A 72,089-nucleotide genomic window follows, 5' to 3' on the forward strand; every position below is an offset into this window, starting at 1 on the left:
TTGCAGTACCCGGTGGAATTCTTGGTTTGCTGCTGTCCAGTACCATTGCAAGTATTTTGAGGCCTATACTGGATTTGTTGAGTCTGAGATGCAACTCAGCAAGTCTCCCCCAGATTCCCTTGAAAATCTGCAAAGGATTTTGAACAGCGACCAAAGAAACTGCATTAAAGTGCAATTGGACATTGTGGCCGAAAAATGCCAAAACATTTTGCAGCTGATGGACTTATTCCAGAGTCAGACACCAGTGACAATGAAGGTGTATGATTATTTGGAGGACCTTCACATAGACCTAACAAACAATTCAGTCCTCACGCTGGATTCACTACAACCATTTCTGCAGATGACTGCAGGGGCTAAATTAACTCTGACACAGAAAAAAAAGATAACAGCCCAGCTCAATGAAGCTTTTGAAAATTCTCTGGAAAAGGCGGGCAAACACATGGGGGAGGCCCAACCGGGCATTTGGGTTCTTGAAGCAAGTGCGCCTTTTCAATCCTGCACGACTCTGCATCCTGCCTAAGGACAAGAGTGCATATTCAGCCATCCCTGGTTTCAGCGAAGTCCCCGATCAGGAGCTTTGCCTCTACTTTGAACATGTAGGCCCAGAAGCAGTACAGGCATCTGTTTCTGGGGTGATTGACACTGACCTCTTTTGGTGTGGGATGGCTGACCGCATTCCAGTCCTTTCACAGCTTGCAGCAGTGTACAAGGACTGTGTGACAAGTTCTGCAGATGCTGAAAGGAGCAACAGCATCTACAAAATTATTTTGTCAGCCAGACGTCGGTCCCTCTCAGAGCAATCCATCCGGGCATTATTGTTCCTGCATTATAATCAGCAGCACAATTTTGGGCAAGATTTGGACTGCTCAGAAGAACTGCAAGATTAACACGACAAGCATACAGGTACCCTGGGCATGTATTCAGTAACAGGTTTATGTCCTATATGTAGTCTTGAAGACAAACAAAGTGTCTACATTGTAAATAAACCAAATATACATAGCTTCATATTGGTAAATAACTCAAAAAACAAAGAGATCTGTGTTTGTTGTAGGTAAAACTGCCAAATAAAACGCCGCTAAATTGCCGCTAAATTTCCATATTTGTGCCGCTAAATTTGCTAATCCATGCCGCTATATCCTGGGGGGTCTGTAAGTGATGTGCTGAGCACTGGAAATCACTAGCTCAAATTAAGCACTGCATAGGGATGAACGGGAGTCCTTGATAAAGGATTAAATATGTGCTCAGGTCCTATACACTGGAATCCTCAAGCTGCAGCAATGAAAGGGGGTTACTGTATAAACAGTGACACCAATGGACGCAGCTAGGATATTTGCAACAGTGTGACATCTTAAAAACCCATATATTGGAAACTGCTGAATGCAATCAAAATATGGCAGTGCCACAATGCTTGAAAAGCTCTTATCTTTAAACCCACTGAACATGACCAACTTTTACTATGTTAGAGACACTAGCCAGACACGGGGAGAGTGCAACAGGTACAGAGTGTGGCTCTAGGAAAGTAGGGCTTTCAAGTTGACTATCTCTGCAACAGCAGGGTGAATTTCAAAACAGTTTGTGGGGAACATCTCAGATTAACATTTTCTGTAAAACTCCACTGACCACTTTCATTAAATGAAAGTGACATGAGCCAGCTCAAATTTCCATTGAGGGCTATGTGGGCACATGCTGAGCTTAAGGCAGAGGAGCAACTAAAGCCAAATTTTGGGGGGGGGGGGGGCTACTAAAAGTTTCGGTGGGGGCTGATTCTTCCAACAATTTTAAAGACATGTGAAGTACTCAGGTGCAGCTGTGTGTGTGCCCAGGAAGCTGTCTCAGCCCAGGCTGCCACACACAACGGGGGGGATGAAGCCCTTTGAGCCCAATGGGCGTTGCACGCCTGGCTCAGGGACAGAGGTGGCTCACTTAGGTTGCAACCTGGTTGGTTTTTACTGCATGAACAGTATTTTTATGCTCTCCTTTGTACAAAAATTTGGAAACTTACCTAAAGCCGGTATTTTATTCCCTGATCAGTACATACTTTATACAATAAACATCAGGAGCGGCTGGTATGCTGGAGGAGCAGAAGTGGGCGGGGGGAACGGGGAGGGGCATTAGGGGTCGCGGGGTAATAAAAAAAGTAAAAAAACTTACCTGCAGCTGTCCCCCTTGCGCTCTTCTACTCCTCCTAAGGAAGGCACAGGATCCCAGAATACCCTGGGGCCAATCTTGAAGCTGCTCTTGCGCATGAGAGTAGCTTCAGGATTGGTCTGAGCACCCTCAATTTGCCTCCAGGACAGACTGTGAGTCTGTACCTGCTCTGTCCAATCCAGCTGCGTTGCTGGGTTGGAGAAAGCGTTCACTGAGCATGATGGTTTGACTGGTCTTAGACGGCCGGCCAAACCATCATGCGCAGTGATGGGAGTACAATACCACTCCCCTCAGTGCCTGTCACTACCAGGCCCGCCCCCAAGACTCAGCAGGAAAGGAGAAACAAAACAAGAATCGTTTTCTTTGTCCTTTCCAGCCGTTTTGGGGGTGGGGGGCAATGCTCCTCCACCAAAGCGCAGTAGCCGCCGCTGGTAAACATAACAAGGGATCACTTTAAAATGTGTTCTACAGCTGCTTAAAGATCCCTCACTGACAAGTAAAGTAAACAAAGACAGAAAATGCATGTTAAAATGAATACAGGCGATTTTATGTAAAGATCTATTTAAGTATGATGTCTGAGCCATTGCAGAATCTTCTAAAGTGAACAAATGCACAGTGTGTTTCTCTCTGAATGTGGAAACTCTACTCATCACAGAGTAACTTTAGAGAGCTGATCCTTGCTCTGGCAGTACGGGTGGGGATTCTATTTCCTTGTCATTCCTACGCACCTCCAAGTCCACCCTTCACCTAAAAATTGACCTCTTGCTTCAAGGCAGAGGCAGCCTTAAAGGGTGAAGATTGAAGTCTATTTCTCAGCTCTTGGTCACCAGGCAGTCAAGCTAGTGAGCAAAAGGCAGGATCTCCTCGGGGGAATTCAGTAATCACTCCCTTTATTTCAGTAGGCAGCTCTCCTTCTCCGGACAGACAACAACTTTCCTTGAAGGAGTGTTGTCACTAGTTTATCCCCAACCTGAAAAGGAAGCCAGCAATTAAGCATCCTGGCTCTGGGACACAGCTGACCTCTCAGTTATATTGGAATGTAACTCTTATCTCTGGCATCCTGGAGAGGGCATCTTGTTGAGTAAATACTGCCACTATCCGGTGAAAGTTTAAAAGGATTTATTCCAGGAAATAGACATCGACAGAGCACACCACCTTCAGTCCTTCTCCCTGGCGCACCTCAGATAAGAATGCTGGTTGCCAGGGCAAACGACTGAAGGATCGAACATATGGTTAAAAGCAAACAAGATATGATAAACGGAAAGTATTCTTGGCGCGGAGGCACGAGGTAAACAACTAGTTGAAAGGAATACAAAAATACTTAAAGGGAAACACAACACATCTTCCCCCTTAATAATTATACAAAAGAAACACTGAATACAAATACATAACAATTCAATCAAATTGTTAATCAAAAATAAAGTCATAGAATAACAATTCAATTAGATTGGTCATCACAAACATAGTCATCTAACCATTTAGGTTTAGTGCGAGAGCGTACACAACGATCACCAATGTCAACATCAGTAACGTTAGTTGTAATAGCTGTTGCACCCTCACTAATACTAACATCAGTAACGTTGGTCGTATCATCTGTTGTACCAGCATCAACCACTGCTCCAGATGTTCCAGCACTAACACCAAACGTATCATCCATATGTTGTACAAGCATCAACCACTGCTCCAGATGTTCCAGCACTAACACCAGCATCAGCAACCATGCTGCCTTCCACAAAGGAAGAATCAACAGCAGAGCAACCACTAGTGCCAGCAATAGAAAACTCTTCAGCGGAATGACATCTAATGCTAGCATCAGCTTGAACAACAGACTGAGTAATGTTAGTACTATCAAAGGAATCACTTCGAATAAGGTCATCATCAATAATAAAATATTGAGAAGCTTTTCTTGACAAAGCAGGATTCTCACTTTTGTTGTATAAATGAATTCCGCTTTTAAGTACTGCAATGCATTTCAAATTTGTTACCTTTCCATTATTTAATTGCACAGCATTGCAAAGAAATTTTGATAACTTTCAAAGGTTCAGAATACTGACTTTCTCCCTTCTTTACCTTCCAAGGTTTCTTAACTTTGACCCAGGTACCCACATTAATATCACATGTTTTGACATTGTGTTTAAGGTCATACACATTTTTATTTTCAAGGTGTTTGTTCTCAATCCTAGACCTTAGAACTTCCATGGATACAGAAGGCTTGTGAACATCAAATAACCATTCTGGATTGCATTTAGTACGAATAGTTCTCCCTCTCATGACTTCAAATGGTGACATCCCTAGAACATCATGGGGAGACGTTCTATACATCCAAACAGTCTTAAATAATTGTAATTTCCAATCACAATTGTTACTAATGGCAGATTGTATGGAATTCTTCAAAACTCTATTAAAACGTTCAATCATACCATTTCCACTTGAGTTGTATAAAGATGTAGTGCAATGCCTTGTACCAACTTTATCAAAATACTCATTTGCAATTTTAGAAGTAAAATTGGACACAATTGTCACTAACAAGAATTGCAGGAAGTCCCTCACCAACAAAAACGCAGTCAAGAAATCTTATAACTTCTGCGGAACTTACTTTATCAACAATTCTTTTAATTGGCCATCTTGAGAAAAGATCAATCACAGCTAACACATATTTATTCTGAGAACCAATCGGTCCCATTATGTCAATGGCCACAGTGTGCCATGGTGATCTTTGAATAATTGATTCAGCCATGGGAGGTTTAAGAGTAATGAGAGTTTTATCTGAATTAGCACACCAGACACAATTTCTTACAGACCTCTCAATAGATAAATCCATTCCTGACCACCAGTACCATTGCTTTATTCTCTGCTTAGTCTTGACTATACCGCCATGGCCCTCATGACAGATTTTAATTATACTATTTCGAAGTTGTGAAGGAGGAATGACTCTTTCTCCCCTCATGATGCTCCCATGTGATATAGACAGTTCATCACATACTTCCCATAATTGTCTAAGCTTTTCTGGCAAATTACTTTTAGATGGCCAACCATTAGTAATGAAAATAAACATTTTCTGTAACATATTATCCTCCTTTTAAATTGTTTCCATTCACTTTTGTCAATATTAGGTAAACCCTGATCATGAACTAACGCAACTTGAACGTTCTCCCATTCATGGTCAGAGCTGTCTTGCAAGTTGGCGGGCATACGTGACAGAAAATCTGCAACTACGTTCTCCTTACCAGGGACATAAACAATATTGTAGATGTAGTCTTGTAATCTTAATGATATCCTAGCAATTCTGGGAGAAGCATTGAATAAACCTTCTGTGGTCAAAAGCTTTACTAATGGTTTATGGTCTGTGCGAAGGATGCATGGCCTACCTCATACCAACGCTCTGAAATGTTCAAGAGCCCTAGATGCACGCTAAAGTTTCTTTTTTTATCACCGAGAATTTTTCTTCAGCGGGTGATAGAGCACGAGAAGAGTATGCAACGATGAATTCCTTCCCCTCTTGATTGATTTGGGAAAGTACACCACCCAAACCTTTATTACTCGCATCCACAGAGATATAATTCTTGAGTTGTGGGTCAAAAGCGCTTAAGGCTGGTGCATCAGAAATGGCTTTCTTTATGTCCTCAAATTGTTTGTTACATTCTTCAGTCCAATTTGATTTATTTTTATTTTTTAGCAACTGACTAATGTTGAAAATTCTACTTGAGAATGTATGCACAAATTTGGAGTACAACTCCACCAAACCTATAAATGAACGTACTTCATCCTTGTTTTTTGGATGAGGAGCATTTAAAACAGAATCCACTAATGCAGGTTTTGTAGACTCTCCTTCTCCACTGACAACGTGTCCTAAGTAAGTTATGGGCTTTACAGCAAATTTACACTTCGTGTGTTCAACAGTTAAACCTTTGTGTTCCAAAACATCTAAAACTTTCTTAAGCATGCAGTCATGCTCCTGTCTTTTCCAAAAACTAAAATATCGTCTTGGAAACACCTTACTTTATCAAACTTACTAAAAAGTTGATGCATTAGTCTTTGTAAAATCGCCACAGCTAAAGGAGTTATGAAAGCAGTTAAAGGTTTGCTATCACTAGTATGGGGAATCTGATGATAAGCTGCGGATAAGTCTATTGTGGAAAACCAATTAGCATCTTTAATTAAACTGAGCATCTCTGAAATTTTAGGCAGTGGAAACTTATTGGCAACTATATTATTATTAAGATGTCTCAAATCAATGCAAAGACTTCATTTTCCATTACTGCGTTGTGCGACGACAATTGGAGAAATCCATTCCGAGGATTCAATAGGTTCTATTATGTCAGCCTTAACAAGTTTTTCAAGTTCTAACTCTACTTCCTTTCTTAATAAAATAGGTATGTGTCTAACCTTGTGAACTTTAGGACAAACATCAGGTTTCAATACAATCCGGTGTTTGAAATCGTTAATTTTGCCAATTTCCTTGCTGAACACTTTAGGAAACAAGTTTAAAATTTCCTTACACAATTCCGTATTGTCATTCAACAACATGACTGGATCATCACTATTAGGATTAAGAATAATTCCAAGATTTCCCTGGTCTTTCCAGCCTAGTACTGAAGGGCCCTTTTTTGACACATATAGCTTTCCATATGACTCTCTCCCTTTGAATCTGAACAAAAGAGGGCGGTAACCAACCATGTCAATCTTTTCTACTGAAAAACCTTCAGGATGAATGTCTGGAGGAAGTAAGTCATTGCCTAATTTGTTCACAAATTTACTTACCAAAACTTCTTCATTAACTATAGTGTAGGGAGATCCAGACTTTGCATACACCTGCACATTAACACCACCTAAGGATATTAAACATAACGGTTTCTTTTTGTTTTCAACTTGCTTATCAATAATTTAATAAAAGCAATTCTCTGAACTCATATTCACTGCCACTAGAATTCTCAGTATCTGTGATTATGTGAGAAGAGAGTTTTTTAACTAATTGTTCTTCATCATCAGAACAAGTCTCATCGTTATCAACACAGTTTACTTTACCATACTTTTTCCTGTTACACACTTTAGAGTAATGTCCAGCGATATTAAAATTTGAACATCTTTGTTTCAAAGCAGGGCAGAATTTTCTAGATGCTAAATGTGAACTACTACCACAGCGATAACACTTAAAATTGTCATTGTTTCTGAAGGAGTCATATTTAGGCGGCTTAGGATTAAACTTTCTGTACTTGTCAATAGGTTTATCTTTAATTTTTCTGAAGGTAACTTCAGTTTTATCTTCCACTTTAGAATAATTTTTTAAGTACTTTTGCACTGCGGCTCGATAATTCCGCTTTTTTCACAAGAGCCAAAATATCTTTTAAATCTGCATCGCCATTGATCTATAAACGACCTTGAATGGAAAGGTCTCTGGTGTGCATAACCACTTGGTCTCTTATAAACTGATCTTGTAGGTGATCAAATTTGCAGTCATCAACAATAAGCCTGAGGGCAGACAAATAATCATCAATAGTTTTATTAGGTTCTTGCTTCCTATGAAAGAACTTGTATCTCGTTATTCCAATGCAGACCTTGGGGGCGAAATGGTTGTCAAAATCTTTCAATATAGCAAGAAACTCATTAGTATCTCCACTTACTACTCCTTTTTATATGCACTCATAAGCTTTTAACCCTCCGGGGCCAATTGAATATAAGAAAAGAGTTTTTTTTCTATCTGTTGACATTTTGCTGTCTTCATCAACAACCTTGATGAAATTTAAGAAATATGCCTTCCATTCCAACCATTTCATGCAAGGCGCAATCCCTGCTGGCCATAAAGGTTGAGGAGGCTGAATAGTAAAATTCTGTTTTGCCATAACAAAAAATTACCAATTTTTGCCACAGTATAATAAAATTGAAAATATACGAAAGAAGAAAAAAAAATACTTCGTAAAATAAGTTGAAATATACAGTACCAGTAGTGGTGTGCAGCAAATAAACAAGGTGAAAATGCTTGCCCGGTATGTAGAAACAGACATTTTACGATGACTGTGTGAATTCAAAATGGCGTCACGTAAATGCCCTTTTATGTGACCCTTGATGATGAGGAAATGTTCGAGAATGGAGCTGACGTGATGTGGTAACGTAACGATGCGTGTCAGCGCACCGTAACATCCAGAGGCAATTGAGCTCCGACCTTCGAACAATGCTCGTGCTGTCAACTAGCGCAATCGGCGTTTGATTTGAAGACTGCTCCGGTCAACGAATAAGTTGTAAAACTCTTCAGTGTTGAAATGAATTCTTTGATAGGAAAGTCCAGCGCCGAACAGAATCCTTAATGAAAAGAGTTTAATAATCCACAGGTTCATCGAGAAAATATATACCTTCAAATCCAGAATTACGTGAAAATTAAAAAAATATTTCATAAAATGTGGGTTCTTGATGTCGATGTCTTGAAGTAACCGTCGCCAAATTTGTTGAGTAAATACTGCCACAATCCGGTGAAAGTTTAAAAGGATTTATTCCCGGAAATAGACATCGACAGAGCACACCACCTTCAGTCCTTCTCCCTGGCGCACCGCAGAAAACAATGCTGGTTGCCAGGGCAAACGACTGAAGGATCGAACATATGGTTAAAAGCAAACAAGATATAATAAACGGAAAGTATTCTGCGGAGGCACGAGGTAAACAACTAGCTTAAAGGAATACAAAAATACTTAAAGGGAAACACAACACATCTGCTCAGTGTGTATTTACCAGCTGTGCAAACAGCATAGCAATGTGCAAAGAAGGGGGGGGGGTCTTCAATCACACCTTGCAGATTGTATTTCCAGGAGTCCTTTTCTTGATCCGGATCAGGCCAGTTTTGCCATTTTGTTAACTTAGAGTTAGAATGGTCCAGCCAAAGTCTTTCATAAGGTGATGCCCCAGGAAGAAGGGTGAGGGGTCAGGGGTATACACTTCAAAGGGAAGGGAAAGGGCTCCACAATCCAATAGCTACTGAATTCTGACTAAAGTTACAGTTCTTGCAATGGACAGGATGGTAATTGTCCTCCCTGCCTTAGTGCATAACCCTTTCAGGGAACCTAGGGCCTAATGTACGAGAAGACAGATGCAAACAAAAGGTACAAATTTTACACTTACTTTTTGCGGCACACCTTTCCCGTTGTAACATCACCTAAAAGTTCCCATCCCAAAATGTTCACTCGTGGGATGTTCCAGAATGACCTGCCTAATGAATATTAATTAGACTATTTGGAAGCCCCTTTGACTGGCTTCAAACACAGAGATGGTGGCCTACAAGAAACAGCACACCACCATTTCTGAATTTGCATTCCCAAATGAGAAACCTTAGTTTTTAAAGCAGCTCCTGTTCCCTAAAGGAACTAGTGAGTCTTTAGAACATATTCAAGTCTGAGAACACATCAGGTGGGCAACTGCCTATTCCCCTGAGGTTACCTGACATAATTCCTAAAGAAAAAGATGCCAAAGAGAACACCCCTTTCATGTCTCCTCCTAATCCCACTTCAGAATGATAAAAAAAAAAGGTTTGCATTTTGGATAAGCTTTCCCGAATCGCAAAATAATTTTCATACCATAAAAGTGTCATTTGGAAGCCCTGCAATTTTGCAAAATGCAGGATTTGCAACCCAAAATCAATTCATACATCAGGCCCTTTGCTCTCCATCCATATGCTTTTTTGCCTATCCCTATAATCTATATCAAATTTTATGGGTCAATTGTCCTCTGAATTTAGCACTTTTTCCAAAATAGAAATCATGTGCCTTAGTACCTGAATAATGAAATAATCAGTTTACATACGCCTGATTGAAAGTTAAATGATAACCGAAAATCCTCTTGCTTTTGGATTAAGAACTAAATCCAATCTCCAATGTGCATGTTTTTGAAAATGTTAATATGCTATCTACTGAGCGTGTTCAATAAAAAGAGTTTAAAAAAAAAAAAACTAAATCCAAAGGAGAATTCACCAGTGGAATTTCCTCATCCAGAAAGAAAATCTGGTGGAGAAAATTCTGCCGGTGGATTCTCCTCCAGATTCAGCACTTCCTCCAGGAATCAGAGGACTTTATGTTATCTATCCAGTCTAAATCAGGCCCATTATGTTTTTACATTTGTAGACTTTATTTTCCCTTATTTTGTACTTTTTTTTAGATTTTATGCATCGTTTTTAGGTCTCGCCTAGGCAGCGTATGCGCTGTCTCGTCGAGAGATGCTGTATACAGTATAATGGGGGAAGCTCCGCCCACTTTCCAGCCTTTTTTTTTATTGGCTTGAATCATAATATCTGCATTCTGCTTGGTGCTTGGCTTGTTAATCCTGCCTCCTGACATCCATGTCGTCATTTTTATCCTTACGAGGCTATCGGCCCCTTTACTAGAAAAACAGTTTTGATCCCCTAACTCTCCCCGTTCCCTCCCGCAGTCTGTAATTTTTTTGACCACAAACCCCTCCCCACCCCCTCCCATTCATGCCTTCTTTAATGCCCGCAATTCTGTTGAAAATGCAATAGGGCTCGCGTAAATACGAGTCCTATTGCATTTTCAATGTCTGTTTGTTTTGTGATTGGTGGCTGTATTTGCACTCTTTGTCTCGCATGCGCGCGATGCCTTACATCGTACACATGCGTGACAAAACAGTGGCGATTTTAGAAATCACTGTGGGAGGCAGAGACAGCACAAGCAGCAAAGCGGCGGACGGCCTGGTTCTGCTTCTGCTGCTACTGGAGACCCGGCGAATGCAGGGCCTCTAAAGACAAAGCGGCCCCTCTTTCTCAGCTCCGGGCTTTGGTGTCCGGTGTAGAGGAGTACATTTCCGACAACAGCTGCAGCAGGCGACAGGGTGAGCTCAAATATGGAGCCTCACGGGTTGAGTCACCATGCTCTCGTAAGCTGCCCTGCTCTCTGGAAGCAGCAGAGATCCTTGCTGGCCCGGCCGCTCTCCAGTAATCCCGCGCTGCAGCCCCCGATAGACTCGATACCAGGTCAGAGTCAGATGTCAGCTAAGCTCTAAGGGGCGACCGGACGAGAAGGCTGGACGCGAGGCTGTCCTTCCGGCAGCTCCGTCCATCCATGTCTTCTCTTCTTCTTCCGAGGAGCTGCATATCTATCAGTCACCATGCCCGGTGCACTGCACGAGGAGCCCAGAGGGATTTGTGGGCATAAGTATGTGTGTTGCTCTTACTTTGTCACGATTCAATCAGCAGTTGCGTTTTTTCAGTATGCTTTTGCTTATTTCACTTTCATGATTACTTGCCCAGCGGCCGGTGATTTCTGCCCACCACGACTGTTTGAGGTAAAGACAAATGGAGCCCGGGATAAAATGTTAAAAAGCGCCCCTCCCTATTTGTAACCGATATGTAACATATTTAGGGTCAGGAATTGAAATTTGTGCATATAGGTTACATGTCAGGTAATTCATAATAACGGGAATGTAGAGGAACTGCACTTTTGTATGTGTTGCACGTGTGCTCGATCCACTTAGTTTCTGTACTCACCAGCAGGAACCACACGGAGCTAAGGCAGGAACTGCATGTATCTCTTGCAGGGACTACCCAAAAGTCACGTATTGATTTAAAGAGCTCACCCAGAGATGTGCAAAGTTGGTGCACGCAACACACAGAGCTCATGCAGGAACTACACAGAGCTTATGCAGAAATGACACTTCTTTCATGCAGGGACTGAACGAGCTAATGGAGGCACCACACGGGGTCAAAAGGGACTACACAGGGCTCATTCAAGCACCACACGGAGTTCTTGCAGAGACTTCACAGAACTCATGCATGTACCGCATGGAGTTGAGGCAGGGATGATACAGACTTAACGCAGGTGCCACACTGGGCTCATACCGAGACCACAAGGAGTTTGTGTAGAGACATCTCAAACGCTCCAATAGTATCTTGTATTGGCCGAACAACGTACCTGCATCACCAGCAGAGGTTAGGCAGGGCCTCCAGTGAGATCCTGCAGACACCCAATGCAGCTCGTAAGTGAGCACAGCTGAGCGCTGCAGGTACCCACTGAACTCCTGCAGAAAGCGGCATTGGCTACAAGTGCTGCCAAGTACACAACACCTTCATTTCTTCACCCCCTACTTTCTTAATTCTATCCCACTCTTTCCATATACATACTGATTCCCTTTGTTTCATGTAGTATTCCTTCTCTACTGCCTTTCTCACTCTCTTCCCTCTTGTTGTGTCCAAGCTGATTTTCCAAAATTACATATTTCTTTCTCTCCTCCAAATCTCTCAGCCTTTTCCCCTTCATGGTATATCTCTTTTAAACACCCATCGTTGCTCCTTTTAATTATACGCCTTTTTCTTTGTTTCTCATTCTGTGCCCTTCTGTTAAATTGGGTTACAGTCAGTGTCACTGGAATGATGTGGTAGGGGAAGACCACATTATGTGGCAGGGTTGACTAAATTATGCAGCAAGAAAAGTCTATGGCTGCATGGATAATACTTACAAGGTCCCAAAGGCGAGACCAGTTGCATTGCAAATACCTGTTAAAAAGTGCTATGTAAATACAGTTTACAAAGGCATTTTGGATTTTATAAAGTAGCACTCCTCTAGTATTCTTCTACGTATTCTTACATGCCTTTGTGAATTGGCCCCAAGACATCTAAAATTGGAATATAATGGGAACATTCACAGAACATTCTCATATAGAGTTAGTACAAATAGAAAGGACTGTGCCCTCTTTGCACTTTAAGTAAAAGGAAATTGAATATTTTGTAGCTAAATCACAAAGGCATGCATGAGCAGTGGGGAGGCGAACACTCCCCCTCCCCAGGATTGTGGAGGGAGGCCTTGAGTCTTCCATACCTCACAGGTATTCATTGGCCTAGCTCTGTGTGGGCGACCTGAAGGGTTGGGGGCTTTCCTACACCGATAGATCTGTAGGGGCCTGTATTACGTCTCTGTGTCTGGGTACCTCAAAGAGCACTTCTGCAGTACTCCTTCTCATAAAATGCTTTTATAAATCAGCCCTGTTCTGCACAGTCACAATTTCCTGGTGTTTTCCTCCTACTCTCTGTAAAAATCTTTATTGTGCCCAGGGTTGCCAAATTCCTCTATCAGTAATTTGTCCTCCAGTGCTTCTCTCTGGATAAACAATCCCCATTGCACACTCTGCTGTTACAGCAGATGTGCATTGGCCATTTTAAACCCAGTTTTTACGACACTACAGAAACTCAAGTTTCACTGAATACAGTTGTGAATTAAATGACAAGCAACCAATCCTCTCAGTCTGCATTTAGTTGGGTGATGTGTGTGTTGGCAGTTTAAAGAAGTCCCCCTCAGCATGTTCAGGAGACACAGGATCCATGCATGATCAACCACGCAGCACAAGTTTCACTGTCTGAAGCAGAAGTGTGTTTTACAGCCAAATTACATTTCCTGGAGTTCGATGGTGACGCATGCACTTGCTTTTTTTCTGCCAAAAGCATCACAATGGTCATTTGTTTCAGAACTGTGCCTTCACTCTGAATGATCTTATCGCGGAAGTTAACATTTTGCTGCAATTTCCAGGGTTGGTTGATCAAGAGATATCACTAGGCACTGGGCCAGTCATTGTGCATCATCTGATCTCTCGATAAAGGTGAATCCTTGGGTAGCCCAGTGGGTTAACCTTAGCCCCCACAGCCCCTGCGATGCAGGGGGGGGGGGGATGACCTCCAGGCATTTTGCACGGGCGGTTGGTTTGTCAGAGCTCCTGACTGGGTTCAGAGCATCGGGGGCCCCCTTCATGTATACTTTGCAGGAAAGCCCACTCACCTGTTTTTACGCCACTGGGGTAGCCCCAGCCGTCTACGCCACTGAGTGTCCACTAGCACTGATGACAGCACCTGGAGGGACGCGTGCATTGGCGTAAACACTCTCAGGGATGGGATCTTGGGGCGACCAGGTTGAGGTGGAATGGAGTTCGATCAGTCTATTGGCAAATAGTGGTATACTCCAGGCTCTGCTTTACAGAGAAGATCAACCGCAGTTTAGCACCTTGTTTGAGGTCAGAAGCAAACTCATGTGAACTATGGCCTCAAAGGTAGATGTGGGTCAAGCAAGACAAGGACTGTTACCTTTCCAGAGGCAAACTCTGTAGTCCACTTGCACATCTAGGTACAAAGAGGGAGGGAGCGGAAGACATAGTAGTCCGATTTTTTTAATACTATAGTAACACTGCTCACTTACTATTAAATGCAATTCACAAACCTACGGCAAGAGGCCTCACCTATCTTTTCTGTGCCAAGGTGGCACAGATCTCCGCACATGTAAGCATTTATTTCTGCAGTATATGTGGGAAGAGTATGGGTGAGTATTGAGAAAATGGGGCATCAGTACTACAAAAATGGAAGAGGTTAGGGAAATAAATTTAAGGATGGGAGACCATCACTATTTACGAGCTACAATTATAAAGTTACTACTCCCCTAATTGTGTCAAAACTGGTGTAAATGATATTCAGCTTAGTCTTAGAGTAAGTCAAATTCCGCACCTAGCAATTGCTCGTACTAAACAGATCTATAGAATATATTGGAGACATGAAAATCAAATAACACCTCACTTTACCTTATGCTGACCAAATTAAATTGGTTCGACATTTAAATTACAAATATATATTTTTATTCCTTAAAAATTAAATAGAACAATTATTTTATCATTTTAAAATGCACTAATACACTTAATTAAAAAAAAACTTTTATTAAACACCTAAATTATATGTAAATGAATTAAATACCTTATGTCTAACAATGTTTACTGTGTTAAAAAAAGATAATGTTATTTACTTTTGGTAAGTATTTTTAATTATTGTTTATAAATAATAAATAAATTAATATATTTATAATTATTAGTTACAAATAATTTGAGTTAGCGTGCTGTTGATTATTAATACAGCATTTAAATCAATTTATATTATAATATGCATTAAAATATTTTACATAGATAAAAAAAAAAACTATAATAATTTTATTACACTTTCCTATAAGGAGATCTACACGTCGGTTGCAGAGATCTCCACCAACAGGTGAAAATGTATTAGTAAATTCTGTTTTAGGTGGCTCCAATACCGCTTCTGAGTAGGCGGAGACATGTAAGTCTATAACTAGGTGTAACTCTACCCTCAGAAAAGGCAATAGGAAAAATATGTAGAGTTATACCTAGGCGTAGGGGTACACATGAGAAAATCTATGCATGTATAGTTACCTATGCATCAGGCCCATATTGTTAAGTAGTACATCATGAAGGATCCCATTTTTATGCCATTTTTTAACACTTTCATCTATAATTATCCATATTTATGTTTTGCTCATCTTATCTATATTTATCCATATGCATTTTAGGATTTGTGAAAAAATGAAGTTGCCGCTAGTGTGTTCACATATTTATTTAACAACTGATAGTGCATTTCCACTTGAATGCCAGTTACAGCGCTGTAGGTATCCTTATATATTGCATATGAAAATATTAGTTTCAAGGACAAACATGTTGTTTGTTTGCCATTGTGTAAGCAAATCCTACCCTTTTTTCACTTCCATTGCTGCCAATCAACAGGGATTTTAGCATAGAGGTCAAGACTAACACTCAAAAGAAGACCAGCATCTGTGTTTTGCTGTTTTTAGCTCACTTTTTTCTGATGTGTTTTTATTTGTAAGAGTCAGTATTGTCTGAAAACTAGGACATGGTTTCATTTTTGGAAGACTGTTTGCTCAAGGATATCACATATGAACAGCATTATGGTCACTAGGCAGAACTTGGTAAAGATGGAGGGATATTAAGGTTTTGTCAAACATCAGACTGACTAGGCCTTCTTTACAGTGCCAATAAGGGAATAGGTAAATCACACATGGCTATGGGGCTAGGACTAGCAGGGTAGCTTTTGGCTAGGTGTGCGAAGCAAGTGTTTAAGACACACTACATGGGTTTCACAGGCACTAGTGTGTTTGTTTTGTAATGGCTTGTAATTGGCAAATAATTTGAAAGATTGAGATATGACTGTATTTTAAGGTATTGTTGCATTTATAAAGTGCCTCATACCACTTTGTGGAGCGCTGAAGTTCATTATTAGACAAGTAGAATCCCACTACATGGAGGACTGCATGGCTGAATGAGTGTTGAATTTGTTGTGAGCGTTTGTGGGAAGTATTTTGGTGTTGTGCATGAGTGACTAGAGAGATGCTTTTATTTTGTCTAGGGCTCCAGCGGCTAGCATTGTGATGGAAGAGGAGGTTTGAGAAATAGGTGTGCAAATTATAATTTTAACTGATTGATGGTTATAATTTTCTCTGGAGGTCCTGTTATATTTTCTTTAGTTTTAGTGAGGCTTCCAGGTCATACATCTTGCTGAATACATCAGTTGGGTCAACCAGTTTTTTAAATCTGGTAGGAGAACAGGTGGAGAACGCAGGAAGGGGGAAAGAGGCAAGGAAAAGAGACAGATATCTACGTAGATGGCTGATGTTACAGGTACAAGAAGTCCATATAAGCAGATACAAAGCACCAGCCTGGTCGGATGTGCCGCGGAGTGCTGTGTGCATGTAGAGGGCTTTACCAGAGAAAACGTGCAAGACAGAGATGCTGTCAAATTAGTAAAATAAATTGCAACAAGTGAAAGTTGCTGTCTTGAGAAGTAGCAATGGAGCATTTGATGCAGGCATACTGTCCACTACTGTGCGAAAACACCTCATGAGCGAGGAAAGAAGTAGAAGGCCAATTGACTTTGGCAACCTCAAAAGAAACTACATAATATGAGGTTGATTGCTGCAGGTTTTGTTGGTTGTTTGTGTCTTATTGCACAAAATATCATCTCATTACGGATCACTTGTACTTAGTGAGCTTGTCTCCACTGGTGATTAACTGCATAAAAGTATTTCAGGAAAGGGCCATGGAGAAGAACATTGAAACATAAATGATGGTCATGTTTGCTCTACTGGTTCATGACAACACTATACCCTTTAATTACTAAAAAGGGTGAATAGAATGGATTTCAACATGAACAAAACTCGTTAGAAAGGTACTGAGACTTAGAATCAAGGTATGATTTAAAAACTGCACTTTGAAGTAAGTTTACATTTTTGAGTAAGTTTACTACTTTCCAGTATACACAAACTGCATGTTTGTAGCAACTTACTGTTTTGTAGTAACTTATACTTGTGTAGTAAATCCAGCACTGCACCTGGCCAACCACTGATACTGCAACACTCTCCCATAGAAAATAATGGAAGTAGGGACTTCAAATAAAACCCCATATGATATAATGTTACATTAAATTAGATTAAGTGATTTAAAATAGTTATCAATATGAATACCTTTAAAATAAGATTTGTTATGTTGAAATATAGTGCATATTTATTATTTAATTATGCAATATTTTAATAACTTATTTTAAGTTTAAACAATAATGTAATTACATGTTATTACATTTATTTTAATTCATTCTATACATAACTTATAATAATTATTAATGCACAATTTTACAGTACTTCTGGAAACCATGCCGTGTGAACTGAGTTGATCACTGCTGCAAATCTTGCATGTGGTGGTCACTAATGGAACACTGTCTGATGTGGTCTCAATCACAATGCTTATAAGATTAGAAGCTCATGATGATTTTCATTGAACATAAGTAGCTTTTATTCCAGAAAAGGCTGGACACCCCTGGTCCAGACACAAGGGAGCACCCAGTATAAGCCCAAATCTACCAGGCTTAGAGTTCCACATTTATGCAAAAAAGACAAAGATTGTTTGGACTTAATTGTTTGCTTCCTTGTGTCTGAACAAAGCTCTGCATATCTTACATGCTCTAACAAGATCAAACACATGTGTCAGGAGCTGCTTTTATTCATCCCAGGTTTGGTTGGATGGTATTTTACAAATCCAAATGTGTACTACTGTGCATGGAATGGTAAAAGGCTTTGTCATTTTTCAGCTCAGGGTGAACAGTACTAGCTAATCCTATACTTAAAACCTTTGCTGGAAAAAAATCAGATGGCGTTTTCACTTTTCCTAGCTCAGCATGGATAGCCCTGTAATAATCCAATGCGTAAAAATCCTGCTGAAAAAAACATATTTGTGGAGAGCAGATTTAAAGTGTTGGTGGTGTTGTAAAGTGCTGAGATTAAGCTACTCTTGGTGACAGCAGCTTCATGGTATATTTATATGTATATATAAATGCATATACATATATATATATGTGTGTGTGTGTGTGTATGTGTGAGTATCTCTCTCTATGTCTCCCTCTCTATCTATCATAGAGAGAATCTAAATACACCACTGAGCTCATAGAGCAAGCGAGAGAAAGTCTGAATGCAACACTGGACCCTTTTGAAAACAAAAAACGATATTAGACCTTACCCCATACTCTGCTGTAAAAATATTTTTTTTAATTTGCTAATATCACTGGCATCAACACCAAGATTTGTCAGAAGGATTGTGATAAGCATCAGATTACATTACTTAAGGTCATATTCATTTTATTTTAAGCACAGGGGCTGAAGTGATTTGCCCAGAGACAGTGTGACAACTCGAACCTGGTTCCCCAGATGCAACGTTTGCCCCTCTGGCCATTAATCCTCATCAATATTCTCAATTTGTGTATGAAAGTCATACACAAGTGGGAGGATTGAGTATGGTCACTTGTAGTTAGCACATTCTCTATGACTTTGCGAAGTAACAAAAACCTCAGCAAAAAATACAGGATGGTGCAGCCAGAGTTTTGCTTGGGAATTCTTGGACGGTTTTGTTTTAAAACTGGACTCAGGGATGTAATTCAGCACCTTTTCACCAGTGGTGCTAGAATACTCTACAGAGTGGGGGTGCTGACATCAATGTAACTACACTCAAGTCATAAGGACTTTGAAAAATCCTAGTTTCACACAAAGTGTAGCAAATGTATTCAGCACGAAAGTGGTAAGGGTAAAGAAAGTAGCTGGTGATGCATTTTGGAGCTCACCCGCAAATACATTACTAAAGCATCATGCAGTAGCGCACAGTTATTTACAGAAAGCATTTTCACTGAAATTACCACTAAATTTGCATAGAAAGAGTTTTACTGATAAAAATATCGAGCACGTAAATATCGTGTGGAAACCGGTTTAAGTAAATATTTATCATTTGTGCATCCTCAAGTGAAAGTGTCTTGATTTACTTTGATCCTATTGAAACCATTGTTCCAAATTTTAAAAAAAGTACTTCATTTTTCCTTTCCTAGCTGCTGACATATTCTGAAATATATGTGCAGTTCATTTACAGGTTTTTAAATTTTGTTGTGTGTCACAAACAAATTGCATCATACAGCCTTTCCTTTTGCACTTGCTGTACCCCAGCAGATTGTCACATAGTTAATTTAAAAAAATCAACTCTTTTTTTAGTCATAGAAAGAAAAGTAAACACCAGTCCCCATGTTAAGGAATACGCAAGAAATATGTCAAAAAGTATAGGCTTACATTTGGCCTCTGTCTTTGAAGAACAGCAAATGTGATTTGATAAATACAAATATTAAGGTATTATTATTAATTGCTCTTCTGTGACCCACCAGAAATTGGCTGACGACTCACCAGTGGGTCGCGAATCGCTTCCTACAGTTTGGCAAATGCTACTCTAGTGGAATGCACACACTACTTTGTTCATTCCATGGAAAGGTGTCCTACTGTTCTCTAGACAGTCGGTTGGTTGTTTATGCCATACGGTATTCTGGTAGTTAAACATGGCCTCCTAGATCCGAGGCTCCACTCATTGAACTATGGGAGGCATCAATATAGGCAACTGTATGCAGGTTATAATGTGGAAATAAGGGCGGCATATTCCATTGATTTGCTCGTGAAGCGCTTGTGGTATTCTGTCTAGTTGCTGTCAGCATTTGGTAGAGCGAGTGAGTGTTCTCATTCCCATGGATTCTTTCTCTGTCTCATGTCTTTTCTAGTGGTGTTTAGCTTTGTCAGAAGGCCAAATCTCATAATAATGTCCTATTTATTTGTGCTGCATGTGTGACTGATTTGTGCAAATTATGTGTAAAACAATGTGTTTTGTTTAATGAATGTTGTCATGAGCTTTGCTGATGCCAGTGCACATGAAGTACACAAAGGTCATTTACATGCACATAATCTGGCCTGCATACCTCGCGGTGTTGTGTTTATGAATGTACTTTTTGATACTTTCAGTATATGAGATATTTTCAAAGTTTTGTTACTTTATGATTACTCACCCTGCTTTACCAGCCCAATAATGTCTAGTTAGCTGTATGGGCCATTGGTGCAAGATAATTTGCCCCGTGTTTACATTCTCAAAACCCTTACCTACCACAGGTTTTGGGTTCCTTGAGTGTCTGTTTCATTTAATCTTTTAAATCCTCTGACAAATGCCCTGCATTAGGATACCATCTCCCGAAACCCAGACTTTGACTTATTTTAACCTCTAGATATTTGTCAAATTTGGTTTTGATGGAGCAGGGTTCCACGTTCTAGACTTACTCTGGACCCCTCGGCCAATGGCTCGTTGGTGCCTGCCTGAATGTGTGGAGGGGAGGAAAATCGTTTCCAATTTATACATCAGCATTCCTGTTGCTTATGTTACTAAAAGAACACCGACTCCGAACCAAAAGTTAGTGGGTTTATCATAAAGCCAAGAAAAGTTGAACATACAAACACCTCAACACGAGGGTGTAAAAGTACATGGGCACTAATACAAAGCCAAACCTACGGACAAGGTTTAGATGGTGCAACACACACAAGATGAGCAATTTCAATAGCATTACGCAAATAGCTTGAAGACTTCCTAAGAAGTACACTCACGTTGAATGGGTCAAGTAGCATAAAGCTACAGAGCTTGTTCTAAGATGCAGTTCTGGGCAAAGTTCCCCCAGACTCTGTCCTAAACTCCAACACCAAATCATAGGGACACACCCCTTGTCACATCACGCCATCGTCCCATCCAACTAGACACCTCCTCATAGGTAACTTTCCATGTGGTAGCAATGCTCCCATGCTCTTGCACAATGACCTTGATTTCCAGACCTTCTCCGGTGAGAATGAACACCGTCCCACGTTATCAGTACCGCTTATTCAAATGTATCCTCTCCTACCTAAACATAAACTCCTAAAACAAAAGCGTTATTCTAACTAACAAAGATGAATTTCTCCATCTCCAACAGAACAGTGAGAAAGGACAAACTCTGCATACACATGAATAATATTAACAAATTAATCTAGAGAACGCAACAGGGAAAAATACACGAGTCCTACAGAATTCGGCTAACATAAGAAGTGTTTTAAGATTTCATTAAGCACACGTATACATGGGCATTATTACTGTGCACGTTTAAATCAATGCGTCACATAACAATGTATTACTTTCTCATTAGTCACTTGCAAAATCAAAACATTAAAGATTTTCATGTAAATCACGATTATAATGTTAATTTCTTCACGTTATACGAAAAATATCTCTACCACTTAATCATTACATATTCCAAAAACAAAATGTTTACACGACAAAGGACTATATGTGTAGGTGCAAACTACCCATGATTTTAATGCACCCCTACAAATTAAAGAGACCATCATGCTCTATCAGTTTCACTCAAGTTGTTTTAAACACTTTTTTAAAATAAACTTTACTTGTTTACTTTGTTTTATTTAACTGCTTGCGTGCTCATGACGAGCTCAGCTCGTCATGAGGCACAGTGGAGCTGTGCTCATGACGAGCTGGGCTCGTCATAACGGTCGCGGCCCGACCACACGCGATTGATTCCCTGCCTGTGCGGGAGAATCAATCAGTGGGCGGGGTCGTGATGAGCTCAGCTCGTCATGAGCACAGCTCCACTGTGCCTCATGACGAGCTGGGCTCGTCACGAGCACCGCGGTGCCGCGCGTGCCCCCCCGCGCCGTGGGGGAATTACCCCCGCAGCGAAGGGGTTAATTGATTATGAACAAGCAGTCACAGGACCAAAAGAAGCTACAGAACACCTGCAATAAACAAATGTGGCGGTGAGATTCCATCCGAGAAATGTGTTTAGGATGCAAACCCATGGCCAAATAGGTGAGTTTTCAAATGTTTGTCGAAGCTTTGGATGTTGGTTTCCTGGCAAAGATGTGGTGTATGAGCGTTCCAGAGGGAAGATCCTGTTTTGGTGCAGAGATCTGCCCCAGGTCTGAGTCTTGATGTGGATGTTAAAAGACGGTGTTGAGAGCAGACCGCAGGCTTCTCCTGAGACAGTATGGTGTCTAAACTTTGGTGAGGCAGGCCTGGGCTCAGCCATGTGCAGCAATGTAAACCGGGAAAAGATTTTAGAATGTTATTCTTTCATTGACAGGCAGCCAGTGGTGTGCTTTTGGTGCTGGGGTGACGGGATCAGAGCCCTTCAGGTTAAGGATGGGGCAAGTAGCAACATTCTGAGCTTTACAATTTGATCAAGGGTTTGGCTGGGAGGACAATATGAACAAAGCTGCAGTCACTGAAGCAAGAAAGGGCAACAGCTATGGTAAGGTAAATACATTCTTGAGTTTGCTGTAGGAGTTGGCAACGGAGGTGAATATATTTTTGATGACAAGTTGTCCCGAGATGAAGAAGAGATCTACTTGTCAAAAATAACTCCCAGTTTTCGTGCAAATTTGCATGGGCTTTAGTGCTAGATAGTATTTATTGTAAGGGTTTTCGGTCCCAAAGAGAGCGATCGAAGTTTTAATGCTGTTAAGGCATAGCCAGTTGTTTTAAATCATTATGCACTTGTTGCTGGCAACTGAGGTCCCTTTCATGAATTTTAAGGCTTTGAGGTTTGCCATTTCCTATTTCCAGTATACTAGCAGTAGATCCTTTACATATGTTGCTCGCTTCACTATTCCCAGAACCTTTATAGTTTGATTGAGAGATTTTGTGCTATGCTTCGACCCTAAATCTATAAGGGCTAACATGGTAAAGAGTTTTGACACAGCTCTAAAATGCTGTCAAAGATGTTTAGCACCCATTGGAAAATAACGCATTGTTTACCTGCTCATATTTAACGTTTGCTTTAAGTAGCCCAATGCAGCCTGAAGGGGCCCTTGAGAACACAGTTGGGAGAAGTGTTTTTTTTTCCATACAGTGTGGGCCTGCCCCATTATACAGCAGTATTGGTCACGAATATTCTCGATCCTATCCAGGGTGGTGCGATCCCATGTGGAGATCAGTGCTAGGATCGCTCTGTTGAGTATTTTGGTGAAGACGGGTGGACTTCAGGGGGATAGGACACTGGTGGGGTAGGGCATATTGCTGGCTAAGAGGGACATAGCCAAACACTGGACCTCCACCAGGGCTCCGCCCTTGGCAGCTTGAAAGCATGGTATAAACTGGTGTGCAAAACTGGAGGAGACTATATATTGCATACATGTGAACTAAAAATAAGGCGAGTTCTGGCAGAAGTGGAGGGCTGATTATAGTCTGGAGGGAGCTGTCAGAACCAAATAAAAGCGGGGTTGTGTATTCACATTAATGAGACGAACTGGGGATCTGTTGCTATGAGATATTCTATTTACAATGTGCTTGTTTTGTGAGAGTCATACTTGTAGCGGAAATCAATAATTCTTATTAAAAAAAACGATAAAATATGTTTATAAAAAGATTTTCCTGAAGGGTGATTTTACCTAGGTTCATTTATGAACGTATTTGAATGTGGACCTAGTTCAACAGCATTGAAAACTGTATTAAAGAATGAAGATGCAGGGTGGCTTATTTAATTTAATCTGGTACAGATTTCTCAAGTTCTCAGCTACCATTTCCTTCTAAAATTTTGGAAAAGGCTCTGAATACAAAATGTATGTCTTTTGCAGACACTAACAATCTGTTGAACTCAACATAATCTGGATTTAGACGTGCACACAGCACTGAGACGGCGCTGATACCGCATCCGAGGATTTAAATTCCATTCTAGATGGAGGGGGTAAGGCCACATTAATATTATTGGACCTCTCTTTGGCCTTTGATAAGGTCAATAATGACATTCTGATTGACCAGCTCGCCGAGCTAGGAATTAGAGGTCTTGCTCTTAGCTTGTTAAAATCCTTCCTTTCGGAAAGAGTGCAACACGTAGCTATGGAAGAATTTACCTCCAACCAGCTCTGCCTACAATGTGGGATGCCACACTTCTCATCGTTGAGCCCTACTCTCTTCAATTTCTACATCACCCCACTGACAAGGATTATCAAATCATTTTGCTTATTCGTGGTGTCATACGCCAACGATACCCAAATAGTGGTATCAGTATCCAGCAACCCAGAAGACACAGCATCAAGATTTAGCACTTGAAAGATGGATGAGGGTTAATTGCTTAAAGTTCAACTCCAGGAAAATGGAGGTCCTTCTCCTGGGTAATGATAACTCATTCTGGTCACCAAGTTGGTGGCCTCAGGAAATGGGTGTACTTACCTCGTCAGTGAGAAAAGTTAGGAATTTGGGTATTGTCTTCAACAATAAATTAAACTATGAAGATCAGGTTAATGCCCTTGCGTCCTCAGTATTCTTCAATTAAGAATCATTGGGAAGATTTGCACTTTCATCCAGTCAGATCTCCAAAACCCAGAAGTGACCATCCTAGCCTAATCCGAATTGGATTACGGTAATGCCTTATTCATGGGTATTCAGAAACGATTTCTGTACAAACTCCAAATGCTGCAAAATGCATCAGCTTGGCTTCTGTTAGGAATTCCTAAACATCAATCTGTGTCTCGGGCCCTGGTCAAGCTGCACTGGCTTCCAGTGCAAAAACGAATAGAATTCAAAGCATTATGCATAGCCTTTAAAGCATTACATAATGTTGAACTGGTCTACCTACAGGACAGATTTACCTGGCATACTCCATCTAGAAAACTTAGATCCTCTGATGCTAAGCTTCTGGCGATGCCCAAGAATAAGCGAGCATCATGGGGAGGTAGAATTATTTTGGGGGAAATGGCAAAGTTGTGGAACTCTCTCTTCATAATCTGAAGAACGGCCCAGATCTCTTGTCCTTCAGGGCTCTCAGTCAGATCTGAATATACTGGACTGCATGCTGAAATGGAAGACATTTTGTTGACTTTGGATGTTCAACATTCTCTCAATTGAACTGAGAATTACAATGTTAATATGTGGTTTCAGCTTGTTTCTTTGTTTTTGTTTGGATCTGAGGTTGAGATTGCATGTGCAGTATTGTTTTGCTAACATGAAAAAGTGAAAAAATAACAGTTTGAGGTATCACCAACAGGCTGCGTTTAACTCTCTTTTGTCAATGGCTTATTGTGGACAGTACCAGTACTCACTAAGGGCTTTGGGTCAGCCCCTCTCTTACCATTGGTTGTCTTTCTTGTCAATCTCATTTGCTTGCATCTAATTTGATGACTTTCTTTTCTCTTCTTGTGTTTGTCCCTCCCTTGGAGCATACCTTCTTTACCATCATTTTGATTGGATGATTTTTATCCTTCTACAGCTCCACACTAAGAATTACTTTTTGTTTGAACACTCTATGGGAGTGCATGTTTTTTCTTGCTTTCTCCATGTGCATTGCTTAGACGTGCCCAACATCGCTAAAGGATGACCCGTGGCATATAAGGTTCACCAAAAAATTAAAGACTTGTATTGCATTTGGCAAACTCTCCTCTAGTGCTAGCTGTTTTTTCAGCAGAGCATTGCTTGTGATTTTCAGAAAACACTGTAGATACACTTTCATTGACCATCAGGGTCCAAGAGGACACCTTTAAAGGAACTGGAAAAATATGGCTCACCTTGCATGTGTATTTTATTAATTTGTGTTTTATGGCCATCTTTCTCAAGAAAATGAGCTAGTGCTTGTGACACAGGAGTCACAGAAAGTAAAGAAGGGACCGTAAACCTTCAGCTTGACACATGGGAGTAAACATTAATGCTGAAAGTGAACCTGTTCCTGTAGACGATGGTGTGTGGTTGTTGTGCATTCACAAATATCCATAAGAATATGTCTCTAACCTAATGAGGTGGGTATAAACCTAAAATAAATTCAGAGACCCACAATTTGGTTAGAATGTCAGTATTTGTAATTGTTTACCTGTTAGACTTCCAACGGACTTATACACCCATGAATCTTACAGGTGCCCGTACTCACCAACCGCTGTCGCCTTGGCATTTAGATTAGATTTAGGGGTGGCAACAGAAAATCCAAAAAGTTTTTAGAAGTAGTATTTGATATGGAATCAATCCTTACCAGAATTTATTACCCTGCAAGGGCTAGTATGGTGGAGAAAATACTGCAGGCAGAGTCTCCTCTCGATTTAGCATTTCCTTGACATATCAGAGGATCTTCCCAAGCTACCCACAAGAGAAGCATGAGACGGGCAAAGTGAAGAAGAGACTATCACGGTGCAGAAGAGTATGAAAAAAGTCTTCTCCTTATGAATATATTTAGATGTCACTTAATCCAGGGATTTCAGGCTCCTTTAAATTTCTAGACTAGAGCGATACTTTTCAATTACTGTGATATGTAGGTATAGCAATAAAAACGTTGTATTCAGTGCTAGTGACAACAAAAAACAAGCTCCTTTTTTTTCTTATCTCAAAGTAAAAAAGTAGAGTGTTCCCTTTTTTTTACAATCAGTGGAGTGTTCTCAGCGATTAGGAACATTATATATACACCCTTATGCATCAAGCCAAAATCCAGTCGGTAAAATACCGAATCCTTATTAGCTCCCGGTATTAAGTAAAAAATACCCAATCCCAATGCATCAACCCAAAAGCAGAAATCGGTATTTAAGGAATCCTTAAATAGCGATTCTTTAAATAGGGATTCCTTAAATACCGATTCCTTAAATTGCGATTGCATTTAAGGAATCCCAAAGTGAGATTCCTTAAATGCAATGCATCAAAGTTAAAAAATTAGCGATTTCGCTAATAAGGGGAGCAAATTACCATGAAGATGAACTGCATGGTAATTTGCAAAAACTTTGAAAAATGCACTTTTGTGCATTTTTCAAAGTTTCATGTTGCGCACACACATGCCCTTAGAGCATGTGTGTGTGCAACATATGTGCACATATCATTTTCAGGGGTGCAACAGGGTGTCCTTTTGACACCCTGGCACCCTTGAAAGTGCTCCCGCTATTAGCGATTCGGTAATACCGAATCGCTAATACAGAATGGCTTTACATTCATTCCTATGGGCCTCCAAGCCCATAGGAATGAATGGGTAGGTATTCCTTATTACCGATTCGGTATTACCGATTCGGTAATAAGGAATGTTAAGGAATCGCTATTTGAATAGCGATTCCTACATGCATAGCCTTTTGCTATTCCTTATTAGCGATTCCTTATTTTTCGCTAATAAGGAATCGCAAATGCTAATGTTGATGCATATGCCCCTATTCCTTATTTTTCGCTAATAAGGAATCGCAAATGCTAATGTTGATGCATATGCCCCTAGGGCATATGCATCAACATTAGCATTTGCGATTCCTTATTAGCGAAAAATAAGGAATCGCTAATAAGGAATAGCAAAAGGCTATGCATGTAGGAATCGCTATTCAAATAGCGATTCCTTAACATTCCTTATTACCGAATCGGTAATACCGAATCGGTAATAAGGAATACCTACCCATTCATTCCTATGGGCTTGGAGGCCCATAGGAATGAATGTAAAGCCATTCTGTATTAGCGATTCGGTATTACCGAATCGCTAATAGCGGGAGCACTTTCAAGGGTGCCAGGGTGTCAAAAGGACACCCTGTTGCACCCCTGAAAATGATATGTGCACATATGTTGCACACACACATGCTCTAAGGGCATGTGTGTGCGCAACATGAAACTTTGAAAAATGCACAAAAGTGCATTTTTCAAAGTTTTTGCAAATTACCATGCAGTTCATCTTCATGGTAATTTGCTCCCCTTATTAGCGAAATCGCTAATTTTTTAACTTTGATGCATTGCATTTAAGGAATCTCACTTTGGGATTCCTTAAATGCAATCGCAATTTAAGGAATCGGTATTTAAGGAATCCCTATTTAAAGAATCGCTATTTAAGGATTCCTTAAATACCGATTTCTGCTTTTGGGTTGATGCATTGGGATTGGGTATTTTTTACTTAATACCGGGAGCTAATAAGGATTCGGTATTTTACCGACTGGATTTTGGCTTGATGCATAAGGGTGTTAGTTTATTGTGTTTTATTTGCTATGTGTGGTTTACATTATTTACTATTCTACAATATATATATTTATTATTTGAGGTCTCTAAGTGTTGTTCCTTTACGCTACAATGACTATTGCTGGGCATTGCATCTGTATTGCAGCTCTAACGATTAAATGTAACTGGACCCAGTCTCAGCCTTCAGACTACATCCCTTGAATTAGGCCTTGATTTCTCTGCCTTCTCAAAACATGAAGATTCAAGGAGACTTGGAAGGCCAACTTTCCATTATGGTTAGCTAGTGCCATAGTTGATGGGAAAACACAAGCAATCTCACCATTGATGTTTTTAGACTTTTTAAACTGGTCCATGTTGTGTTGGTGGGGGTGATGTGTGGCACCCCTCATCCCACTGGTACAGGAGTGGGTACGCAGGAGTAGCAATAAAGACTCGGAGCCGGTGTTATGGTGTCTATGGCTCTCACGTCTGCGCACCAACTGACGTCACGTTCGGGGTAGCCAGTTTATTAAACAGGGGTCACGTGACCTCAGGGCATACCATGTAGCCACACCCTTGTGGGGAAAACTCCCTAAACACCCCTCTATCGGGGCCGGGGTCGGCACGCCATGCCGGGCGCACCCATTGCTTCATGGGTACGACACAACATTCCTCCCAACAAAAAAGAAATCAAAACTTTCTCTCCGCAGTTCCCTGTATCAAAAGACAATAACACAAATGCCCCTAAGGAAATTGGAACAGTCTTACGTGAAGTAGTCTCTCAGCTGGCGGGTCGGTTCTGGATTTTGTCGAAGGTGATACTGGGAGCTGGACAAGGGATGAAACTTTTTGAACTGGGAAATGTTCAGCGTTACCCACTCACCCCCTCTTCTCACAGTGACCCGGGTGCCTTTCACATTGACAATGGTCCAGGGCCGTCTTTCATATGGAAGATGGAATTTGCTGTTGGTCCATCGGTTCTTTAAAAGGACCCGGTCATGCCTTTCCAGGTGCGCCAGCCGGGCCCTCAGGCGTTGGCTGATTTGAGCATGTGTCCGCTGCCTGTGGGCGTCCACCTGATCGTCATCCAACGCTGCCGGGCACCACTGCAGATTATGGGGGATGGAGTCAGTGATCACCCGTCCCATGGACAGATGCCCGGGGACAACACCCGTAGTGGTGTGAGAGGCCTGCCGGTAGCTTTGGAGAAACGTGAAGATGGCTATCTCTATTGACTGTTGGCGTTCATGGGCGATACGTATTACTTTGTTTAGAGTCCGCATGAATCTTTCCACTTTCCCGTTGGTTTGCGGCCAACGAGGGGTGATCCTCCTGTGCTTAATACCCAACGACGTCAGGTACGCGACCATCTCCTTTTCCTGGAATGGGGGCCCATTGTCGGTTCTCAGTTCTTGAAAGATGCCATGGGTTGCCATTATCTTCTCTATTTTCGGGATGACCTCGGCAGCACTTAGCGTGTTGATGATCTCCACCTCCGGATATTTGGAGTGATCGTCAGTGGCCACCAGCGTGTGTCTCACATCCGGGAGACTTCCAAAGTTGAGACTGCCCCATGTCCAGGGTCGCTTGGGGGATGGGGAGCCTCCCTAGTCACCTGGCACCACTGGCACAAACGGACCGTCTCTTCCACAAGTTCGTCCATCAAAGGGAACCATACTTTGGTCCGCAGTCTTGACTGCGTTTTGACCATTCCTTGATGACCAATATGCGCTAGTTGCACTACTCGAGCTCTCAGAGATGACGGGATTACCAGCCGGTGTCCTCGCAGCAGGCATCCGGTGGCACCTTCTGTGAGTTCCTCCCGGATATGATACAAGCTCTCCATGATACATCGCGCATCAGCGGTGAGTATCTTCCACTCTTCTTTGGCCCAGGGCCAGTTTCCATGCTTCAGGGCTTGTCTTACTCGCTGCAGGCACTCATCTTTGTCCGTCTCTTTCCTCAACACCTCCATGGAAAGTGGAAGTGGGCAGGACCTCGCTGTGGTGCAGTGGATGTATTCCTCAGTGTCAGCAGCATCTTCTTCTTCTTAAGCCGTAGCCGCTCTCGGATGTCGAGATAGGTAATCCGCTGGATTCCTAGACCCTGGTTGATACTTCACCCGGCAATTGTAATTTTGTAGTTGTAACACCCACTTTTCTATTCTGGGAGGTGGTTTGGACAACGTTCCTGAGAATAGAGCCAGGAGAGGTTTGTGGTCGGTCGCTACCATAAACGGCTTGCCATATACATAGAGATAGAAGTTGCGGCACCCCCAGTGTATGGCGATGGCCTCCTTTTCTATCTGGGAGTACCGCTGCTTGGTGTCTGTGAGAGAGCGGCTAGCAAAAGCCACCGGGACCCAGTCCTCGTCAGCATGTCGTCGTTTCATTAGTACGGCTCCTAATCCTTTTGGGCCTGCATCTACTGCAACCAGCGTCATCTTCTGCGGGTCGAAGAAAGCCAGGATGGTGGCAGCGAATAGAGCCTCCTTGATGTCCTGGAACGCCTTAGCCTGTTCTGTGCCTCACGTCCACGGGACAGAGTCTTTTGTTAGCTCCCTCAGGGGTTGAGTGAGGGTCGTGAGGTCTGGAATGAACCGGCCACAATAGTTCACCATTCCAAGGAAGCTGCGAACCTCGGTGACATTTGTGGGTGCCAGGGTGGTCTTGATGTCGCGGACTTTGTCCGGGTACCGGTTTACCCCTCAGCGGAGAACGCGTAGCCGAAGAATTGGAGCTTTGTTTTAAGGAATTCGCACTTTTCCCTGTGCAGTGTGAGTCCAGCCTCTTGAATTCTTTTTAACACTTGAGTAAGGCGAGAGTTGTGCTCTGTGATGGTCTTAGCGTAGACCATGATATCATCGCTGACGTTGATGACCCCAGGTATATCCATGATCAGTTAATTAATTAAGTTTTGAAAGACCTCGGCTGCGCTGGATACCCCAAAGCTCAGGCGGGTATATCCTCTGAGACCGACATGAGTTTAAAATGTTGTTATGTTCCTGGAGGCCTGATCCAGGACCAGCTGATGGTATCCGGACCGCAGGTCGAGCTACGAAAACCAACACGCCCAAACCATTTCTCCAATCAAGTCGTCAATTGTGGGGGTGATGTGGCGCTCTATTTTGATGGCAGCATTGGACAGCCTCATGTCCACGCATATTCTCACCGCCCCTGGTTGTTTGGGCTTCCGAGTGACGACGATCGGGGATACCCATGGCGTGGGTCCAGTCACTTTTTCGATTATGCCAGCTTCTTCTAACTTTCTCAGCTCCTCCTCCACCAGGGGGCGCAGGTGGAATGCTACTCTTCGATGACGTAGTGCCATGGGTTGCACTGTGGGGTCTATGTGAAGGTGCACTTCCTTGCATTTGAATTTTCCAATTCTTTCGAATACTGATGCAAACTCCACCAGGATGTGCTGAATGGATTCCTGATATACTCCAAACGCGAATATCACCATCTTTGGGTCCTCCGCTGCTCGGCAACCAAGCAGCATGCCCTGACCGTCTTCAGTCACGTACACCGTGGTGGTGGTGGAACGTGTTCCATGAGTCACCGACGTCTTGAATTTACCTCGTATCTTCAAGGGCTTGTCCTGGCCGTAGGCAAAGACCGTGATCTTCGTGGGGGTCAGTGGGGGAGCCGGTTTGATAGTCCTGTATAAAGCTGCCGACATGATGTTGATCGTGGCACCGGATATCCACGACAGCCATAACATTGTGCTGGCCTACTTGTATGTGACATTGGGGCAACCGTCGGAGTTTCTGAGTCGCCGCTCCGATCATGTGGACCGTGTGTACCATCCGTTCCTCTCCCTCGTCGTTGTCCATATCACTCGTTTCACCACTTCCTTCCGGAACTAGGTTCACCATTGATCTGGGTTTTCTGTATCTATTCGAGCGAAACACCTTCTCGAAGTGGTTGAATCTGCCACATCCAGCACATCGTTTGCCTTTCGCTGGGCAGTCAGCCTCTTTGTGGGGCTATCCTCCACAGTAACCACAGTTTCGCAGATTCCCCCGGGGGGCATATCCAGGTTCCTTCCTAATGGGGCGGGGCGCGGGCCTTGGCGTTATTACGTTCACTGGTTCCACTTTGATGGGGGACTGCAGCGCTGGCCCCATGTGGTCCGCTCTGGCCTTTGATAACTCTTTGGTGCCCCCCAGTGTCAGTATGTCTGTTAGCGATTTACCTGACTCCTCCAAAATTCTTTCTCGGAGTTTGGCCGACGCACACCCCTGGATGATCTGTCCCCTGATTTCTTCTGTCTCATCTCGGAATCCACACGTGGATGCTAAGTTCTTAAGTCTGGCGTGGAAAGCATCAAGGGACTCGTCGGGCAGCTGTCGCGCCTGGCGAAAAATAAATCGCTCATAGTCCTGATTGGCCATCGGCTCGAAGTATCCAGTGAGAGCATTGATGAGAGTGTGGTGCATTTTGGGCATGGCCTCTGCGAGCGTCTTCGTGATTTTGTGAATGTCCTTCCCCCCAAATGGAGCAGCAGGGCCCTCTTCTGATCCTTGTAGACTTTCGTGGCCTCAAAGAAGATCAACAGCCGCTCCACCCAATCCTTCCACTTGGGTGCCTGTGCAGATGGGTTCCCTCTACCCCGAAGGGCTTGATGGGGTGAATGGAGGACATGGCGGGCGCTTGGCTTGCTGCGCGCCTGGGCCCTGATCAGGGCAGGTGCCAAAGTTCCAGATGTCTAGCAGCGCACTGATTTGCCGTCCAGGGCCAGGTGGGATGGGCCATCCGCCACCTCGTGCCACAGGAGAGGTGTGCGCACACTGCCACGTGGACCTCCGGAGCATTGTGGATGGGCAGTTGATGGGCCTGGGGACACTGACGCGCATGCACGTCTCATCGGGTCGTGCGCAGAGCCGCAGATGGTGCGCAGATGCCACCTGGGACCTGCTGACAGCGTTGCGCTCACTGTGGCGGGCTGTGCAGTCCTCGTGTCCCGTCACCGCCGCAGTTCCGACACGCTGTTGTGCCGACATCGCAGGGCACGTCGTGTCTGATAGTGGCACGAGCACCATGGGGTGCGGAGCACACACACGCGGCCGCCACAGTGTGGGAAAGCGAGGCACGCCCTCGTCCCACTGGTACAGGAGCGGGTGCGCGGGAGCAGCAATAGAGACTCGGAGCCAGTGTTAAGGTGTCTATGGCTCTCATGTCCGCGCGCCAACTGACGTCACATCCGCGGTAGCCAGTTTATTAAAAAGGGGTCACGTGACCTCGGCGCATACCATGTAGACACACCCTTGTGGGAAAAACTCTCTAAACACCCCTCTATTGGGGCCGGGGTCTGCACGCCCTGCCGGGCGCACCCATAGCCTCATGGGTGCGACACAACAGTCCATGACTACAGGATTGGGGAAAAGCCCGACGGGTACTTCCAGCATCTGTTGGTTGGTGCTGTTAGTAATGGCCTGTACCATTGTGCAATGGGTGGGGGCCTGGAGAATGCATTGTCAGAGCCCTCTTTATGACGTGGTTTATAGGGAAAGAACACTCAAGCCAATTGATATGAAACATTTAGATGCTCAGTCGCATTTACTTTAGTCAACTCACATCCTGCGGTTGTAGTTTACCATCAGTGAACAGTATGAATTTAATTTTTGTTGGTTTTAGTTGTGCTCCAGGATCGGATTTATTTAAGAGTCATTCCTGAGTACCATCTCATTCTTGCAGCCACATCTGGTAGCCAACCACTGCTTAAGCTGCAAATGCTTAAAGCAGTGTAAAGCTGTTTCGAATGGTGTTCCTACATTTCTAATAACTTTTGTCCATGCACTGATTTTGGATTCCATTTGTTTCATTCTGTTCCAGCTATCAACAGTGTGAGAAATTATGAATTCTTGGTCCTCTTACCTGATTCTAAATCTCCTCTACCAGTAATTTCTCTGTCCAATAAAATCTTCCTGGATCTTTTCAGCTGGCCTCCTGCAACATCTTTTTTTCTGTTTGTACAATTTTCAATCTACTTCTCACCCAGATAGACAGTTATCTCACTTCAAAAAGGAATGGTGTGAAAGAAGTACCAAATTTAATGTGAATAAAGGCCCAACCATTTCCAGAATGTAAGTGAGCCTACAAAATGTTTGTGATTGCCATCAAACAAGTCATTATGTGCACAAACTTTCAAGGCATTGAAACGTTCACTCGCCGCACCTATGAGTAGACTTACACAAAAGTCCCCATATAAACAAATATATTTACAGGTCTAAAATCTCCTTTTCTAGAAGGATTACACGCTTGTAAAAAAAACAGGCTATTGCTGTTTGCATGTGCAAGTAGCTTTGTGAATCATGATCAGCGTGTAAACCTCTTGTCCATTTGATGTGGCCATTTGTACACAATATTAAATTGGAGGAGAGAGGACCTATTGTGGAAACTGAAAGGTGACATGAAGAAGTGCCTGGCAGATACTATAAACAGAGGTGTTTTAAGGCATGAACAAAGGACCCCAACCTTTAAGGGGGGGGGGGGGGCTATGTTCTACAGGGAATCTTGTTCTGATGACCTTGAATAATTGTTAAACAGATTGTTTTAAATAAGATTTTCCTCTAATGTATTTTTTTATGTGGGTGATGTGTGGGAGTCTGTTACAGAACTTTTGTAGAGAAATGTGTTTATGTTTCATGCAACATCCCAATTTCTTTTATATTACATCAAAACAGAACCTCACATACCAGAAATTAGAGGCGGTCCCAGACATTATTTGCAGTAATATTAGTGAGCCGCTGCTATGTGACAATATTGAAAACACAGGTCTCTATCCCTGAATATTATATGTAAACGCATTTAGAATTTGGACCAGTGTGTGATCTGGTCAAAGAGGGTAAGAAAGAGCTGAAACTGGAAAAAATATTTAAAGATTTTCCGAAGAGGGCCCTCCCGAAATACGTTTGGCCGGGGGCCCCCAAAATCCCTAAGTATCTCCGACTGTAGATAGGTAACCTGGAGGGAAGCATGAGCTTTAGCTTGGAGGTGACATGGAGGGGTAAAAGTGACAGTTGCAGCAGCAATTTTGTGGTCAAGAGGTAGATTTTTTTAAACACATCTAGGTTGAAATATGTTCCTTTTTTGTGAATTTCCATAGGTTCATGTAATGCTATTTCACTCCCAAAAAATAAAAATAAAGGAAAGACTGAAAATGACTCTGCCACAGAAGGTGTTGCATGTATTATTTTGATATCAACAATCGCGCATGTATCCACAGCCATAATAGCAACAAAGGGAGCACGCATAAGAACTTATTTACAATAAACTATTTTAAGTTTATATAGTGTTGTGCAACGAGTGCACTGTAATGCAATACCACAGTTAACATAGTTGTGGTGCAATAACAACAGCAATTATTGACGTCGTCTTTAGTCTTAGACGTACACTTGACCTCAGTTGTTTGCACACTGGCACAGCAAAGCAACTTCCTCCAAAAGAGCAACATGATGCCAGGCTGGACTGGGAACAGCAACCAGCCCTGTTAGATTGCTGCTCGACCGGCCCTGGGAGCACAGCTCCCGCTTTTGTTACAGGGGGCCGATATTGCAGCACTGCTGCAAAACCGCCCCCCAGTGACAAAACCGGCCCCCATGGGCACAAAACCGGTCCCCGCCCCTCCGGCCCACCGGGGAAATGTCTGGTGCCCGCTACAGCAAGTCCGGCCCTGTGTGATGCATTTTCAAAGCACTTCTAGTGCAGTCTTTATAAAAAAAGCAAATTACCTGGTAAATATATTTGTCGAAATGGAAACGTTATTCAGCCCAAAAGGGGGGAATGGCATGCAGATAGGGACCCAGATTTCTCAGATCACTACATTATTCCCCATTATGGGTGCGATAACTTGTGGGGGGCGCTAGAGAGCGCGCGGCCAAGATGGCTGTGCCTGCGTGAAGCTCCCGAGCAACGGAGCCGTTCTCCTCTGATTCTCCTGCCCGGGGTGTGCTACGGGGCTGCCGAGGCTGCCTGCTCCTGCCCGTGAGGCCCCGGCGCTCCTGTGGGACCTGAAGTGAAGGCGGGGGCGGCCTCTGCCTGCGTGCCGCCCCCTTGGGGACCTGCCTGGCGAGCGGTGCGGGGAGCGCTGGAGGCGGCGTCCGGCCACGAGAATCACCCTACGCCGCGGCCTGCCACGAGGCGGCTGGGCCGCGCGGCGAGGTACAGACCGACAGCGGGAGGACTGGGGACTCGCGAGGGACTCCCCTGCAGCGACGGTGCACCGGGTGTCTGATGATCGACTGTGTAGTGCTGACGATCGTCTACGTTGTGACCCTGCCTGTCTCAGCACACCGAGCCTGCAGGAGCCTGCCGCGGTTGACGGCGGTGGCGGCCATGACGGCCGGAGGCGATGGAGGCGGACATGGAGCCTGCGGCGCCCGGGTGCCCGGTGAGTGACCTGGTGTGGCGGACCCCCTCTGGGTGTGAGGCTGTGGACGGGCACCTGGTGCGCGCCTGGCTGCTGCCCCTTGGGGGCAAAGCGGATTGCTGTGGTGGCGGAGGCGACCCTTGCGGCCGTGCTGTGGCCCTACAAACTGCACCGATCGGCCGGGATCAGGGTGAGGAACCTGGGGAGCTGACCGCTTGCCTGCTGCTGGACGCGTTGGGGTGGCCATTGCGGACTCGGTGGAGTGCGGCCTGGAGGACCTTGGCTACCAGTTGCCCACCCCCCCCCGCCGGCGGCGCTGCCCCGCGCCCTGACACCCCTGGCGTTGGCCCGACTCGTGGCAGCGGGACTGGGCCCCTTTGATAACAGCGTCTGGTGGTACCTGGAGCCCCGGTCGGCCTCGTGCACCACTGAGCCCTCTGAATGCCATCGGCGCAGCAACTGGCCATGGGGCGGCTTCGGAACAAGCAGGCCGAGACCAGGCTGAGGGCGGACGGCCCTGACGCGACGCCGGGGCGCTCTGCTGGGACTGTGGCACCGCCTGCATCGACCCTGGAGGCCAAAATGGACGCCATGCTGGCAGCGGTCGACCGACTGGGCAACACGCTGGAACAAACTCGAACCTCCCTGGAGTCCCGGATTGACAAAGTCACGGTTGACTTCACCTTGCTCCACGCCGACCATCGCAAGCTGGCGGACACCGTTGCCGGTCACAGTCAGGCGCTACAGGACGTGCAGCCGATAGTGCGCAATCACTCTGCCACCTTGCAGGACCTGATAGACCGCGTTAACACTCTCGAGGACCGGGCGGAGGATGCGGAGGGCCGCTCTCGGCGCCAGAACATACGAGTCGTGGGCCTGGTGGAGGGCGAGGAAGGGCGACGACCAGAGCAGTTTGTTGAGGATTGGTTGCGGGACATCCTGCCCCCAGGAGTGCTCTCCCCACAGTTCGTGGTGGAACGGGCGCACAGAGTACCGATGCGAAGGCCTGTCCCTGGAGCCCGGCCGCGTCCTTTCCTGTTTCGCCTCCTCAACTACCGGGACCGGGACGTGATCCTCCGGGAAACAAGGAAAATGGGTGCCCTCACAATAGGGGGTGGCACAGTGATGCTGTTCCCTGATTACACTGCGACCGTTCAGAAGCGGAGGAGCAACTACCTGGAGGTGAAACGCCGGCTCCGTGAACTGCACATCCAATACTCGCTGCTGTTCCCCTCGCGCCTCAGGGTGGTCACGAAAGATGAGACACGTTTTTTCGATGCCCCGTCTGATGTCTGGGACTGGCTGGAGGAAACGGGCCAACATGGTGGCCCCCGGCCCACGGACCCGGGGCCTGTGGTGCGTAGGGAGAAAAGGCTGAGACGACGGAGGCAGAGGGACCGACGTGGTGGGATGGGGCCGAGTCCCCCGGCGGCCCCGAGTCCGGAGAGGATGCGTGTGGAGCGGCTGGAGGCTCTTGAAGCGGTGGCGACTCTGGGGTCTGTGAGCAGCCAGGGGGACGTGGCGGCTCGCATTCACAGTGACACTGAGACTGACCTGTCCTCCTCCCCGTCCATCATGATTCCGGAAGACCAGGTGTTGCCAGAGGTGACCCCCCAGACAGCCGACCTTCTGGGGTGAACTCTTGTTTGATTGCACTGTGTCCATTGCAGGTACCCCGAGGTGATGGGTGGGTTGCTGCGGACTACTCTTGGGGGAGGGGAGCTTTCTGCCTCTGTTGCCTCCTGGATTGTGATTTTGTGGCTCTGTATGCTTCCATGACTGAGCAGGTTGGGGTGCTGCGGGGGTCGCGGGGCTGGAGGGGCAGTGCGGGTCCCCTTGCGCACGAGCCGGGGTTGAGGGTCCGGGCATGTTTTGGTCACAGGGGTGCGGGGTGGTGGCGATTTCCACACACACTCCTCTGGGGAGCGGTTGAGCGATTGGCAGCCCTGCAGGCACACGAGGCCCTGACGGGGGTGACATGGGGCTCTTGCAGGCCAGGACCAACGGTATTGCTCTTTAGCCCCTCACAAACCCATCTTTGATCTGGTAGTTCACAGGCGATTGAGCCTTACATGTTTGGACGAATGCCCGGTTTTGGGGTTCGCCCTTGCGGTTATGGAGTTCCTTTTGTTAATATTATTTTTACTTTTGCCTCGTTGCATTCTGCAGTGTTCTGCAGTTCTCTCACACATCATGTTCTTGCAGCAGGCGGTCTGGGTAACAGTACTCCTGGTCTCCCCCCCCCCCCTTCCCCCGGCCGGCCCGCTTCGGCCTGTGGGCCTAGTGTTGTCCGCACTCTACACCGATGGCTGACACTGCAATAGTCACATGGAACATTAGAGGCATGCACACACCGGCCCGCCGATACTCTGTTTTTGCCTACCTACAGAGGCACAGGATAGGGGTGGCCCTTCTCCAAGAGAGGCACATGACACGGCCAGAGTTGGACAGGCTGCGCGCCCGGTGGAGGGGACAGCTTTTTGGGACCACATATTCTGCGCATGCTCGGGTATGTTGGTTTGGGTACGGGCGGGCACACCCTTCACATGCTCCGAAGTAGTGCTTGACCCTGCTGGTCGATACACCTTGGTGCGGGGGAGGCTCAACGGACACTCTGTGCTCCTAGGATCCATCTATGCCCCGAACGTTGAACAGCCGTCGTTCCTTGACCAACTCTCGGTGGCCTTGACCCCGTATGTGGGTCTTCCCTGGTTGCTGGGTGGGGACTTTAACGCAGTGCTGGACACGAGCCTTGACAGATCCTACCCGCCACTCCGTAGCACACAGGCAGTCTCGAATGCGAGGAACCTTACTGATTGGCTGTCACGGTGGGCCCTTCATGATGTCTGGCGCACCTTACATCCCACTGACCGGCTCTATTCATATTATTCTGCGGTGCATGATCTTCACGTCCGCCTCGACAGGGTGGTGAGCTCTCCATCGCTGGACCCTTTGATAATCCAGGTGGACTACCTGGGCCGGACTCACTCTGACCACAATCCTCTTAGGCTGCGTCTCTGCTGGGACCCGGGGAGACCCCCCATTCCCACATGGCGCTTGCAACCGGCTGCTCTTGAGGACGCGGAGTTTCGGGCGTCGCTCGGCACAGCGGTCGAACAGTTCTTTGACCTCAATGAGGGCACGGCAGGGAGCACGTTGACAGAGTGGGACGCGCACAAATCGACCATGCGGGGACACTGCCTGGGGGCGACGGGGAATATCCGTAAGCAGCTTACGTTGCTACTCACCGCTCTGGAAACTCGGCTACTGGCATGCGAACGTCATGGCGAGGGTGGTGGGCGTGACTCGACCAGGCTGGCCCGGCTCCGGGCACGCCATGCTGAGCTGTTGGAGAGGTTGCGTTGCCACAACTACGCTGCCCATTCGGCACGGGTCCACGCCACGTCGGACAGGGCGGGGCGGTTGCTGGCCTGGTTGATCAGGCAGGAATCGGGCTATGCGCCAATAGCCTCCATCCGTGGATCGGACGGGACGCTGGTGCACACGCAGCGGGAGATCCATCAGATACTCACGGCACACTACAAAGACCTGTACACTTCAGTGGGGCGCCGGCAGGCACAGGATCTCGATCTGTTTCTGGGGGCCGCCGGCCTCCCCACAATTCCGGATGCCCACCAGGAAACATTAGAGGGTCCCCTCACTCTGGAGGAGATAGGGGACGCGGTGGCCTCACTGGCTTCTGGCAAGTTGCCTGGGCCGGATGGTCTCCCGGCAGAATACTACAAGGCATATCGGGAATCTCTGGTGCCCAGACTGCACGCGTTATATCTCACAGCCCTTGAGGAGGCCACCCTGCCCGCCTCCATGAGGGAGGCCTACCTGATCTCTTTACCCAAGCCGGAGCATGATCCTACTAATCTAGGGTCCTATCGCCCCCTTGCCCTCTTCAACACCGATTACAAAATCCTGGCCAAGGTTCTAGCAGAGCGGCTGGCCCCCACTGTGCCTGTACTAGTGCACAGGGACCAGAACGGGTTTGTGCCGAAGCGCAGCACTTCACTTAATCTCCGCCGGTTCTTCCGCGTTGCCACACATGGTGCACAGCATTGGCCGCGGGCGGGCTGTCTAGTGTTAGACCTTGAAAAAGCCTTTGATTGCCTAGAGTGGGGCTATCTGGTGGCGGCATTATCGCACTATGGGCTAGGCCTCGGGTTCCTGCAAATGGCGACGCTCCTCTACAAGAATCCCGTGGTACGGGTGAGAACTGGCCAGGGCTTAATTTGTGCCGGTGCTTTCCGGTGCTAAGCACCGGCACTTAATTTTCAGGGCCGGGTCTATCTGCGATATCGGCTGTTCACTAAATTCAGAGCTGATATTGGACGCAATTGTATTTATAATAGTACAAATTGGATGCCGCCGCAGCAGCAGCCTGCTTTATGAGGCACACCACACACTGTCACACTCGGATTGAAACTGCCAGGGCCCCGCCTCGTCGTAAATTACAGGCCACTCGGTGTAATGGAATGTGGTCCTGGGGGGGGGGGCTCCTCGGTGAGGGCCCCTTGGGCTCCGACAGGCTTCCAATGGTGCACAGAGGCAGGCGAGCGCGAGCGGCTCCCCCACCCCCTGGATCACATTCTACTCTCCAAGCCTCTCCAGTCACAGTGGAGCATGTGCCGGTGTGTGTGTGTAGGGGGGAGGGGGAAGATGGTGAGGGAATAATAGGGGACGGGGAGACAGCGGATGAAAGAGCGAGGTAGAGATGGAGAGACTACAGAGAGGTAGAATGGAAGGACGAGAGGAGGGAAGGTGAGGGGGAGAGATGGGCACACGTGGGACGAGAGAGAAGGGAGAAGCTACAGGGAGCAGCAGGTGAGCGGAGTGAGGAGGCAGGAGGGGGAGTCCGGGGGTTTGAGGGGAGAGAGGAGAGCGAATGAACCCCAGCGATGGAGATGGCAAGGAGGGTGGAGAGGGAACGCAGCGGGTAGAAGGGAAAAAGATGGGCAGGTATGAGCAAGTGAAGGTGGTAGACGAGGTAAAAGAGACGTAGCTCCAATCAAGGCTGTGGCCTGCACACACTGTTTTTGCAGGCTTGTGGTGATTGCAACTGGCTTCTATCAGGCTGACTGTGGTGCACTGCTGCTACAATGTATTCTGATGCCCACCCCGTGGCGCCGCTGAGGCAGGATGTAATTCAAAGTCTGCCCGCGGCGTCACAGGGGGGGGAGGGGGGACATCACCTCCGGTCCTGTTGCCAGAGCGGGAAGTTTGCAAAGAAGGCAGCTAGCATGCTAAAAGATGCGTTTGGGGACGGGGCGAAAAGGAGGAAAGATAGGAAGAACTGGGGGCATATTCACGAAGCACACAGCCAAAAAAAATCACATATAATGTCGGGGCTGGAAGCGGCTACTGGCAGAGAAGAGGAACACATGCTGATGCCATAAATCTGGGTCAGGAGGCCTGGAGGCACCCCCCTCCACCGTCCACGAGTCTTACGGTAGGGCGATTAACTTAACTCTGGGTACTGGTTAGAGAGACTCAGGTGCGCCCCGTTGGCCTCGCAGCGCTGTCTGCTGCTCGCACTGGCCTGTCTGGGCTATGTCTGTAACTATGGCCTCGGTAAATTGAATTATGGTTGTGCCGAGCCTGGGAAAGTGGTAATCACGGGTGACTACTATTGGGGGTCCGTCGGGGTTCACACCCTGGGACAGGGGAGAAGGGTTTCTAGAAGACCGAAGTGTCAATCCCTGCAAGACGTTGTTAACAATTACCCTCCACGTTGCGTGTCCCGTGATTTGCCCAATCGAAATGCTGAGCTAGGATTATAGGCGCCAAAAGCGAGAGCGGGCGGATAGTTGTGAAGTTTGGCTGCTTGTTGTATCGCCTTCTACAGTGCCACTGCCTGCATCAGATTATGCAGCACGGCTTGGCTGGGTCTAGAGCGGGGCGCCAGAGAGTTTGGTGCCCATGCATGCTGCCTCTCATGATTCCTGTATGGTGCCAGTGCAGCCTCATGACTCTGGTGGCAGTACCGTAGCTTGTCCCCTTGCCAACTACTCCGGGCGGTAATAGTTATGTTAATGTATTTATTTAACTGAGCAGATGGAAATATTATAAATGTGCATAACTGTCACTGTATTGTCCTCCAATCATTGGCTGTCAACTCCTCTCACTTGATCCACTCTGCTGCTAATGACGTAGGGCACACGTGCTGTGGTGTTTCTTAGCGCACTGCTGCGTTTCAGGTGGAAATGTTTATGCCATATACACGAAAAAGGTGGTACAAAAAAAGGCATTGAGTTGCCTTGTCCGGTGGCTCCGGTCGCGTTCCTGAGCATTGTATTTAACAGACACCATTGCACTGAGTCTGACTGTTAGTGTCTCAGCGCCAGGAGGTCCACTACCTAGAAACCGAGAGAAGCAAAACACCAGCAGCGTCTCAGGTCAGACCTCCTGCGGCGCTGAGCACAACAGCACAGACCTCCCCTCAGTTCACGCAGGATGGTGAACACACTGCTGGAAAAGTGTGTGGAAGTCGACCTGGAGTCGGGTGATTAATTATCAAATTCCAGAGATTTTGAAAGGAAGCTGTGATTGTAATACAAGCTTCCACTGCGTGTTGGTAGCAAATGGGTGCAATATCTGATGATGATATGTTTCCCTCACCGTCATTGCTTTATTTTGCTAACGAGAAACTGTCACTCATAGTCTTTCAAATGTCACTCATAATTGCTCTGAAATTATAGAAAGTCACATATAGCAATCTTAAACCTTGGCAGCTATGCACGGAGGGCTCTGGCAGGCGATAGACTGTGGGGCTCTGGCAGGCGGTGTGGACGCAGAAGGTAAAAGGCAGCAGCCATCTCCAGTTCTAGTCATAGTCAGCCGAAACTACAGGCTTCAGCCAAACTTCAATCAATTCCAGAAACACACTGAAGTGTTACCCACTAGGACCGCTTTCAGCCAGGAGCTCTCTTTGCCCGACTGACCAGCGAGGCCCAGATTTCTTTCCCACTTCAGAAGAACTGTAAATATCATTTATATGTCATGAGAAGTGTCTCATTAGTGACCTTAACAATTGAGCACGATGCCCTTGACCTATTGTATTCTGGTCCTATGCTCAGCTGGTGAAGGGAACCTGAAAGTGAGAGGATGAGGCCTTGTTGCCAGTTAGGGCTTAATGTGTGAAGAAAAGAAATGCAAGGGCCCAAAGTTTGTCTTTCAAGACCATTGGGAGAACTTCTGAATGCCAGTGTTGCAAACTACGGATGCTGTCTGTTCTTGATTGCACCTCATCATGGCTTTTTCTTCACTCTGTACCATTTTACTCTCTTGTGTGTTCTTTTTCAAACCAGCTTTCTCCCTGTGTCTCTGTTTCCCTACCCTTCTTTTCCGCCATTCAATCTTTTTCACCTTTCTCTCTCCTGCTCTGACTCAAAGTTAGTCTGATGTTAAACAATAAGTCCAGGTCTTCAAAAACGAGAGCTTGTTACCACCACCTGCAACAACTGGCACAAATTAAGCAGTGCAGTAAGGGCAGCACCCAGCGCTTAATTTCAGCTGGTGTTTTCCGGTGCTCGGTACCGGTACTTAATTCTCAACACCTGTATTCCGGTACCTATGAAAGTCTGGCACCTGGCGGCGCTGTCTGTCTAATTTTGAGTTAAGCACAGCAACAGATGTTTAATTATTTAATATACATTATATATGAATACTATCTACTGGTCACCCCATTTTTATAGCTTTAAGTGACTTGAAATAGTCTGAATTGTCACACTTCTAGGTGAGTGATGTGCACTAGTTGTGTTCGTACTGCTATTAGCAGTACTGCCAGGAAGGGAAAATGCGTGGTGCAAGCTGCAATGGCCTCACGAAAAAGGTTCTGGCACTTATGTTTTTACAAATTAAGCACAGGTTTACTGTGGCTGGAAGTTAACAACACACCCCGGCTGTATGCCTATATGTGACATTTCAATGGTTTATTGCCTGGATCATGGAGGTTTATGTGTGACATATCCACGGTTTTTGGCCTAGCCCTGTCCTGGATGCTTATGTGTGACATTTCCATGCTTTCTGGCCTGAGGGCTTAAGTGTAACATTTCCACAGTTTATGGCTAGGTGTTTGCTTATGTGTGACATTTCCATGGTTTATGGCATGGGTGCTTATGTGTAACCTTTCCATGCGTTCTAGCCTGAGGACATGTGTGACATTTTCCCGGTTTATGGCTTGCGTGCCAGTTGAGGGTGGGGGCAGAGCCAATAGAGAAAGTGGGTGGAGCTAATGAAGGAAGTGGGTGGAGCCGTGACACAGGGGTGTGGCATCCGACAAATATTTGAGCACCTGGACTTCATATTTTACAAATTAAGCACTGGAACTGGCCCATACATTTCCGAGGCCATCCCGGTTGGCCGAGGTACCAGGCAGGGGTGCCCCCTCTCGCCTCTCCTTTTTGCGCTTGCCATAGAGCCCTTAGCGGCCACCCTGCGGAGGGTGTTGACGGACGGCATTCCAATGGGCGACACCACCCACCAGGTCTCCTTATACGCGGATGACCTTTTGATCTTCGTACGGGACGTGGCGAATATTTCAGGGGACCTTGAGCGGGTTCTCACGGAATTTGCAACGCTTTCCGGGTTAAGGGTGAACGCGGCCAAATCGTGCCTTTACCCGTTCTGTGCTGATGCTCTGGATCCCCGGTTTCAGCTAGGGGGTGTACCTGTCAGGTGGCAGCCGGACACCTTCCGTTACCTGGGCATCCAGGTGTATCGGCGGCCAGCTGACTTGGTGGAGGGTAACTTGGGCAGGGCGGTGACGGCGATCAGGGCCCAGATGCGCTTCTGGGGCACCCTCCCCCTCGCGGTCACGGGCCGCATTGCACTGGTCAAAATGGTGGCCCTGCCCAGACTCCTCTACTACTTTGCTAATCTGCCGACCTACATTCCAGCGTCCTTCTTCGCCGCCTTGGAGCGCTCCCTCCGGGATTTTGTATGGGGCAACGCACGCCACAGAGTGGCGCTCTCTAAGTTGTACCTCCCCACGGGTCAAGGGGGACTCGCGATGCCATGCTTTGCGCACTATTACCTAGCAGCGCAGCTGCAATGCGTGGCCAGGTGGTTGGCCGACAGGGAGAGAGATGACACGGCATCCATGGAGCCGCCACTCCCCCTGACGGATATTATAGCGTCGTTCCACCCGACGGCCAGAATGGTCAAGCCGGGCCCCCTTCTTGTGGCAGTGGCCTACAAGTGCTATCGGCGTGCCCTCTACTTGACCCGGTCGCATACCCCATACGCTCCTGCCATGCCAATTGAGGGTTCGCCTAGTGGTCGACGGAGCTTGCGGATTGGCACGCGGCGGACATCTGCACGCTAGGGGACCTCTACCGCGATGGTGCGCTTATACCGTTCGCTCAACTGGCGGAGGAGACGGGGTTACCAGCCGGTCAGTTCCTCCGCCACCGCTCGCTAATCGCGACACTGACGAACCGGTGGGGTGCTCTTCAGGAGGAACCGTCACAACACCTCATGATGCAGTACCTCCATGTCATGGGACGGGGCAGTCACATGATTCGTTGGTTCGCAGCCTCCCTGCGCACGCAGGTGGCGACGGACCTGTCTCCGCTGCGGGGTAAATGGGAAGTGGATCTGGATCGCCCCATGACCGACAAGGAGTGGAGGGATACGCTACGGGGACCCACACGGGTCCCCAGGAACCTGAGGTTTCGCCAAATTCAGTACTTTATACTGCACAGAGCATATCTCACTCCCGACTCCATCAACCGCTATTTCCACCGTGCGGACGCTGAATGCCCACGCTGCAAGGCTCTGGATGCTGGACTGGTGCACATGTTATGGAGCTGTCCAGCGCTCGACTCATATTGGCGGACGGTGCACGGAGCGTTAAGTACTTGTGCCGGTCCGGTGGCGCGGCGGGAATGGCCGGCCTGTCTGTTACACTTGTTTCGTAGAACTCCCCCCACGAAGGTTGCCTGTCACATCCTCGACCTGGGCCTGATCGTGGCGAAGCGGCTAATCACTAAGCGCTGGGAGGCGGCTGAGCCCCCCCGTGCGCAGGCGTGGCGGAGTTCCCTGCTGGTGTGGGCGGGGGCGGAGGGTACGGCTCTCTTGCGAGAAGAAACGTTGGGCCTCAGACACACACCCATAGCGAATCAATGGGACGTACACTTACAGGCCCTGATGCAACTGGATGGAGATGCCCTGGGACTCTGTGGGGCGCATACTGTGGAGACACTCCCTGAGGGGGAGGGGAACGGAGGCGAGACTGGGGGACCCACTTTGGGGACTGGCGGGGAGGTCCTAGCTGAGCCGGGCAGATGTGCGGACAATGACAATTGCCTTTAATGGAACGATATGTAACGAGAGGTGGGGGCCGGGCTGGGGGGGGTGGACTGGGGGAGGTATCTTGGGGGTCACGTGGTCGAAGACCGAACCTGCTGCTGCTGTTCTGCTGGGCTTCTGTTGTTTAACCTGTTTTCCTTTTGATGTTCTATGAATCTGTTTAAATGTGGGCGGTGGACCCGACACCTATCAGTTTACCTTGCTCCACACATGGTGGTGGCGATCGATCCTGTGGTTCACCGCATTCACAATTGGCGGAGACTCCTCCGAGTAACTGACTCATTGCCTGTGAGATGTTCCATTTATGATTTATGCTGTGTCTATATTAAGGAAATGCCAATAAACAGATTTCATAATAATGGGTGCGATAACTTGTGATGCTTGTTATTTAGTGCTGGGATAACAGCTGGAATTGAAGATTCTGCCCCCACCCCCAAAGAATACCCACACCAAATATGCAGGGGCGGCTCCTCCGCTAAAGCAGAGGTGTGTCGCCCCACAAAAAAATTGCCCCAAGAGATGGAAAAATAAAATGGTAATAAAAGTTAATTTATTACCATTTTATTTTTAAAAACCGTGTGCCGAGCATCCGGACACGTCAGGCCAGGGGCAGGGCTTTCTGATTCCTGCTGTTGCCGGCCAGGCAGCAGCAGAAAACAGTGATAGGCAGGGAACTTAGGTTTAAAGTGCAAATGTCTCTTTGGCCCGCTGTCTTGCAATGGACAGCCAGACGTGCATTTTAAACTTCTCTAACCCAGCTGTCTTAGAAAGCTGGGTTAGAGACAGCATAGGGCTCCAGTGCCCTCAGGATTGGCAAGAGAGGCAGCTCCCTCCAATCCTGGCACTGCTCTCATGCAGCATGAGAGCAGCGTCAGGATTGGTTACTGCAGTTTCCTGGAGCCTGCCTGCCTGCCTGGAGAATACCTGAGCAAGGGGGAGGACGTTGTGACATGAAGGTAAGTAGGGTTTCATTCTTTTACTTGATTTCTACTTTCATTTGTCCCCCTCCACTCCCTCACCCTCCTTCCTTGCCAGCCACCACTGCAAATATGAGGCCCTTAGTGGAGGAGATGGGTGGTCTTTGCAGTCTGGCAAACCTATCTTGACTCAGCATTTCACATTGCAACTAGCTCAAGTGCGGCCAGAATACTTGCGCCTACAAAGCACTTGGTTGTTCCATTCATCCTCTGCCTTTTATTCACTGTTTCTGGAGCTAGGTCAGGGAAAATGTCTATTCCATGCTGTTCAAACTCCAGGGCTCTTTTGTTCTTTCTCCCCATTAGTATTCTGATTTCTGCTGTTTACCGCTCTATATTTAAAGTACTCAATCTAGTTTCCTTTTATTAGACTTATTTCCTGGAACTTTAATTTCGTAGCCCTAGTTTAGCTGAAAGGGGAGAGGGGAGCTATTCCATCTTCTGAACAAGAAGCAATGAAATCAGTTGAGTGAAGAACTGCAACAGAACCTCGCCCTTGTGACCAGCTGCTAGTCCCAGAAAACTAACTGGCCAGATGGCGAGGGCCATTAGCTCTTTTATAAAAATAATAATTGTTTTGCCTGAGTCTGAAACTTTTGGTCCTTGCTTGTCAACATCTATGTTTTACCATCCACGATGCTGGACTAAATGCACTGTCCTCTTGCTTAACTTGGTAAATGTATTCTCAAGCTAGGAAATTGGTTTCTCAATTCTCACCAGGGCTTCTTTTTTCAGGTCACCAGCTAAAACGGCCAGTTTATATGACTGTTGCACTCCATGGGGGTAAACATAACATAACATGTGTATTTGTAAAGTACAGTTTCACCTAGAAAGGTATCTTGGTGCAGAATAACAGACGTTTATTCTTACCAAACTCAATGGTACCCTTTTTATCGACCTCAGAAGAAGGAAAGACTGAGTGGGCCCACTGGAATTTGATCCTGTGACCATGAGGTCAAACACAGGGTCCTGTAATGAACAAATTAGGCAATTGAGCCATAAGGCACAGCAAAGAGGTCATTTTAATCGCATCTACACTTCATTATAAGTCTTGTAGGTCCTGACTCACTCCCAGGCTTGGCTGACTTCCCCTTCTCTTGTCAGGGGCGTTGCTTCGGGGGGGGGGAGGGGGCTGGTACACCCCCCAATAAATGTATTTTCTGATAAATAGTTGGGTGCAGGGGCTTTCAGTTGGGTATGGTGAGGTGTCTTTCAGATTTCACTGGGATTTTTTACGTACACACAGACAAGAATGCATACACACTCTCTCCCTCTCTCTGGGCCATATCAAGATCAGCGTTAAAATTATCGCTGCTTTAGCGGCAGGAAACTGATGCTAAAGCGGCGATAACGGGCTTGATAGTATGCCCTTGTGAATTCCCACAGAAACCCATGTTCTGGTGTGAACCTGGGCTTCTATGGGAATTCACAAGGGCATATTATCAAGCCCATTATCGCCGCTTTAGCGGCAGTTTCCTGCCGCTAAAGCGGCGATAATTCTACAGCTGATCTTGATAATATGGCCCTCTGTTTTAAAAGTCCTAAAAAAAGTTCGTTATTTTTCAGACTCACTTAGTATTCCTACTAATGCACACTTATCTCCCTCTCCCCTCCCCCCCCCCCCAATTTTACTGACAAGCTACGCCCTTGCCTCTTGTTCGAAGGCTTTCTTCTCAACCTTCAAGATGTCTTGGAAAAGCGAGAGAGAAAAGCTTGAATTGCCCACACACACATTCTTCATCTATGCTTTTGTTTCGTCTGGGAGACAGTCTCTAGCAAATACACCAAGTTTAACTGTTTTGTGTGCTTAATTTAAATTCTATTTAAAAGGTCACCTCAGCTCCATGCAGTCTTACTAATCTCTTAACTACATGAATACTTTCCGCGACCCATGCCACCTGGGCGATGCACAGAGGCGGTAGGAGTATGTTTACCATCACCCCAGGCACATCCAGCCAGGCCATCACCCCAGGCACATCCAGCCAGGGCCGGACGGGCCATAGCGGGCACCGGTCAATGCCCCGGTGGGTCGCACGGGTGGGGGCTGGTTTTTGGCCCCTGGGGGCCGTTTGTGTTACAGGGCCGTTTTTGCAGCATAGCTGCAAAATCGGCCCTCTAACAAAATCTGCTGAAAACCGGCCCTTGGAAAGAGCTCGGTGGCATCACCAAGCCCCTGTGGGGCCAGCCGAGCAGTTTGCTGGGGCCGGTTTTGGTTCCCAGTCCGGCCCTGCATCCAGCTAATGCAGTTGCCAGGTACCTAGAGTATCATAGAAGGCACATTCCAGATGGTCACCATAACCATTCAACTAAGTGACCAGAAGTCCCATACTAAACACTCTCCAGTGGAATCTCCAAAGCAGGCCCTCTATTCTTTATTAGCTGTTAATGTCTTCCTGCACAGGTAGACAGGGGCCGTGATCATGAGTATTCATGTTTGTATGGAATGTATGTATGAATGTGGCATTTGTATAGCTTAAAACCTAGCAAACCTTTGAGGTGTTCCTCATTTCCAAAACTCCTAAAGGAGAGTCTTCTCATCTTAGTAAATTCAGGAACATGTCTCAGGCCATGGCAGGCCGGAGACATGTTTGAAAGTGCTACTTTAGTGCTTCACTTTCCGTCAGCGCTTTAAATGGAAATATAGAAGTGCTAGTACACACTGTCCAGGGTACCTGTTTGCTTCCGAAAAGTGTAGAGAAGTGAAGGTACTCTTCTTTTTAAATTAAAGAAGTGAAGGTACTCAGTACCAGACAATACCAGCCCATTTAAAGCACCGCTTTCAGTCCCAATAAGAAAGAAGGTGGATCCTGCAACAGCTCCTTAGTATGGAAGAGATAGAGTTACTGGCAGTTTCCAGGTCCCTCCCTCCATCATAGAGTTTTAAGTTTCTGAAACTTTGAAGAGAATCATCCTTATTGTGCTTCAGGTAGTTCCAGATGCAGAATAAATGTTGTTTGTTCTTATCAAAATACTCCACACCTTATTTGTTATTGCACAGATTACTTTCTGGAAGCAGGACAGGGCGGTATGGTTAAATGTGTACTGTTGCACTGTGTTGGAAAACTGTGTACATGCCACATGTTAGAAACCTGCAAGTTACACAGTCTAACATTAACCTTTAAATGGCAGTGTAAGAAAACTGGTTATTTGTTGAGGAGGGTGGAAGCCCCACTCAAGCAACAACCACAATCCATGTCAGGGTGAACCACAAAAGGCACTACATTAACCAGTGCTTAACCCTATGGTAACTTGGCACAAAGCAGTTACTAAAGTATTTATGCAGTACACAAACAGTAATAAAGTGAAAACACAACATAAGAAAAATCCCAAACCAATTTAGAAAAATAGAGTACATTTTAATAAATAAAATGAGACCAGAATAACAAATATTCAATCTGGAGGTATGTAATTTCATTTTTAAGTAAAAAATAACACATACAAGCTTGAAGAGGTGTGCACTCTGATGCCAGTCAAGGGTCCAGGACTTGGGATGGCATCTCTTGGGGATCAGGGACCCACTCTAGAAGAGGCTAGCAGAGCTAAGGCAGGTCCACTCGCAGGTCCAGTTGCAGCAGATCATCTGGACAGTTGCAGGGAGGCCTCTGCAGCTTGTTGTGTCCCTGTAGCTCAGACAGGGGGTCAGGCAACTGACACTTAGAGTCACTAAGGTCGCCTGTGATGAAGGGAGCAGGTCCAGTCTTCCTTCTCAGAAAGCAAAGACGTCATTAAGCAGCAGGGCAGTTCTCTGAGGGGCAAGGCCTCCCTTCCTTCTTCATTAATTTCCACAGCTGCAGGAATGTACTGATGAGTAGCTAAGGAGGTCCAATATTTATACCTAGTGTCTGCCTTTGTGTGGGAGGGGAGCACCCTGCCCTGATCCCACTTCTTGTTCTGGAAAGTTCTTCCCTTTCTCTGTTAAGGCTCAAAGAAATCTGGGGTGACAAAAGGCTGGTGTCAGGGTTCATTGTGGGAGCTGGAAGGAAGCCCTTTGAAGTCTAAGTGAGGGAATGCACATCTCCAACCCAGCCATTAGGGCAGGATGGCCCAACCTGTCAACAATTAAGCTGCTTTTGTGTCACTGTCTAGCAGGAATACACAAAACCCAACAGCAAAGCTATTCACCATCCTATGACCCAGGATACTGACAGAAGGCACAAATGGTTAAGATAAGAAAATGGCAACTTGATTATGCTTGTCTCTTCTTCTTTTAGCGTTGCTGTCACATGTTATTCAACTACTGCAGGTTGCGTTTTCCTACAGTCTCTAGGTGATATATGCTTTTCTGGGGGCTTGTTTATTTGGGCTACACGACACCTTAGAAGTAACATACACAGTGATTTGCATGGTATTGTTGAGTTCTGCTCACTATCTTTAGTTCTTCACAGCACTGATGGTAGCGCTTGTTATATGGATATTAATGCTTACACTACTTTCACAACTAGCGCAGCTCAGGCGCGTTGCAGTTCTTGTTGGCTTTCTTTCTTTCTGTTTTTCCATTATCTTTATGGGTTGCACTTACCTTATTATATACTGCCTTAAGACTATGGAGTCCTTTTCTCATGATCCTCATCTGGTCACAATTGCCATTTTCTTCATTTTTCTTGGTTATGTGCTTGCCTCATGTCCACCTTTTTGAATTTACACTAATGCATTGACAGTAATGTAAAAAATATGACATTGCATTCATTCATTTGTAGATTACCCTGAAAAAGGGCAGCTGTTAATGCCCGAAATGCATTGGGACTTAACTATAATTTCTGGGATGTATGCAACCCCTACTCATCGTATTTGATTGAAGGTTCCTTCGGGAGATATATGAAGTTTGCTCAATAAAAGAAGACTTTTTGGAGCCATCATCTGCACCTCTTGCAGAATTATTTGGATGCTGTTCACTTCTGGTTGTGATCTTTGGATTTCCATTTGTGTCATTTTGTATTTACTTATCTGTGTTATCTGAACACTTGTACAGAAATATGTACTATACTCCATTGGAGTGCTCATGAGTAGTGCACTTGAAGTCTATGACTATTGTCTTAGTTTTCTCACTTTTCAAGTAGGAGGTGGGTTGTACCTCCTCTTCAGGTGCACACGGAATTGAATAGTTTGTCGTTATTCATTAACTTTGTCGTTTCATTTGTTTACACTGAGTGCATATCAGCTGTTCATATTTTCTACTTTCTTAAAGTGGCATTTTCAGAATTGTGACCTGAAATCAAACTTTATCATTAAAGAGGTTTTTATTTTACAATTCATTTGAGTCTAAACAGCAGATTTCTGTCCACTCCCAATCCAAAGTTATAACTTTAAAAAAGGTAATAAGGTAACCCAGGGTTCGCCAATGGGAGAGAGAGGCCTTATAGTAATAAAAAAACAACTGCATGAGTTATTCACTACCAGGACATGTAAAACGTAAACTCACATGTCCTGCTTTAAAATACAATGCAGGGCTTAATTTGTGCCGGTGCTTTCCGGTGCTAAGCACCGGCACTTAATTTTCAGGGCCGGGTCTATCTGCGATATCGGCTGTTCACTAAATTCAGAGCTGATATTGGACGCAATTGTATTTATAATAGTACAAATTGGATGCCGCCGCAGCAGCAGCCTGCTTTATGAGGCACACCACACACTGTCACACTCGGATTGAAACTGCCAGGGCCCCGCCTCGTCGTAAATTACAGGCCACTCGGTGTAATGGAATGTGGTCCTGGGGGGGGGGGCTCCTCGGTGAGGGCCCCTTGGGCTCCGACAGGCTTCCAATGGTGCACAGAGGCAGGCGAGCGCGAGCGGCTCCCCCACCCCCTGGATCACATTCTACTCTCCAAGCCTCTCCAGTCACAGTGGAGCATGTGCCGGTGTGTGTGTGTAGGGGGGAGGGGGAAGATGGTGAGGGAATAATAGGGGACGGGGAGACAGCGGATGAAAGAGCGAGGTAGAGATGGAGAGACTACAGAGAGGTAGAATGGAAGGACGAGAGGAGGGAAGGTGAGGGGGAGAGATGGGCACACGTGGGACGAGAGAGAAGGGAGAAGCTACAGGGAGCAGCAGGTGAGCGGAGTGAGGAGGCAGGAGGGGGAGTCCGGGGGTTTGAGGGGAGAGAGGAGAGCGAATGAACCCCAGCGATGGAGATGGCAAGGAGGGTGGAGAGGGAACGCAGCGGGTAGAAGGGAAAAAGATGGGCAGGTATGAGCAAGTGAAGGTGGTAGACGAGGTAAAAGAGACGTAGCTCCAATCAAGGCTGTGGCCTGCACACACTGTTTTTGCAGGCTTGTGGTGATTGCAACTGGCTTCTATCAGGCTGACTGTGGTGCACTGCTGCTACAATGTATTCTGATGCCCACCCCGTGGCGCCGCTGAGGCAGGATGTAATTCAAAGTCTGCCCGCGGCGTCACAGGGGGGGGAGGGGGGACATCACCTCCGGTCCTGTTGCCAGAGCGGGAAGTTTGCAAAGAAGGCAGCTAGCATGCTAAAAGATGCGTTTGGGGACGGGGCGAAAAGGAGGAAAGATAGGAAGAACTGGGGGCATATTCACGAAGCACACAGCCAAAAAAAATCACATATAATGTCGGGGCTGGAAGCGGCTACTGGCAGAGAAGAGGAACACATGCTGATGCCATAAATCTGGGTCAGGAGGCCTGGAGGCACCCCCCTCCACCGTCCACGAGTCTTACGGTAGGGCGATTAACTTAACTCTGGGTACTGGTTAGAGAGACTCAGGTGCGCCCCGTTGGCCTCGCAGCGCTGTCTGCTGCTCGCACTGGCCTGTCTGGGCTATGTCTGTAACTATGGCCTCGGTAAATTGAATTATGGTTGTGCCGAGCCTGGGAAAGTGGTAATCACGGGTGACTACTATTGGGGGTCCGTCGGGGTTCACACCCTGGGACAGGGGAGAAGGGTTTCTAGAAGACCGAAGTGTCAATCCCTGCAAGACGTTGTTAACAATTACCCTCCACGTTGCGTGTCCCGTGATTTGCCCAATCGAAATGCTGAGCTAGGATTATAGGCGCCAAAAGCGAGAGCGGGCGGATAGTTGTGAAGTTTGGCTGCTTGTTGTATCGCCTTCTACAGTGCCACTGCCTGCATCAGATTATGCAGCACGGCTTGGCTGGGTCTAGAGCGGGGCGCCAGAGAGTTTGGTGCCCATGCATGCTGCCTCTCATGATTCCTGTATGGTGCCAGTGCAGCCTCATGACTCTGGTGGCAGTACCGTAGCTTGTCCCCTTGCCAACTACTCCGGGCGGTAATAGTTATGTTAATGTATTTATTTAACTGAGCAGATGGAAATATTATAAATGTGCATAACTGTCACTGTATTGTCCTCCAATCATTGGCTGTCAACTCCTCTCACTTGATCCACTCTGCTGCTAATGACGTAGGGCACACGTGCTGTGGTGTTTCTTAGCGCACTGCTGCGTTTCAGGTGGAAATGTTTATGCCATATACACGAAAAAGGTGGTACAAAAAAAGGCATTGAGTTGCCTTGTCCGGTGGCTCCGGTCGCGTTCCTGAGCATTGTATTTAACAGACACCATTGCACTGAGTCTGACTGTTAGTGTCTCAGCGCCAGGAGGTCCACTACCTAGAAACCGAGAGAAGCAAAACACCAGCAGCGTCTCAGGTCAGACCTCCTGCGGCGCTGAGCACAACAGCACAGACCTCCCCTCAGTTCACGCAGGATGGTGAACACACTGCTGGAAAAGTGTGTGGAAGTCGACCTGGAGTCGGGTGATTAATTATCAAATTCCAGAGATTTTGAAAGGAAGCTGTGATTGTAATACAAGCTTCCACTGCGTGTTGGTAGCAAATGGGTGCAATATCTGATGATGATATGTTTCCCTCACCGTCATTGCTTTATTTTGCTAACGAGAAACTGTCACTCATAGTCTTTCAAATGTCACTCATAATTGCTCTGAAATTATAGAAAGTCACATATAGCAATCTTAAACCTTGGCAGCTATGCACGGAGGGCTCTGGCAGGCGATAGACTGTGGGGCTCTGGCAGGCGGTGTGGACGCAGAAGGTAAAAGGCAGCAGCCATCTCCAGTTCTAGTCATAGTCAGCCGAAACTACAGGCTTCAGCCAAACTTCAATCAATTCCAGAAACACACTGAAGTGTTACCCACTAGGACCGCTTTCAGCCAGGAGCTCTCTTTGCCCGACTGACCAGCGAGGCCCAGATTTCTTTCCCACTTCAGAAGAACTGTAAATATCATTTATATGTCATGAGAAGTGTCTCATTAGTGACCTTAACAATTGAGCACGATGCCCTTGACCTATTGTATTCTGGTCCTATGCTCAGCTGGTGAAGGGAACCTGAAAGTGAGAGGATGAGGCCTTGTTGCCAGTTAGGGCTTAATGTGTGAAGAAAAGAAATGCAAGGGCCCAAAGTTTGTCTTTCAAGACCATTGGGAGAACTTCTGAATGCCAGTGTTGCAAACTACGGATGCTGTCTGTTCTTGATTGCACCTCATCATGGCTTTTTCTTCACTCTGTACCATTTTACTCTCTTGTGTGTTCTTTTTCAAACCAGCTTTCTCCCTGTGTCTCTGTTTCCCTACCCTTCTTTTCCGCCATTCAATCTTTTTCACCTTTCTCTCTCCTGCTCTGACTCAAAGTTAGTCTGATGTTAAACAATAAGTCCAGGTCTTCAAAAACGAGAGCTTGTTACCACCACCTGCAACAACTGGCACAAATTAAGCAGTGCAGTAAGGGCAGCACCCAGCGCTTAATTTCAGCTGGTGTTTTCCGGTGCTCGGTACCGGTACTTAATTCTCAACACCTGTATTCCGGTACCTATGAAAGTCTGGCACCTGGCGGCGCTGTCTGTCTAATTTTGAGTTAAGCACAGCAACAGATGTTTAATTATTTAATATACATTATATATGAATACTATCTACTGGTCACCCCATTTTTATAGCTTTAAGTGACTTGAAATAGTCTGAATTGTCACACTTCTAGGTGAGTGATGTGCACTAGTTGTGTTCGTACTGCTATTAGCAGTACTGCCAGGAAGGGAAAATGCGTGGTGCAAGCTGCAATGGCCTCACGAAAAAGGTTCTGGCACTTATGTTTTTACAAATTAAGCACAGGTTTACTGTGGCTGGAAGTTAACAACACACCCCGGCTGTATGCCTATATGTGACATTTCAATGGTTTATTGCCTGGATCATGGAGGTTTATGTGTGACATATCCACGGTTTTTGGCCTAGCCCTGTCCTGGATGCTTATGTGTGACATTTCCATGCTTTCTGGCCTGAGGGCTTAAGTGTAACATTTCCACAGTTTATGGCTAGGTGTTTGCTTATGTGTGACATTTCCATGGTTTATGGCATGGGTGCTTATGTGTAACCTTTCCATGCGTTCTAGCCTGAGGACATGTGTGACATTTTCCCGGTTTATGGCTTGCGTGCCAGTTGAGGGTGGGGGCAGAGCCAATAGAGAAAGTGGGTGGAGCTAATGAAGGAAGTGGGTGGAGCCGTGACACAGGGGTGTGGCATCCGACAAATATTTGAGCACCTGGACTTCATATTTTACAAATTAAGCACTGATACAATGCACTATGCCCTATGAGCCTTTAGAGCCTACCTTAGGTGTATTAAAAAGGAATGCTTAGACCTGGCAAATCCTTATAGCAGTACATGGCGTGGGCGTAAACTATAGTTAGCCCTGCTAACTTTAACTGGTGAATTTCTCTTTTTTATTTAGTTCAAAACGTTAATGTTTTCACTGACATAGTCACCTAACTATAACATTACTTTAGCCTTTGTGTTTTTCAGTGAATTTCTAAGGCTTTTTTTTTATCAAGAACACATTTTTTTATCACTATTACGTTACTTTAACCTTCGGGGTTTTCAGTGAAAGTAAAATTTTGTTACCAAAGGTGCTGTGCATGGTAGGGAGTTGGCCACTATGACCAGGTCCTGCGACAAACCCCCACAGGCAGTCAACCCCATGCCTTTGGTCGTGCACAGCAGGGAGGTAGAGCTGGGGTGGCCATGTGGCTAACTCAATCAGAGGCAAGCAACCCCCCTCCACAGGCAGTCAACACCATGCTGCACTAAGCATCTTGACGTGCACAGCATGGGGTTGACAGCAGGTAGCCCCCAGGAGGCAGCTAATCCCACAATGCACGCATTACTTGAGATAACTAGAACTGGTGAATGTCAGTGTTTTTTTTGTTTCAAATGTATGTTTTATGTAAAATTTTCAGTTAACTAAAACATCCTCCAACATTGTTTTTTTCTGTGAATTTCTAAGGTTTTTTTAATGTAAAGTTAGATATGTTTACAATTCCTACTATAACTTCAGTAAAACCTTTGGGTTTTTCCCCGTAAATTTCTATGTTTTTTTAACGTAAAGGAAGATGTCTATCACACTGCACTGTGAGGGGGGTCGGGGTTGGACGCAGGGTGTGGACTGACATTGTTCATTGTATTGTCCCCGCAAAAAATTGCTGACCCTGCCCCTCTCCTCCTTGCCCTCCATTGTCCAAGTCCATGCTCCTGCTGTCTCATTCCAGCCCTGTTTGGCTGTTAGTCTTCCACTGCCCTTCCCACCTGTTCTGCATGGTTAGCTTACTGCCCATAGCCACCTCTTCCCTGCCCTCTGTTGTCCGAGTCCAAACACCTGCCCCCTCCCTCCTGCCCTGCATGGTCTGATGTGTTGCCACTGCCCTCTAGTTAGCTTGCTGTCTCTGCCCTCCGGGGCCCAAGTCTATTCCCCAGTCTCTGCCATCCTGCTCAGTGTCTGTCCTTCGCTTACTGCCCCTACCCTGCTTCCCCTGCCCTCTAATGTCTGTGTGCGTGCCCATACTCCCGCCCTTTTGCCCACAATGTTCAACAGAGCTGCAACTGTCCCTCCTGCCTGCCCAGCATGACCAAATAGCTGCCGCCTGCACAAGCCCCCTCCACCCTGCCTTCTATTGTCCAAGTTCCATGCCCCTATACCCTCTGCTCTGTCCTCCATGGTCCATTTTGCTGCCACTCCCTTCTGCCCTCCATGCTCAGTGGTGTTGCAACTGCTCTTCCTGCCTGCCCTGTGTTGTCCCTTATGAGGCCCCTACCCCCTGTCCTCTGTTGTAGGTTTCCAGACCCTACTCCTCCCTTCTACCCTCCATGGTCCTTTTTGCATGCCCCTGCCACCTCCCTCTTGCCCACCACAGCTGTTGTGCTGCCACTAACTCTTCGACCTGCCATGCATGGTCTTTTGCGCTGCCTCTGTTCTTCACACAATCCCTCCGTATGTATGCCCTTATAGGGTGAGTGTTGTTCTCAATGGTGTGTTGTGCTTCCAGTGCCCATCATGCATGCCCTACATGGCCAGCTTGCTGCTCCTGCCATGCCTTCTTGGTCTCCTGCCCTCCGTTGTCCATGTGCAGGCACCTACCCCGTTGCTCCTGCCTTCCATGGCCCCTTAGCATGCCACTGTCCCCTTCCTCCTGCCCTCCATGGTCTGCTGTGCTGCAACTGCCCCTCCTTCTTGCCCTGTATGGTCAGCTTACTACCCTTGCCTCCTTCTACCGTGCCCTCTGTTGTCCATGTGCATGACCCTGTCCTCTCTCTATTGCTTTCCGTGGTCCGTTGTCCTCTACTAGCCTCCTGCTTGCCCTGAGTTGTGTATTGTGCTGCCACATCCCCTCTCACTTGCCCTGTAAGGTCAGTTTTCTGCCCCTGCCACCACCCTTCTGCCCTCTGTTGTCCAAGCCCATGTCCCTACCCCTTTCACCCTGGCCATTGTTCCATACATGGCAATATTTCAAAGTTGGTAAAAGGGAGATTTTTAAAAGAATATCTGGGAAATTCAGTTTCTCCACTCTTACATTGAAAAAGAGGACATTGTAGGCAGATACAGCTAAAAAAAACATTTTCGGCTTAAAAAAATCAGGATTCTCTTGCCTTAATCGAGTCTGTTGGCATGTAAGGTTGTGACGCCACTACCTCTCCTTTCTCCCCTCAGTTGTCCATTGTGTTGTCACTGCTTGTCTTGCCTGTCCTGCATTGTTTGGTTTGCTGCCCCTGCCTCCCTTTCCCCTGCCCTCCATGGTCCGTTGTGCTGTTATCTCCTCACCCGCCTGCCCAATGTGGTCAGCTTGCTGCTCTGCCCCCTACTCCCTGCCCTCTATTGTCAATCTGTGCCCCTAACCTCTGCCTCCCCATGGTGTTCTAATGAGCAACTGGATTGCTAACATTCTGTATTTATTACATAAGTGTGGCACACATGCAGTTATCTTGATGGAATCAAAACTGTAAAACCTAAAGCATTTCCTTTTGAAATTATAAAAATGAGGTGTCTTTTATAAATTATGGTTAGTGCGCTACAAACCTAAAATGAGGACACATTTTGTGAGTTCTCAAATAGCAACACCCATTTTCAAATTATTTGCTATCTTTATGTTTTTTTATCCAGTTGATCGCTTGATTATTTGTTACACTTAGGGGAGAGGATGCAGTGTTAAGGCCAGAGCTGCTGATTTTGCAACTGGAAAACCAGTTTGGAGTTTGACCGTCCACCAAACATCCTGTGATTCTTGGCAAATCACTTAACTTAAAGCACTCCAATACCTTTGGGTCATGTCCACACTATATAAAACTGCAAAAAGTACGTGTTTTGCTCACTTCTGTCATTGGGGAATACTGGGGTAAGTTTGGGTGGTATATGGGCTACATTTGGGCTCTTTTTTCTGGTGCTCATCTTAGGAGACTATTTTGTTATGAAGCTCCATAATTTCCTCATTTACTGTAGTGTCCGTAATATAAAAAAAAATCTGTTTTCCATTGCAATTCCATTAAAATAGTGTTCAGATGTGCCACATGTTTGTTATAAATTTAGAATGTAGGCACTCTAGTTGCTCATTAACACACTGGGATAAAGCTGCAGTTTATCATGAAGGAGTTAACTGGCTGCATGTTTGACTCTGCATGTCAGAGTGTTTTTTTTTGTCCTCATTCACCTCAGAAATGGTGTCCATTGTTTCTGCCCTTATTATCAAGAGAGATACCGACCACTAACGTTCTTACTACAATGGGCACTATCCTTTCTGAGGCTGTCTCTCTCTCACGGTGTAAACTTACACCGGCACTGCTTTAATATTCGGAGTGTGGAGGAGCCCTATAGCAGTCCAGAGTGTTTGCTGATGTAATCATTGGACATAGTTATGATCTTATATCAACATTATCCTTCAAACTTTACAACAACCCTTTCGGGCTCTCCATCCATACTGACAGCAAGTTCCAGAAAACTTTCTTCTTAGACATATATATGAGGGATTCCAATCATTCCGAATGCTGTGGTGGTATGCTACTCACCCATTATGGTGACTAGTAGTATTGCATAAAACAGCAAATCTCTAACGCTGCTCACAAGGTCATCAGCCACCCCAAAGATAACCAATGAAAGGCTTACCTTTATTTGGTGACCCAAAATACCTGACATTGTTGTTTCCACTTTGTTCCAGAACTCGCTGATTGATAGAACATATGCACAACTGTTGCTTTTTCCAACTCACATTTTGCACAGCTGGTTCAGCATCCTTTCCCTATCTTTGATAATTTTTCGGGTGATATATATGCCCTATGAAGTGAAAAAAGGTGGTTTCTTCTAAAAAAAACAGGTTTGACAATGAGGTAAAGTGTATGCATAGATACTTGCCAAATATTCTGCAGCTGCTCCCACGGCAAGTAGTTTCCCCACAGTTCCTCAGCCAGTGTGAACTCTCCATCCATGGTATCTTGAAGATGCCAATACCAGAGTGCAACTTTCTTATTTCCTGGTGATTTTGTTACCAGTTGATCTTCTAAGATGTTGCATACGCCCAATGTCGATTTTCTACTTTGCTCCCAGCTTTTTAGTTGTAGATATTTAAATTTTGAGAGGGTACCCTTCATCAGCCCATTCAGATCGTACCAAGGTAATAGATTTCCTTCCCTGGTCAGATCTCCCCAGATCTTTAGGTCCGCATTTTTGATGGGTACTACCAGCTTGTCATTGAGGCATTCTTGGGTCCCTGGTGAATCCCAAATCGGGGCAAAGAGAGACTTATAGTCCAATTTCAAAAGGCGTCTAATGTGGTACCACATTATTGCCATCGACTGTAGCACCTTCAGTTTCATTTTCTTTAAAAATGTAGGATCTCCAAATTTGAAGAGAAAACCATCTATCTGTTTTACACTCTTTTAGCATTGCTGAGAACATTAAACCTATTATGGATCCATCTGGTATCTTTGCAAGCATTCTAGATTTTTTTAATTGGAAAGCCCACGCATACTATTGTATGTCTGGCAAGGATAATCCTCCCTTCTCCCTCCTCCTTCGTAGCTTTTTCCAAGAGATCCTAACCCCTTTTTTAGCCCAGATAAATGAATGTATTGCCTGCTGGATTTTGTGTATGGTGATTTTATCAAAGTGTAGTGGTATGGAATTAAATATGAAAGTAATCTTTGGCAGAATAGTCATCTTGACCAAACTAACTCTCCCTAAGATCGTCAATGGGAGGTGTACCCAGCTCTTCATTAGTTGGACAATCTCTTTAAACACCCTCCTTAAATTAATTTCAGCAATTACATTGATATCTTGAACTATCCTTAAACCAAGATATCGCATTTCCCTTTTGATCAGTGGATTACTGCTTAATTGATTCCATATCATTACTTCTGGCTTGTGCTCATTCACTGAGTACCCCGACACCTCTCCGAATTCTGATGCTATACGTAAGATTGTTGGTAGAGCAGCGTCCAAGTCAGATAAATATACCATGAGGTCGTCTGCATATAGCGCGACCTTCCTGACCCAATCTCCCTGATAAAAGGGGGGAATGTCAGTTGTATGTCTAATTCTAAAAGCCAAGGGCTCCATGTAAAAATTAAACAGAAGAGGGGAGAGAGGACAACCCTGTCTTGTACCCCTAAGTATTTTAAAAGATGAGGATAACTTCCCGTTCACCAAGACCCTTGCTACAGGTTCTTGGTATATTAACTTTATAGCTCTACAAAAATTGTCCCCCCGATTATATCTCTTCAGTACCGAAAATAGATAAGACCATCTCACCTTATCAAATGCTTTAGAGGCATCCAATGTTGTTATTGCTAAAGGGGTGTCAAAGGTTGTAGCAAAATCGATTGCACCGATAAGCTCATAGGTAAGCTTGTGTAGATATCTCCCTTTCACAAAGCCTCTCTGATCTTCATGGATTGTATGGCCCGCAATTTTGGCTAGTCTACTGGCCAAACTTTTTGTGAAGATTTTATAATCTGAGTATAAGAGAGATACTGGTCTAAAGGACTCACATAATGCTGGATCTTTACCAGGTTTCAAGATGAGGGTGACCATGGCCTCATTCCATGATTTCGGTAACTGTATTCCATGATCTAATACCTCACCCATCACTAATGTCAAAAGAGGGTATACCACCTCTGCGAAGATTTTATACAGCTCCATTGGAATGCCATCAGGCCAAGCCGCTTTGCCCCCTTTACTAGTTTGAATGGCCTTAACTACTTCCTCCTTGGTAAACTCTTGATTTAGAGGTTTTTGTTGATTTGCATTAATGGGTTGAATAGATTCAGCAAGCCAGCCCTCTATCTCAGTGTCTACCGTTTCTTCCTTCTCTTCCATATATAAATTTCTAAAGAACTCCTTAAAGGCCTCTTTGATCTCAGTCTCACCATTCAAAATATTTCCGGACCAATTCTCCTTGATCTCCTTAATCCTGTTTTTATTCCGTTCTGTCTTAACCTTCCGGGCTAGTAGTTTACCTGCTCCATCTCCATACTCAAAATACGCTAGCTTACTGGCATCCCACCTCTTTCTAATCTTTATTTGGAGGATCTCTGATAGTTGATTCTTCAATAGGAGCTGCTTCTTTTCTAATTCCACTTTATTCTCCTCCAGATCTGATCTTTTTATCTTCGTATCTATTCGCTCCATCTCATCCTCTAATCGTGAGATTTCTCTTCTGTACAGCTTATTCCTATGACAAGTTACACTGGTGATCCTACCTCTAATGAAAGCCTTTAGAGTATCCCAAACTATTCCATTTGAGGCTGAGCCACTCTTGACCTCAATAAACTCTCTGACCTCTTCCTTCAGGTTATTCATTGCTTCACTGTCTGCCAATATGGTGTGGTCTAAAGTCCACCTTTTTTCTTCACACCTAGTGCTATTTTTAAGTGTTAACAGAACTGCCGAGTGATCTGATAGGTGGGCCGCCTTATATTCAATGTCCGAGATATCTTCTCTGAGACTCCAATCTACTAAGAAGTAGTCTATTCTAGACCTACTCCCATATTTCTTGTTGTGAAAGGATGTGCCACGTAAAGTTCCCACTCTTTCTCTCCAAAGGTCACACAGAGTGTGCTGGGCCATTATGGTTTTTAGGAGTGCTCGTGAATTAGGTGTCGGTGTTGCTCTAGTTCTGTTTGATTTATCTAGTTCTAAGTCTAATACAACATTAAAATCCCCTACCATAATTATTGGACCAGGGAAATCAAAGAGATTAGCAAACAGATTTTGTAATGGTTCGCAATCATCATGGTTTGGGTCATAATAGCCTACTAATGTTAATGGCCTATCATCTACTTTAGCGTCAGCTATAATCCACCTACCCCCTTTATTGGCCTTGATTTGTGTCACCCATATTTTTGCTTGTTTTTTCACAATTACGGCAACTCCTCTGACATTCCCACTCTGATCTGTACATAAAACTTGTTGTACCCATCTTTGTTTTTCAAAAAGATCAACACATTCCTTTTTCAACAAGTGTGTCTCCTGTAGGACCAGAATTTGTGCAGGGGAATCTCAAAGGTATTGGAGTACCCTGTCCCTATGCCCTTTCACACGTAGCCCGTTAACATTCCAAGTTAGGATCTGTATGAACATGTCCTTGTTATGCTAATTCTGCTTAATTGTACTGAGGTATTTGAGGATTTTTTTCCCCCATATGCTCCCCACCCTGTGACACCCTTCTACCACCCCCCCATACACCTTACCCTGGAGAACCCACCACTGCTTCTTCTTCTTGGACATGATGTTGGTCCAAATTATTCTTTTGCTCCGTTAACTCCCAGCCCCTCTAAAAAATTGCTATAAAATTCTGTATACGTGTGAAGTGAATATCAGCTCATTTTCTTACAACATCTACCTTCTCAACTACCCCTCCACCTCCCTTGATACTTTCTAGTAGCTCATCTGCTTCTCTTGTGTTCCTGATCATGTGCATCTTATTATTGTGCATTATTCGCAGTGATGCAGGGAATTTAAGTTGTACAGCTGCCCCAGTGTTTTTAAAATCATCCATGCGTTTACCCAGCTCCCACTGTTTATCTAGAGTGGCTCGTGATAAGTCTGATCTAATTTCGAATGAGAAGTCAGGGCCTTTCAGGGTTTTTAGTTTTAGTGCAGATACAAGAATTATTTCTTTTAGCGCATAAGTCTGAAAATTAATAAGAATCTTTCTTGGCTTTGTTCTACCCGGGTTTTTCCTGAAGGCCTCCCTGTGTATTCTTTTTATGTCTTTTGCAATGTCCGCCTCACTCTCCTCTACTTGGACTGAGGCTTTTATGAGAGCTACTACATACAATTTTAAATCATCCCTCTTTACCTTCGGGTACATTTAAAATCCTACGATTATTCCTTCTGGAATTATTTTCTAACTGCTCTAATTTTTCCTGAAGACCCTGCTCGTCCCTACGCAGTGCCTGGAGCTCCGTTCTACTACTTGCAAGGGCTTTTTTTTTAGTTCCTCCACTGTATTTTCGAGGATTTCCGTCCTGTCAGATAGAGTATCCAACTTTTTTTCTAATGTCTCGCAAAACCCATGGATTTCGCGCTGGTTTGCTTCTGATACTGAAAAAACATTCCTGATGTTTGTAGTTACAGTTCCCATCATCGTCTCTAGAGAGCCTACTGATAGTCTCCCCAGATTCCTATTTTCAGGGGTTATTGTGTTCGTAACCGGCGTGTGCCCCGCGTGATCATTATATCCTTTGTCCTGGGTGTTATCGCCAATACGGCCATTATGGTTCTTTACTCCGTCAGGAGTAATGGCTTTGGCACTCTTTTCGGCATTACCCTGACCAGATTGCTCACCATTCTCCATACCTGAGGCTAGGGTATCTGTAGTAGCTATAGTCCCCGAGTGATTCTAGGGCCCTCTAATTCGGCTTGTGGTGGTCTTTTTAATGTGAGCACTGATGGTTGTACTTTGAAAAAAGAACGCAGAGATAGTGTAATCCTAAGCTTAGGGTCTGCAAACTCTTCCTTTTTCTTTTGTTTTTTTCCTTTCTTTTTTACTTCTCGCCTGGGTTTTTCTCTCGGGAGACCCTTATGAGAGCTTGGCGGGGAAGCTGAGCCAGACAGAGCAGCTAAATCAAGTGAGGGAGACTTCCTTTCTGTATCCACGGACTTCCCCTCTATCTCAGCTTGGGGCCCAACTAAAACCTGCCCTTAAGACCTGCAAAAAAAGGGCCCCGTAGTGGCCCCCCTACATCTTAAGTCCTGGCGTCCTCCGTCACTAATGGCGGCTGGCTGCTCTTCCTCGGGTGGGATTGCAATCCCCAAACCACCCAAGCGTATGGCCGCAGCGTATGTGCTGATGCTGCCTCCACTGGCCCGGAGGTAACCTTGTGCTGCTGCCCTGTGGCTCTTCCTGAGCTCCAGGGCGGCAGTGAAACAACGCGGACAGGTGTCTGATTTAGAAAGACGGATTAGCCAGCCAGGAGTCGGCAGTACCGAGATATTACCGGCGGTGAGACACATCGAGGATTTGAAGCTTTCAAGGTAATGTGAGCGGCAATAGGAGTCAATAACAAATGTGATATCCACGGTTGCAGCGGCTGGGAACCTCTGTAGCTTGCGACCTGCGCGCTACGCAGCCGCCATGTTCTCCGATTCTATCATGTCAGAGTGTTTTAACTAAATAGATGAGGAAGATATTTGTGAAGGCATTTAAAATGTGTCCTATGTTTGCTTTCTACAGCACTAACCAGAATTTCTATGACAAAATTAACCCCATTAGGTGAAAGGGGGCGCAGCCCAGACCACTGACACTCTAGTATGTGTAAAAAAGGCCGCTTTATTGAAACAGGTGCACATAACAAAACTTTCCTAGGCATACCGCCTTACAAAACTAAAACCTCACTATACAATTTGTCACCTACCTACCCGACCCCTAAAGTCCTGCCCACACATAACGCAACCAGCAAGTTTCTACATCATGACCTATTGCAGTCCTGCGATTGTAACTTTTTTACTTCCCTTTCCGTTTAAGAGTGAATCTATTAACGTCTACTAAAGTGAACTTCCTATGAGGTAACCTTTAACTTGCTGCCTTGTTCCAGTGTGAACTTGTTCACACCCACCCTTCAGCCTGTTTCACCTATGGCAACAACAATAACCTCTTCTAAACCCCTGGAAACTTGTGGGCCAACCGCCAACACCTTGTACCTGTCTCAATGCGACAATCATACATAGCCATCTGCCCCGTGCACCTGTCCCATGTAACACTGCCAACACTACTGCAAAATTCCACCTCTCACTACCCCGAAACCCTAGTGTAAGGGATGGGCGGGTGGGAAAAGCTTCCTGCCTGGTTACCACTGAGGGGTTTGGGGACAGCCGACCGGAGGGAGGTCTGTCCTCCGGGGGCATTGGGAGAATGAGGTGTAGTCTAGCCAATTGTGCTTATCTGGGCTACATCCGTTGAAGGATGTAGCCCAAGGTTATTTAGGAGGACATTTTGGACTGCCACCCACCCAAAATGTCCTCCTAAATAACCTTGGGCTACATCCTTCAACGGATGTAGCCCAGATAAGCACAATTGGCTAGACTACACCTCATTCTCCCAATGCCCCCGGAGGACAGACCTCCCTCCGGTCGGCTGTCCCCAAACCCCTACTGAGTGAAAGGGGGCGAAGCACAGACCACTGACTTTCTAGTATGTGTGAAATAGGTTGCTTTATTGAAACAGGTGCACATCATAAACCTTTCCCAGCCATACCGCCATACAAAACTAAAACCTCACTATACAATTTTGTCACCTCCTATTCCTACCCCCAACCTTAAAGTCCCAACCCCATATAAATTAACAAGCAATTATCTACGTCATGACCTACTGCACTCTTGAGATTGTAACATTTTAACTTCCCCTCCCAATTATCAGTGAACCTATTAACGTCTACTAAACTGAACTTCCTATGATGTAACCTTTAACTTCCTGTCTTGTTCGAGCGTGAGCTTGTTCATAAACTCCCTTTCAGCCTGGTTCTCCTATGGCAACAAGAATGACCTACTCAAAAGCCCTGCAAACTTGTGGACCAACCGCCACTGGATAAAGGCACTAGTTAGACTTTTTCTACCCCCGTCGCTGGATCAGCCCGTTGCTCGACCAGCTCATACCTGTACTCTCACAGTCCTGAACAAGAACTGCTTCACTTCCAACAGATACAATTCCATCCCATGGTAAGAAAGATTCACTCAGTCGCCTCTAAAAAACTCCACAGCGTCATAACGTAGATCCGCATGATCCACTTGACCTATTCCTTCATCCCTGCAAAAACGTCACATTTCTCTATTAACTTTCCTCCTCGCCTTGTGTATTGCTGCTGGCTTGCAAGCACCTCTCCACTTCCACCTGGAAATTAACTCAGTCCATTCCACATCACAACCTGACCACTGATATTTTATCTCCCTCAGGTCCTTTTTCATAACTTGCAGTAACTACATACCCTTCTCCAAAAACATATAATGTTAGCCCAAAAGTATTAACAAAATGTCAGGACAAATCTTCCCCCATCACAGATTATTCAGCATGGGGAAGAGCTCTTCCCACCGCATACCCCCTTTACCAGGCCAGGGCACTACCAGGGTATTTGAATCAAACCCCAGGCACTCAACTCAACTTTCCAGGCAGCCCAATTCACTGAGAAATGTCCAACGACCCAAACCGCCAAACTGGCAGCCATCGGGCCCGGAACCGAAGCTGAAAAGAGAAGAAAGCAGTAATAGCAACTATTTACTCAACAATGTTCACTCTCCGGTCCTGATATACCACTGGAAAACAATCTGAAGACCATCTATCCAGCCCCATGATTTTCTCCCTGGATCAACCCCTCCTCCCTGCCTCCGTTGCTGCCCTGAGGCGAAAAGAGAGTGTGCCATACTCTGTGCAACTAAACCCAGCCCAGCAAGCGCTTTCCTCCGAAATGCCAACATGTTATGTTATGTTATGTTATGTTATGTTATGTTATGTTATGTTATGTTATGTTATGTTAAGCAATGATTCATAGAGCGCACAGCTACTCAACATAGTGTCCCGGCGCTAGGACAGAAGAGACGAGAGACCTAAAACTCAGAGACAGAGAGAGGCTAATTCATTAATGTAATTGTTGGAACATCCAAGTTTTTAACTGTTTTCTGAAGACCAGCAGGGTCGTGGCCTGCCTCAATGATAATGGGAGGCTGTTCCAAGCACGAGCAACCTGCACTTGAAATGAACGACCACCACAGCGAGCTCTACAAAAGCTAGGCGCCCTAATTAAATGTCGGTGTGCTGATCTAAGTGATCTGCGTGGCGCATAGTAAAGAATTATTTTCTGGATGTAATGGGCCCCTAGCCCATGAAGTGCTTTAAAAGCAAGAACTAGGGCTTTGAAGAAAATTTTGGACCAAACCGGTAGCCAGTGAAGTTTCTTCAAATGGTGAGAAATCCATTCTCTAGTCTCTAACTTAAGGACTGCTCTGGCAGCTGAATTCTGAACAATCTGAAGCCTGTTCAGTAAGAACTCCAGCAGGAATCTGGAATGCCGTAACTGGATCACCTTGTGCATGCTTGAAAACTACCCCCTTTGGTGCTGACCACTACCCAAAACATTTCTTACCCGCATGCTACTGGGCAAAAACTTTCCAATAGGTATGCTGGCAGAATGACTATCGTTCTGGTCCGTCTTTGAACTACACAGGCAAATTCCTACCCCTGATGGTTGAAAACTTGCTTTCTCCCATAGCAGCCCTCTACTGCCTCTACTCTCCAACAATTCTGACACCCTGAAAGCCACAAAAAACATCCATGTCATCAATGTAGAGAACAAAGTAGTTTCCAGTGCAGATGAGCAAATGGCTAGCAAAAGACCAACAATCTTGTAAAATACCTTCAACGCGAAGAGGCTACCTCTTTCGCCCCAAACAACCTTGCTCTCTAGCCCAACCTTCCACTCTTTCCAATTCCCCAATCTCTTACAAGCCCCTGTACTCAGAAATTCTTCCCAGGCCAGGTAATATCCCTTTTGTGTGGACACTGCCAGATACCCTTCCACCAGCTGGAACATCTTTTGTCTCCTACCAGCCATATTTCTGGTTGCATATATGTCTTGATTCTGTCTGCCTCCGTGGCCAGTCCAGGAAACATCTCTCTGAATGAGACAAAGCATCCACAAGGTCATTGTACACACATGGCACATGTTTTGCCTTAAACACAATCATGCCGCAAGCACTCTAGCACAATAACCCACAGCAACTTAGGTACCTGCATGTCCTTTGCTGACTGTCTGTTGACCACCTGAACCACAGCATATTTTCCACATGAAAAAGAACCTTACTGTGCTCCCACAAATCCCCCCACAGAGTGACAGCTACCACCAAACGAAACAACTCAAGGAAAGCAATGCTGCGTCCCCCGTGCTTCCAACTGTCCAGCCATTCCTCCACACACCACCGTCCCTGGCAGTATAAACTAAGCTCTGTGCCCTCTGCTGCATCTGAATAGATCATGCGGTATACACATGGGGATGTAATTGAGGTAATCCAAAAAGAGGCACCTCATTTGCAAATCTTCTCTCACCCCCTGCAGACAGGAGCACGTGCTGGTCTGGCAAGGAAGGCCCGAAAGTGCCAGGCCAAGTTTCTTGCAGAAAGTCCTATCCGCTCTTACCAATCCACATGGAATATTGAGATCACCCAAAAGTACCTGTACCTCTCTGACCATGACCTAAGGTTTTGCCAGCATAGTGTCCTACAGCAATTAAATTCCTAATTTTTTGCACGGGGCAAGTGAGACTCCATGACCCCAGAATCTAGCTCAATACCTAAGAATGAAAGCGTTGTCTGCAGCCCCACTGTTTTTTAAGATGCCAAAGGGACCCCAACGTCCTCCATGAGCTCCTGAAAACTTTCCAGCAATCGCTGGTAGTCCACAGAGTCCGTGACGAAGAACAAATTATCCAAGTAGTGCGTCACCCACTCATGCCCAGTGCACCATGTGAATAACCATTGCAGGAAGGAGCTAGACCACTCAAACAGAGTGCATAAGATAGAACATCCCATTGGAAGTACTTTGTCTACATACAATTGCCCTCCAGATTGAATACCTAGTAACTGAAAGGTCTCTGGGTGCACAGGTAGCAATTGGAAAGCCGATTTAATGTCACTTTTTGCTATTTGTGTACCTATCCCTGCCAGCTCCACCAGTGTCATCACTACATCCACTGACGAATAGGACACTGAGGACAGCTCCTCGTCAATTAAGTCATTCACCAATTGCCCTTTTCACCAGAACAGATACTGTATCAATCAAAACTGACCTTGTTTTTCTTGGGAACCACCCCTAACAGGGACATATTCGATTCTCCATAGGCCATGCATCAAAAGGACCAGTCATCCTACCCCTGTCACAGCTCTCTCCAAGCAAAAGCAAACAGCTGTTTCCCGAGGGTGGCCACCTCAGGAGATGGAAGCAGCTGTCCCTGGGGGGGTGATGGTTCCCAGGGCCATTAATGGCTCCAGGAAGGGGGCCGCATGGCACCCTCCTTCATTTGTTATGGACCGGTCCTCTGAAGGTGGTGGTCCCCAGGGCGTATATGGCTCGGGAGGGGGGGCGACCTCCTCCCCTTTTCAATTTGGCCATGCCCCTGGAAGGTGGTGATCCGTGGGGCCAAATATGACCGGAAGCATGGCCCCGCTCCCTTCTTTGCAGCACTTTTGTGCCCAGGGAGGTGGCAGTCCCTGGGCAAAAACAAAGTATGAGGGTGGTCTGAGCGCACCCCCTTTCCAAATAATTATATATATATATATATATATATATATATATGAGTACACAGGATGGATCCCTTTGCGACGCCGGCGCTCTGTGTTTAGCGTGGTGCACAATCCATACGACAGGATCCAGTCGTTAAATATTCAAAAGTGGGTTTCTAGTCCTTTGGTTTTTGGACTAGAAAAGG

This window comes from Triturus cristatus, chromosome 6 (assembly GCF_964204655.1).
Source record: "Triturus cristatus chromosome 6, aTriCri1.1, whole genome shotgun sequence".
In the NCBI taxonomy this organism is placed as follows: Eukaryota; Metazoa; Chordata; class Amphibia; order Caudata; family Salamandridae; genus Triturus; species Triturus cristatus.